This window comes from Taudactylus pleione, unplaced genomic scaffold, assembly GCF_031769625.1.
Source record: "Taudactylus pleione unplaced genomic scaffold, aTauple2 ptg000652l, whole genome shotgun sequence".
Classification (NCBI taxonomy): domain Eukaryota; kingdom Metazoa; phylum Chordata; class Amphibia; order Anura; family Myobatrachidae; genus Taudactylus; species Taudactylus pleione.
Window position 1 is genome coordinate 8,704,332 of NW_028285054.1, and position 72,089 is coordinate 8,776,420.

Consider the following 72,089-nt stretch of genomic DNA (forward strand, 5'->3'; position numbering starts at 1 on the left):
ATGGAGTCTTTGGGAGATGACGGGGGGGCGCTATTGGCGGCGGGCGTGTCGGGCCATTCTGGGCAACCATAGGGCTGCTCTAAAGTCTGATGGTGCGGCCAATGTCTAATCTAAAGTCCAGCTATTTGCGCACAGCGGCGGATTAGAGCCTTAGCCAGTGGCTATCTTAGTAAGAAGCCCATCGGCTGCAGTATTAGCCCATTATTATCTGTTAGGGCAATAGCCGCCAGTGTGGTTACACTCGCCCAGCTCAGCGCCCACATAACACATAGAGCGTCACACGTGATTCCCTGAGAGTGCAGGTTACAGCTGACATAAAGGACACCACATAAAGAGCCTGATTCAGTGCGGATCTCAACTGCGATCGCAATAGCAATTACGCACGCAGTCTCACTGCGATATGCTAATTCTCTGCGATCGCTATGCCGTCGCAGCACCACATAAGGACGCCCACCTTACCTTACACACATCCGTAATCCTTAGCAAGACTGCGAAACCATTGGTAACAGTGAGTACCATCGCAGCCTCACGCACACTTACAAAAGGTCAGACCTTACTCAGGAATTGCTAACCTCATCGCAGGCAGGGCAAGCCCAAGCTGGGTATGGCATCGCAATGGCTAATTTATGCAACAGCATTCAAAACGTACTGGCACGCCTGCATTTCTCCGCTCACCACCCCCAAACGACATTTCCTGTCAATCATTCTGCGATGGGTCACTGCCATTTGAGTCCCGATTGCAGTGGCCGGTTCGAGCACACGCACTGCGATGCATGTGCAGAACGCTACAATCGGCCGATTGCGTGTGTAATCGCAGTTGCGATCCTTGCTGAATCAGGCCCAAAGTCCTTTGACACATCGGTCCCTCGGCTTCCTCAAAAACAAGCAGCGAGCAACCATCAGAAAAACCAAGCAACTTGGAAAAATAAAAAACAAGCCCATGGTTACAAAAGAGGAATAACGCAAGGACTACCGGGAGCTAAGCCCAGGACCACAACTCCCGTCATGCCGCAGGAGAGTATAGGGCGTGGCGTAACGTGTGACGCAGCTACGTTTGACGTATTCCAGGACGTTGCTGTGGTAGCGGCGGGCGCCATGTTGGGGCAGACGGGAAGCGTTTAGGCGGCAGGTTCCGGCCGCTCATTGTTGTCCTCAGAGCCGGGTGTGCTTCGGGTGTCCGCCGGCCTCCTCATGCCCAGGGACCGCGGGCGGCGGGAGGAGTGAGGTCACCATGCCGTTGTGAGTAATCGGGGGAGGGGGGGATGCCATGACGTCATTACCAGGCTCCGCCGCCGCCGCTGTGACCCGCCATGGTGCCGCCAGCGCTGCCTTATCCGGGAAACCCAGTGGCCCTGTGTCCTTACACTACCCATGGCCTATGCTACTGAGTTATGTGTCCCGGTGCAGATCGTGTAGCATGGGTACACCCGGGGCACCTGCCTATGTTATGTACACATATATGTATAATGTATAGGAGTGTACTCATGAGCTACGTCAGTGAGCACAGGGCATAGATGCACAGGTTACATGCTAATCATGCATGTAGCATACATACAGAATGTTTAGGCCAGGGGTCTTCAACCTTTGGTCCTTCAGCTGCTGTGGAACTACAGATCCCAGGATGCCCTGCCACAGTTTTAGCATGCGGTTATATCAAAATGGTGGCAAGGCATGCTGGAATGTGTAGTTCCAAAGCAGCTGGAGGGCCAAAGGTTGAAGACCCATGGTTTAGGCTATATCCATGGGATACGTAGATGAACAGATGCACAGATAACATGGTATTAAAAGATAATTGTATGGGGTATATCCATGGGTTACGTAGATGTACAGATACATATGTTATGCATACATAATGGCATAGAGGGTCTACCCATGTTTTATGTGATATTTATTAATACATATGTGTGGCTCATCTAGGTGCACAGATGCATAGGTTACATGGTATTTGTACATGCAGCATACATAGATAATGTATTGGGTATGCTTATGGGTTATCTAGGTGCTTAGTTACATGATATTGATACATGTACATAAAAGTATAGTTTATATACATGGGTTAGCGTAATGCACATATGAATAGGTCAAATTTAAATCGTACGGGGGGGGGGGGATTCAATTATTTGTGGGATATGGCCTTTTCCCTGAGCATTAAACCAGTGTTACCGAGCGCTAACCCATTGATTCTATGTAATGTGCGGAATCATTGGGTTCTCCCCATGCGTTAAACCTCAGAGGGTGCCTTTTCTCGTGGTCTTCCTGAAGCTGCAATGAAAAGTGCACCTCATAATATATAGTAGAGGTTTTTCAATATGTGGCCTCTGGCAGTTTTGCTATTAGGAGCTATATTATCACATAGGCTATCAAACTCATTTCTAAAGGCCCCCCATACATCAGCAATTGATTGCAGCAATTGTGCAATTTGCATTCGATTGAAAATGGGAAATATTTTTATACACAATCGATTGCAAATTGCACGATTGCTGCAATCAATTGCTGATGTATGGAGGCCTTATGGGCTCCATACAGTTCATGTTTTCCAGGTCTTCTCACAGGATCACAAGTGAAATAATTAGCACCACCTGTGGATCTTTTAAAATGTCAGTGAGTATTGAATGCACCTGCTAGGTAGTCTGGAAAACATGAATTATTTGGGGTCCTGACAACAGTTGAATTTTTTTTTTTTTTTTTTAATCAAGTATTTTTATTGCTTTCTTTTTTCGAAGTCCAAACGGACTCGAAGGAAAGAAATACAATAAACGAATACAAAACAAAAAAACCCATAGTAACCAAATTACAGGGAAATAGAATATCAAATATAAGAGCGGATGTACACAGCAGCATCAAGAAAAAGCAGAGCAATAATATATACATAAAGTATATACTGAAATCGAACAAGAATCAATATGTCTCAGTATCAGATTAAAGCTGTAAATAACCACTGTGTTTTAAATCCTACCCAGTGGTTGCCTAGGTGTGCAGGTGCATAGGCTACTTGATACTATTGCCCGTATTCAATTTGAGGCGAAATGTCGGAATCGGTGATAATTTGTCGCCGATGTCATCTTCGCCTATTTCAATTATCCCCTTATTCAATTACATTGACTTTTCGCACCAATGTAAAAAAACAGGGATAAATATTCGCCAGCCTTTAGCAGGCAAAAAAAAAGTGCTGAATTGGGGTTTAGGGGTGCAGGCTTAAAAAAAAAACTAGCCTGCACCCTTGGGAATGCTCCCTTAAAACGAAATGTGCAAAAAAACAAAGTAAAAAAATAAATAAATCGGGACACCCCAAAAAAATTATTTTAAATTTTTTGGTGATAAAAAAATAGGGGGAACAGTGTTTAAAAATAACGAATTAGGTTCAAGGGTATTCTGTAAGTAAGCGGCAGGTGTTTTCTAGAATAGGATATTAGCGGCAGGTGTTTTTTTTGCAGAATTTGAAAAAAATTATTTTGAATGGGGACTATCGTCTTCTGATTGAGTTATAGAAAGATTGGTATTATTGAAAAACCACTGGCGCATGATGGTCCTGTTACTTATAATACTGTAGCCGGAAACTGTTAATAATAAGTCATAATGGACACCCACAGCTTTAAATCAAAACATGCGCCATTGAGATTTCCCTCCATAGACTTAAATCAGGACACTCGTTACACATTCATTCCACCAGGTTAGTGGGAGGTTTTGTGATCTCACAAAAGTAAATAATGGAGATACTGGCAATTTAACCGAAGTCACCTGTTTATATAATACTTTCTTTGACCATTACAATGTATGGTAAAACGTTCTCATTCTCAAGAAGTATATGCAACTATCAGCCATAACATTAAAAGCACTTGCCTAATATTGTGTGGGTCCTTCTCGTGCTGCCAAAACAGCTCTGACACGTCCAATCATGGATTCCACAAGATCTCTGGATGTGTTCTGTGGTGTCTGGCACCAAGATGTTAGCAGCAGGTCCTTTACCCACTTGCCTGGCATGGTCGTATCTGATACGACCAGTCAGAAAAGCTCAGTGGGCGGCTGCTGGAAGATGATCTTCTAGCAGCCGCCTATCTCATAGGAACCTCCCCGGTCCCTCTGCACACTTCAGACATTCCCGTGTGCCTGATCGATGAGGCAGCACCAACACCCGGCGGCTGCAGAGAGGAATGAGCAGCCGCCTGGAATATAAAAACCAACAGCGCTGTCACCCTTTCCCTCCCACTGCACCAACATGCGGCAGCTCGTTGGGACCCACCTCCGGCAGCTGCAAAGGTCACAGCAGCCGCCGGGAAAATATTCAAAGCACAGCGCTCAGGCGCTGTCACCCTCTCCCTCCCCCCTGCAGAAAAATGCGGCTGCCTGTTGGGACCCACCTCCGGCAGCTGCACAGCACTCTCGGAGGAAACACTGCTCCTCTCCCTCCCCCAGCTCTGCGAGAGCACGGTGAGACAGGAGCAAGCTCCAGCCCACAAATTATACCCTGCCTTCAAAGTAAGTGTGCATATATGTATGTGTATATAATTAGACACACACGTATATACTGTAGATGGCAGCACCCCAACCGATGTTAAGGAAACATTGGCAGCTGTGGTCTCAATCGATGTTTCTATCGATGGCCATTACCACTATATACCTTAAAAATTGCCATTTTTATGGTATACAGCAGTGTTGGCTAACCTTGTCACTCCAGCTGTTGTGGAACTATATATCCCAGCATGCCCTGCCACAGTTTTAGCATGCCCTGCCACAGTTTTAGCATGCCCTAATAGCAAAACTGTAGCAGTGCATGCTGGGTTATGTAGTTCCATAACAGCTGGAGTGTCAAGGTTAGCCAACACTGGTATACAGCATTTAAATAAAAAAACATTTTTCTGCAAATCTGTGTTGGATAAGTTTTATAAAGCTGTTCTTGACCTAATTCAACCATAAAAAAAAAAAGACAATTTCGGAGCGGTTTTTGGAAAAAAATTTTGTCGGTTAAGCCCTGTAAGTTGCGAGGTGGGGCCTCCATTGCTGAGACTTGTATTTCCAGCACATCCCACAAATGCTCGATCGGATTTGATATCTGGGGAATTTGGAGGCCTAGTCAACACCTTCAACACTGTCGTGTTCCTCATACTATTCCTGAACATTTTTTGCAGTGTGGCAGGGCGCATTATCCTGCTGAAAGAGGTCACTGCTATCATTGAATACCCTTGTCATAAAGGGGTGTACTTGGTCTGCAACAATGTCTAGGTAGGTGGTATGTGTCAAAGTAACATCCACATGAATGCCAGGGCCCAAGGTTTCCCAGCAGAACATTGCTCAGCGCGTCACACTGCCTCCGCAGGCTTGCCTTTGTTCCCCATAGTGCATCCTGGTGCCACCTATTCCCCAGGTAAATGACCCACACGCTCTCGGAAGTCCACATAATTTAAAAAAACACTTGATTCATCAGACTAGTACACCTTTTAGTGCTCCGTGGTCCTGTTCTGACACTCAAGTGCCCATTGTAGGTGCTTTCGGTAGTGGACAGAGGTCAGCATGGGCAGTTTGACCGGCCTGCGGCTACGCAGCAAGTTGTAATCCACTGAATTCTGACACCTTTCTATCATAACCAGCATTACCTTTTCAGCAATTTGTTACTGTAATTCTTCTGTGGGATCAGCCCAGGTGGGCTAACCTTTGCTCCTCACATGCATCAATGAGCCTTGGACATCCATGACCCTGTCGCCAGTTCACCGGTTGTCCTTTTCTTTTTTTTGTACTTTCTAACCAATGCATACTGGGAACACCCCACAAGACCTGCTGTTTTGTTGGTGCTCTGACAGTCGTCTAGCCATAGCAATTTGGCCCTTGTCAAAGTCTCTCAGATGACCATTTTTCCTGTTCCTACACATCAACTTCAAGAACCGAGTGTTCACTTGCTGCCTAGTATATCCATCCCCCTGACTGGTGGTGCCATTGTAACAAGATAATCCATGTTATTCACTGCACCTGTCAGTGTCTTTAATGCTATGGCTGATCGGTGTATAATAGTCTTATGTTCAACAAAATTGCGTTGTCAAAAATATCTCAGCAGTTTGTTGTATCAGCTGAGTGTGCTAAAAGCACCAGAGAAGAGAGCAACACCCCAGGCAGGAAAGAGGAACTGCACGGGTTGTAGTAGTGTTAGTGATATTTAAGGGGTCTTATAAGAGAAATTACTCCATAACAGCTTGGAAAGGGATGGCATCATCTCATGTTAATGCAACAAACTGCTGAGATGTCGACCAGAGTGGGCTAGAAGCACCAGTGCAGAGAGCGACACCCCAGGCAGGAAAGAAGGATTGCACGGGTTGTGACAGGTGCAGGGTGCCTGAATGAACACTATATACATACAGAAGACCAGCTGGCTGGTGTTAACAGCATAACCTCATCGCATGAATGCATTAAAAAAAAATCCTAAGAACAAGTTATTCAAGAGGAAATTTGAAATTGAAGCACCCATTGGAGCAATAACTTTGTGGGTGGACAAGGCAATGTGAAGGGGTGGTGGAAGATGAACTGTTATCAAAGAGATGGTTGTATCCTATACTACAGAGAGTAGGTTAAATGTGTGTGTGTATATAATACATTCTATTATGAAACAGGATAATGTGTGGTTCAGGGTTTGATCTGATCTTTTTGGGGGGAATTCAATTGTTTGCTCCTGTAGCTGTTACCAATGGGCTCCTGGCAAAGCAATTCAATTGTTGCTACATTCGGGGCGCGAATACCACCGGCGCACAGATTTCTGCTCGCACCCTTCTAAGGCACACAAACTGCTTTTTAGGGTGTGCGCAAATAAGACTTTTGACTGTTTGGGCACGACATGCGCGAAAAAGAATGGGTGGCCAAAACAATTGACTTTCGTACCCCGGTATCCAGTCAGATCAGACGGTAGATTGGGCGACGAAAAAAAAAATTGAACAGTGTCCCCTTTATGGCACTTACATTGTGATAGATCAGTTTTAGTGTGTGTGAAGTACCTGGGCTTAGCAGTAGGGGAGAATATAACATTGTGGGCCTGATTCAGAGGTGAACACAATGCTGATTTTCACGTAGTCTAGCAATTATTGGCTGCTACGCATTTCCTGAAAACCCCTACGATACAGGCGTTACAGTGTACGCTCAACAAAACCTTAGCTATCAGGAGAGACCATATCAGATATGGGGGCGGCAGTGATGGAGGTTCCTGAGAGGTGGCCTGAAGTGAACGCAAAAAAAAAAAATGTGGCTCACGGGCCTGTTATGGGATTCTCGCTGGCGTGTTAGAGAAAGCGGCTGCGTCCTCAGATGCGCAGCCACAGAGGCCATGGTCAGATGGAGAAACTACACCTGCCCTAGGGCTGGTGCAAGTGTCGATGGTGGCCTGTCAACAATCACCAGCGGTGTTACAGCGTGCAGAGACACTGCAAGTGTGCGATTCAGTGCTTGTACGTTCAGATGCACGCTAGAGCACAAGCGGAAGGCTGATACTAGCATTTGCATATTATCGCTGACTCGACTCCGCCGACAGACAAGGCAGCGTCCAGCTCAGAATCTGGCTGTGTGTTTGGGCTTCTAGTGATCTCCTAGACACGTGAATGTATTTGGGACTGTCACTACCACACAACTTTCAGCACAAATTGGTGGTGTTAGAACATATTTCATCTAGTTTTGCTCACAGTATGTGGTAGATTCATTTAGCCGCCGGTTGAATTTGTGTGTTCTCCTAATGCCCAGAGCTAATCAGTTATTGACCCCCGAGCAGCCCCGAAGCTTCCGTTAGTGCTCAGTCTAGCTTGCTCCTCCAGGCACCATCCCCAGAAGAACACGCAACGCTTCTCAATCCACGGCTACTTAAATCTTCCACTCTGAGTAACAGAAAAGCGCTTACAGATTTGTTCTAATCGCACAATCCTGTGGATCCAGGGTCTGCCCAGTGTCGCTCTTCCAGTTCCTCATGTGGATTCTTAGGATCTAAGTTATGAGTTGAGAACAAGTGATATTTATATCCTAGGTCCACCAACCGATGACCTATATCATCTGTTTTTATTTGCATTACTTCCTGTAAGACCCACTAGGTGTGACAGCCCTGCTCACATTCAATATTACTAATGCTAATTGTTGTTTAAAGTACTTCAAGGAAAGTTTGTCAATTGACATGCCCTGCCTCTGCCACGCTCACAGCCAAATTTCACCAGTTTGCTCTGCCCAGAGGATATGATTGGTAGCTGGTCTGCCAGTGGAATCACGGCCATTCATTGGGACAGCAGAACATATTCCAGCGCTGCTCTTAAATTCCTTATTGAATGCCCGAACCTTGGGAGCATGGTCTACGAATTGATCCTGTGTAGGACGACACAAGCAGAAAATTATGTCTCTCTCCATGTAGCAGCAAAACCAGTAAAGAATACTCCAGGGAGTAGATTCACTAAGGGGCGGTTTATCAAAGCTTTGACCAACTTTGATCAATGGTTTTAATATGGCAATAAAAATAAATGGTAAAAATAGGATGTATTCCTATTGCTGTTTAAACATTCTGTCAAAGTGAACGGTGATTGGCAGCCTTGACAATCCACCCCTTAGTACATCTACCCCCAGGAGTCTGTACAACCAAAACTGCCTAAATATATTCAAAATCTATAAGTGAGAGCATCGCATGATTGGATGGCTGCATCGCTTGTCCAGTGAGGTGCTTCCTTTACTTGGGTATCTCTGCTGGGTAGTTTTATAAACAACACCATGTCCAGGTGAGAAATGAAGGTTGGGATTCTACTGGTCTCCTGCTTACTTCTGTACCTAATCGTTAGTGCATTTGTTTAACTTGAAAATTAGCTTGAGTAGGTTAAGCTTAAAGGTATCCCAAAGTTCTTAATCTTATATAAAACAAACTTTTAAATCAGCATGTTATAAAGATATGACCAAACTGTAATTTCACACCCACCCCTTTCAGTGTAGCTGCCCTTGCAATGGCTTAGCACTTATCTGAGTTATATTGGATCAGGTATCTAAAAGACCATTTCTGGAGGGTGTATAATGAGGCTACTCCTCTTCCACTGTGTCTTTAAGCTGTGTGGGTCGGCAGCACTTTACTTCTGATGAGCAGGAGCTTACCTTCTCATTGATGCACAGTCTGATGCTGCAAGGTGAGAATGGACTGGCTAACCTGGGTACACAGTATGCGGTCTTTGGAAATGGTGTAGAACTTTAAAAAACGAAAACACTCCTGAAACATACGTAGATGTTTTGCGCACTGCGCCATTTAGGTGGAGTTGGGAACGTTGAGCAGTGTCTATCCCATCAGCGCTGTAGTTTCTATAAACGCACACCAGGGAAAGCCGCATGTGGAAGCAGGATAGAGCCTGAACCTGTTCCTAAACAGCTGAAAGAAACCACCATCAGGTAATCCCCTAAGTGATGTTTTCACATATGCACTAAATCCGGGAAGTGTGTTTCACTACTCTTGTGGAACCTACTCGGAGGAAGAAATGCAAGTCACAACAAAATAAAATCTGTGCACCTTGTGATGAAAGTTTTCCTGCTTCAAAATGAAGGTATATTTTATAACGCAAGCAATTCCCGGAACAAAGCAAGAAATCGGCTTGCAGAACAATTTAAAGAACTTATTGCATAAATGAAGGAAGCCATCATCACTAAAGATCATAGTAAGACATGGGATTCTAAAAGAACAAAATATATTTTAGCATGGATGTAGGTGCTTAAATATTCTCATTCAGTAAGAGCTTTATCAGGGTTAGTGGAACACTCCTGTCGTGATGAGGCTAGTGAAATTGAGGCAGCACCTAGAAAAGTAAAGTTGGATAATGTGGAAATGTATAAATCTGTGGGGTTAACAAATGTTCAAATCAGCACAAAGATCTCTTGAGGAGCACAGATGCCAAAACAGTGTTCCTGACGCATTGGATAAGGGATTTAATCCACAAAGAATGGGAATAGGTAGAAAAACCTCAGTAATACGAAGAGCGCACGTATTAATTTGCTGAGGATACTGAAATGGAGTTTACCAAAGTAGATGCAGCCATAGATAGGATGTCTGCTAGCATGACCATTACCATGGAAGATGGGTTTCTTCTTGGAGACCCCATGGATGGAAAAGCAAAAAATGTACTTTTCAATATTTTTCCGTGATGAAATAGGATTTTAATTTGGTACTATCATAGCTTCAATGACTACAGCACCAAGATTATTGGGTATTGCAGTAAATATGGATATTGAGGACATGGTAGAACAAAAAATACCTGTTAAGCAGACTAGGGCTTCTGCTGGCCACACACACTGCGATATTTTACCTGATCTGGCTGATTACGACATATTGGAACAACAGGTCATGTAAAATATGGCCAGATCGTGAGTCCCCACTCACGATCACGATGCGATGCGCATCCCCGCTGGTTTCACATCGCATTTTCAGATCTGCCGTGCAGTAGGGCAGATCTGACAATCTAGGAGGCGATGCAGGAGAGATCGTTTGAAGATTGGACACCAAATTGTGTGCATATCGTCTGCAGAGCTGCTGGGGAGAGTTTCAAGGGAAATCGTACACCGGCTGATCGTGTGCAGATCGCCATGTGTGTGGCCAGCTTTACACTGTGTGGATATGCTGTACACACTTGCAGTTTCTGTAAGATCTGTAGCATCAACAATAGTGGCCATAACCTCCCTTTTAGGATAAACTTCTATTTGAAGAAAAGCTGGATTGACGATACAAAAATCAAGAGTGATGTCTAATTTATTGAGACAGGCGATTGATCGCTAACTACCTCCAGAAGGGAAGGTTTTTCAGCGACTTATAACGTGAACAGAGGCGCAAGGATTTTTAGGCAGTACATACAATAGGCAGGATTTTCCTTCTACTTTTTAGGCAGCTTTTATGGACTTTCAAGATTAAAAGGCAAAATCCAAAGCACCCTGCAATGAGTGGTCTGGATCAGTCTTCTCTAACTCCAGTAAGGGGCAAAATTGAGCACTATGCTGACATATGGTCATATTCCATCTAATGAATGGTTTTAAGGCGGAATACCAACAGTATCCAAAAATACATGCCTTGGTGCAATCCAGTGTACCATCAGATTCAGCAGAACTAGAGGCCATGCAGAATGGGCTATGACCTTAACAAAATGAGGAGCAAATTGCCCCAGTTCAGAAGGACCAAGGACTATATTATATACTATGCCTTGTCAAGAAAACCTCAGGAGCTTTTTGCGCTATTTTGGACCTGAATGTCAGGCATTTTGGGATGGAATGAGTAAATTCTGTTTTCAGTGACCAGAAAAGAGGTTTTACTTACATACAGGGAGGGCGATTCAGTTGTTACCGCAGCTATTTCTTTTGGCGACCACCGGAGCATTTGTTGCTCCTTTCAGGCGCGAATAGCTGCGGTTGCACACATTTATGCTTGCAGCCTCCCGAGGTGATGAGCAAAAATGTTCGATAAGTCATTACTTTGGACGCCCAAAGCGGTACTTTAGACGGGTATAGCCACTTTTGTGCGTCTAAACCTGGTGCTTCTGGCCGCACACTCGCGCCCTAACTGTGTGCAGCGCGGCTATTCGCGTCAAACGGAGCAACAATTTATACTCTGGCACCCAAAAGAAAAAGCCGTGGTTAAAAACAATTGAAATGCCCCCATAGTCTTCAAGATGGTTAATTTTACATTGCAATTCAGCACAGGAAGTTCCTCCGGTTAAGCTTAATGGGGTAACCTTTCTAATTCACCTGTCTATCTTTAGGCCTGGCAACCTCTCCCAGGGACCTTTACAAATGTTTTATAGTGGCAAATTTTAGAAAGCAGAGGGGCATTGACATACTCGTTACAGAAGAGTCAGAATATGCATTAAATGCCAAGACAATAAAATTGATATCCTTATTGCAGATACATGGCTAGATTGTGAACCGGCCAAAAAGCCAGCTCATTCCCTCAGCGCAAATTCAATTTCTGGGGTTTCAAATACCATACAGGACAAGGGAACCTTTTCCCAAAATACAGCATGCCCAGTACAGGTCTATCAGTGGACAATAGTAAGGATGTGTTTCTCCACCATATGGGCAGTTCCCTGGACATGCAGGAATATTAGCAGTCTTCAGCTGGAATTGTTAGATGCTGTTGGATCACCGCATCAACCTGACGAGAACCGGCAAAGATGTATCTTATCTAGCGGCAAAGGATTAAAGGACACATTGTATGTTATGTTCAGCTCCAGAATGGGTAATACTGACAAGAAATTCTAGTGCTGGGAATGTCCTGTATGGAAAACCGTTCAACCGTTTTAACTATAGGCGGCAGTGGACATTCGAATAATGGTGGATTTCGTAAATCTTTATGGAGTTGCCAGGAGAAGTACTGATCTCTTATGTGGAAAGAACCGTACAGTCCCTTAGGGCCTAAATGTAATAGGCTGCGGGATATGACCAAAGATTTTGTTGAGTTAACATTTATATTAAAGCATGTTTGGTAAGGCAAATCCCAGTTGGTTTGTCATAGTAAATATAGCAGCTTTAAACTACTCTCTGCAATCTCTGGACTTTCAGGATTTTTTTTATTTGAAGGGTGATCACTGAGAACATTTTTCATTTTGGGCACAACAGTTGTGCGGCATAAATTATATGCAATATAAAAATATTTCCCGAATATACCTCACACCAGCCCACATACCCCTTCAATGTCTCTCACACCAGCCCACATGCCCCTTCAATGTGCCTCTCACACCAGCCCACATGCCCCTTCAATGTGCCTCTCACACCAGCCCACATGCCCCTTCAATGTGCCTCTCACACCAGCCCACATGCCCCTTCAATGCCTCTCACACCAGCCCACATGCCCCTTCAATGCCTCTCACACCAGCCCACATGCCCCTTCAATGCCTCTCACACCAGCCCACATGCCCCTTCAATGCCTCTCACACCAGCCCACATGCCCCTTCAATGTGTCTATCACACCAGCCCACATGCCCCGTCAGTGCACAAATAAAAAACACCTGGCCCCACAAAGTTACTAGACAAGCCTGTGTTTGGCACTGCAGCATATAGCATGAGAAAAATACTGGCCACTAGATGGGGGGGGCCCTCATCATTCAAAGCCTCACCATTCAAAGAACGGGCAGTGGGCGAATATTTTAAGAAAGGAGGGGCAAGGGTTTACAGGGATTCCTTGGCCCTGCAAATTGTCTTATGTATAAGCTTAGAAACGTATGCTGACAAAGGCCTCTACTTTTAATATGTATATTAGATGTAGTAGTTTTTTTTTTCCATTGTGCATTGATTTGCTCCACCCTCATCAGCACTCTGCTATAAAAGTATTAGACCTACATTCCTGCACGTTCTCCCGCCCCTCGCGCCTTAAACAGGGTGTTTAGTCGTGAAAACGGGCATTCTCCGACTAAACTTCCCGGCGTGATGCTGTTTCCGCCACGCTAAGGGCAGAAATAGCATCATGCTTGTACTTTTGTCGGATTTTTACTCGCGCCCCTGGAGGGATGCAAAAAGAAATCCTTAGTCGGGGTTAACAGTGCGGTTAATTGAATAGCTCCGGGAGCCCATTCTCGGCGCTATTCAATTCGCGTTGAATTGAATCGAGCCCTTGGTGTAGTATTTTGGTTTGGTATGATACTGGAATCATTTTATATAGAGAAAATAGACAATTTCCTGATATTACATACTCTTTGCAATTCATGCAGCCCTGAAACTTGTTCAGAAATATATATTAGATTATAGAGCCAAAAAAAAAAAAAAGTTTTTCAGGTTCAACAATTACAGGTTCCAGAACAAAATGTACATTTTGCTTGATTTTGCTGTTTAAAGAAATCTTATAGACAAAACATACATAAAAATGTAGTTTTCAGTAGAATCATGTGAGAAGAGTCACTGTCCTTGATCAGCGAGTCCCGTAATGTCTCCGGGGATGGATTATTCTGCTAGAACTGTCCTTGTGGGAAATATGAGTAGCAATTTGTCCAAATAGCTGATTTTAAGGCAAAATTGGCTGGCTTTGACTTGAAAGACAAACAATTCTTCTTAAAATCCCATTACAGAAATCTGATTTTGGCGACAATTCGCTACTCAATTAATTTCCCCCCTCAAGTAGCTTATTGTTCGTTGATTGGTAATACCTTTACCACTTTCACACGAAATTAACTCAAAAACCCAGCTTTTACCTGGCATTTAATGCACAGGGTTTTTTTGCTGGTCTCAGCCTGTAACCCCCCTTCACACAGAAAAGTAAATTGCATGGTCAAGCATTTGGACCCGATAATTTGCGGCTCAACCCGGGTATGTGTTCTGTGTGGAAGGTTCAACCCAGGTTGCAGTTCCTGGGACTTCGACCCTAGTAATATCCAGGCTCAAAGTCCCAGGAATTTTGACCTGGTTTGACCCTTTCACACAGAAAAAGGACCAGTGTTGATCCTCAAATTACTGGGTCCAAATGCTTGACTCTGCAATTTGGTTTTCTGTATAAAAGGGGCAGAAGTCACTTTAATTTAGAACACTTTGCCTAATTCCACCCGCCGTTGCATTTTTGGTTTGTTTTTAAGGGGTTATAGAAAAGGTTTTATGCTATAAGTGTTTAACTAAATGATTGTCATTGTTTACATGTGGATTGGTGTTAAAAAATAAAAATACAATTTTATTTTTTTTTACTTTACAGTAATTAATTGCATTTCAGTGTATTTTATGTGTATTAATGTGGTTAAAATCAATAAAAAGCAAAGTGCATATATTTGTAAATGTGCACGTAACTGCAGTGTGCTTTTACTTGTATTTCAGCATGCAACGAATACAAACTCACTGCAAATGGCATTGTCTAAAGGTGTTGTAGCAGTAGTGCACTTGTGGACCCTCCACCTACTGCCTTCTAATATAACACAGGCTAGGGACCCCCATTGATTTGCTATGCGAGAAAGGCAAAACTAAACTGTTGTAATTTTATTTTTATTTTTTTGATTCATGTATTATTTAATATTTCTGAGGGTGAAATTCAATTAGCAGCGCAAGGTAGTAGCTCCAGAGTTATGTGCCCGGAGCTATTCCGTTATTCCCGTAGTAAGCCACCTCTTAGCCCGTGACACTGATTTTGCTCGCACCCTCCCGATGGTGTAAGGAGAAATCCTTGGTTAACTGCTGCCTCTGTTGTAGTCGCGAGGTTACCACATGCGGTAACTGTATCACACCGGGCGCTTTAACCCATGAGATGCAGTGAACCGCGACTAAGCCCTGGGACAGGTATGATGCAGTAATTGAATAGCTCCGGGCACTTAACTCGGGAGCTATATCCTTGAATTTCCCATAAAATATTCTGTCTCACGGTTCTGTGTGAAATTATTGTAGTTTTGAAAGCATTGAAGAGGAGAAATGTGTTTTTGTTTTTTCTAGGCCCAAATGTTTACTGGTAACTTTACTAGTCGTATGGTCTACACCCGACCAAAATGTAGGCACCTGGCCAGGGTGACTTTTATTAAGACTGGTGCGAAGGCAGGGGATGTAATATATAAGGGGGAATTTAATTAGGTGCGATGAGCCGCTTTTCCGCAAAAGAACTGCTTATTGTACAATCCATTTCCATACTTTTCGTGGGGGCGAATTCTCCATACCATTTGCAGCGAAAAGTTTGGCTTAATTTGCCCAATAATGGTGTCATTTTTCGGTTAAAGTGCAGTGAAATGGGTTAATTAATGTGGGACATGTGTATGGGGAGGCTATATGAATGGGACAGGTGTTTTTAAGATTGCAGGTGGATGTTATAGGCATATTTTGAAGGGGGTTTTATAAAGTGTTTTTAAATTACACAAATTCATATTTATAGGCATTTTTATGCACCCCCTAATTTAAAAACATTTATTTTGCCAAAAAACAAAAAAAACAACTTGCTTTGTATCATTATTTCACTGTTTTAGAAATATGCATAAAACAATCATTTGACACAATTTAAGCACCACAAATCCTTTTATTCGGGCCACTAATACACTCTTATAGTGTTATCCTATATCAATTTGCCTTTATTGGGGCACAGGAAGATTTCACCATTTTCATCTACACTTATCGCTGGTAAAAGCAGGTAGAATTTTTGCGCAAATAGAGATTTGCAACATTTGGGATTGAATTGTGTGGGAAAATGGGCGCGCGCAAAGACACGATAAGCGGAATTTGCATGTGAAGGGTGCAATAACTTTATGCAAAAAAAAAAATGACCTCGTTATCACAGCTAATTGCATTCCTCCCCCCACTGCAGCTACCGGTCAGATTCTCTTACTATAACTCAATGACTGTTATTACTGGGTACTACCACCAGGACCCTGCTCACTGTCCCTCAGCGACTAGTAGCATTCCTCCTCCACTGCAGCTACCGGTCAGATTCTCTTACTATAACTCAATGACTGTTATTACTGGGTACTACCACCAGGACCCTGCTCACTGTCCCTCAGCGACTAGTAGCATTCCTCCTCCACTGCAGCTACCGGTCATATTCTCTTACTATAACTCAATGTCTGTTATTACTGGGTACTACCACCAGGACCCTGCTCACTATCCCTCAGTGACTAGTAGCATTCCTCCCCCCACTGCAGCTACCGGTCATATTCTCTTACTATAACTCAATGACTGTTATTACTGGGTACTACCACCAGGACCCTGCTCACTGTCCCTCAGCAACTAGTAGCATTCCTCCCCCCACTGCAGCTACCAGACAGATTCTCTTACTATAACTCAATGACGTTATTACTGGGTACTACTACCAGGACCCTGCTCACTGTCCCTCAGCGACTAGTAGCATTCCTCCCCCCACTGCAGCTACCAGACAGATTCTCTTACTATAACTCAATGACGTTATTACTTGGTACTACTACCAGGACCCTGCTCACTATCCCTCAGCGACTAGTAGCATTCCTCCCCCCACTGCAGCTACCGGTCAGATTCTCTTACTATAACTCAATGACGTTATTACTGGGTACTACTACCAGGACCCTGCTCACTGTCCCTCAGTGACTAGTAGCATTCCTCCCCCACTGCAGCTACCGGTCAGATTCTCTTACTATAACTCAATGACGTTATTACTGGGTACTACTACCAGGACCCTGCTCACTGTCCCTCAGCGACTAGTAGCATTCCTCCTCCCACTGCAGCTACCAGACAGATTCTCTTACTATAACTCAATGACTGTTATTACTGGGTACTACCACCAGGACCCTGCTCACTGTCCCTCAGTGACTAGTAGCATTCCTCCCCCCACTGCAGCTACCAGACAGATTCTCTTACTATAACTCAATGACTGTTATTACTGGGTACTACTACCAGGACCCTGCTCACTGTCCCTCAGTGACTAGTAGCATTCCTCCCCCACTGCAGCTACCGGTCAGATTCTCTTACTATAACTCAATGACGTTATTACTGGGTACTACTACCAGGACCCTGCTCACTGTCCCTCAGCGACTAGTAGCATTCCTCCTCCCACTGCAGCTACCAGACAGATTCTCTTACTATAACTCAATGACGTTATTACTGGGTACTACCACCAGGACCCTGCTCACTGTCCCTCAGTGACTAGTAGCATTCCTCCCCCCACTGCAGCTACCAGACAGATTCTCTTACTATAACTCAATGACTGTTATTACTGGGTACTACTACCAGGACCCTGCTCACTGTCCCTCAGCGACTAGTAGCATTCCTCCCCCACTGCAGCTACCGGTCATATTCTCTTACTATAACTCAATGACTGTTATTACTGGGTACTACCACCAGGACCCTGCTCACTGTCCCTCAGCGACTAGTAGCATTCCTCCCCCCACTGCAGCTACCAGACAGATTCTCTTACTATAACTCAATGACGTTATTACTGGGTACTACTACCAGGACCCTGCTCACTATCCCTCAGCGACTAGTAGCATTCCTCCCCCCACTGCAGCTACCAGACAGATTCTCTTACTATAACTCAATAACTGTTATTACTGGGTACTACCACCAGAACCCTGCTCACTGTCCCTCAGTGACTAGTTTATCATTTGATGTGGTCACAGCCGGGAGGTGGTTGTTTATTTGGGATTGCTCTTTCACATCGTATCTGTTCTCATTCTTTCTCTTTAGTCCATTGGGAAACCAGGGAACCCCACAGCAGACACAGAAGAATTTTGGTATCACCTCCCCTATCAGCTTAGCGGTACCCAAGGACACGGATTGCACCCTCACAAACAAACTCATAGAGACTTTAAAACCTTTTGGTGTCTTTGAAGAGGAGGAAGAATTGCAGCGGAGGTGAGTAATGCTGTTCTATTGGCCTAAAGGGGCATTGTGCTTTATATAATAGCTGCAGCCACTGTTATGAGAGTCCTGCCTACACTTCTCACTGATAAAGGTACAGGCTCACCTTATGGGGAGGTGTGTTTGTGTGTCAGACTGATGTGCAGAGAGGAGTCTGTATCCTCAGAGATGGTCCCTGCTTTATATCAGCAAATCATGACTGCAGCTCACATTGTAGAGAGGAAGCCATCTGTAGCTCACTGATAAAACTAGCTTCAAGCAATATGTGTATTTGATCATACACTTAAGATCTTTGAATGCTCAGGCAGACATTTTGCTTAAAACATTGAGGGGAAATGTAATCAATTGGTAATTCACATAGACCCATAAATCAGAATATATTGAAAACTGTACAGAATGTAATTACCATTGCTCCGTGTGATGTTACTCGTTCCCAGTTAATCAGTAGGCAGATGATTACACTTTAATGTCAGTGTGATATGCCCTATTAGCTTCTCAAATGAGGTAACTATAAAAGAGTTGGTACCCTTCGGCCGCGTCAGTCCCAGGACTAAACCGGAGCTGATCACAGGACACTCGCATCCAGTCCAGGGTTAGGTGACACATAACCTGCAGCTATACTATCCCGCCCACTTGGTGTGAATATTGTATTGCACCCTCTGTTTCTGTCCCTCTTTATCATACGTAGTGTCATGGTACAGTGCCTCTAGTGGTCAGTTTGACATAAGTTGTTGGAAAAGTTTTTATACTTATTTTTGCACAAACAAATCAGCCAAAATGAATGTGACCGTAGGAATGAGTATTACAATTACATGATGAGAATAATATCACAGCTTGTACAATTCCCCCTGATCACATAACGACACTATTTTTGCAACCAAATACCTTTTTGACTTTACAGGTAATGAATGTCAATTGTTTGCATTTTTTTTTTTTTTTTTTTTTCCCCATAGAATTTTAATTTTGGGGAAGTTGAACAATTTAGTGAAAGAATGGATTCGTGAAATCAGTGAAATAAAGGTAAGGACCCTTAAGTGAAAGGATTTGATTGGATCTGCTCTCGGGGATTGAATCATACATGTGGCTTTTACTGGTCAGTGGACACATGGATAGTAGATCGTTGACCACCGATCACCTTCAGAGGTGTAACCAAGAGACTTCTGTTATTAAGCTTTGGATTTAGTTACAAGTATAGATGGGTCTTTCCACAGAAACAGTGTTCTGTAATGTGTGCTGTGTGCCCCGATGACGACCGTGACATTAAAAGCTTCAGGCTTTCTTGTATGAAGGGAAATGTATATATGAGATAAATCACACTATTACAAATTAAATGGATATTGGAAGTCATCAGTGAGTTACGTGATTATCATGACATTGAAACTCTATACCAGGTGCTTTTAAGCCAATTACAGAGATTCTGTGATGATTTATAATATCTGTAACTTATAGAAGCTTACGTCCCATTTTTTCTTTCTATTGGATAACCGAGCAATTTATCTGTTCCCTCTAATGTTCTTTATCCCACCAGAATCTACCGCAATCGGTAATTGAGAATGTTGGAGGCAAGATTTTTACTTTTGGGTCATACAGATTGGGTGTCCACACAAAAGGTATAGACTATGTGAGACCTATTAATGTTATTGGGCCGAATTCAATTCGGTGCGATGTTGAATAGCTGCAGGTGGGAGCTCCCGCAGCTATTCAATTCAACGCGCTGTTTGCCTTGTCGGGAATGGATTAAGTCTGGGAATGCCGGTTCTCGCGACTTAACCTGGGTGTTAATGCGCGGTAACCGGCATTCTCTGACTAAAGTGCTGGGCGCGTGGCTGTTAGCCGGCAAACGGCTGGGCGCCCGGCTGTTTTGTCGGATTTCTCCTCACATCCACAAGGGGGGTGTAAGAAGAAATCCTGTAGCTGCTCAAACAGCGCGTTGTATTGAATAGCTTCAGGAGCTCTCTCCCGCGGCTATTCTACATCGCACTGAATTGAATTCGGCCCATTGAGTCATATCACTTTTGTAATTACTGTTTCTGCTAAGCCTGTCTGCAAAATGTTATCCATTGAACCCTTTCATCCTTCACTGTTCTGCTACTTAGGCTGCAGTGGGGCTTCTGTGTTCTACCTCTCAATGTTAAGGCTCTACCCTAGTACTAATAGAAGGCTAGCAATCATCCTGCAATAACAGTAGTAATGTAGTTTTATTATTGTTTTCTAAACGCCACTTTTGTACGTAAGTCGCTATGAATCTTGATAAAGGCTAGATTTTATTATTTTGCTAAATTTCTAGAGCTATGAATATTCAGAACATGCCGTCACAGAAAATAGAAATGCGTCCACAGATCATATATAACATTTAATCTGTAATTGATAAAATACCACTGGGGTTTAGAGACTGTGTGCATATATATGTAGTTTATAATACACGTGCATGTATATAATGTAATGTGTTATACATTTCCTGGCGCTTCATCTGTTAGATCTATAACAATTTAGACAAGCAAAGATCACCATGCATGGAATAATAAGACAATAAGAACAATTTAAAACACAATGGATTATGATGGAGCTACATAAATAACACACAAATCATGTTCATAAACAAATGTCCACAATCTGTGTATTACGTGTGCTCTTCCAGTGTTATTGTGAGTGGCTGCTCGTCCTTTAGTATGCCAGTTTGGTAGATCAGTCAGAATTATCTGGAAGAATGGAAAAGGGACATTTGCCTAATAGTGTAGTATTTTTGTTAAAGGTAATCACGTATGATACACACATGTAGCCAAATTAATGTGTACCAAAAAAATTATAAAACATGCTTGTATGTCAACTGTGCACCTCCTGTCCCAAGTTAGTTATGTATCCTCCAGTGTTCCCCAAGATGATATATGGAACGTTTGCTTATATCCACAATTACCCAGTATCCCATGTGATCCAATAAAGAAATTGATCACAATTGTGAGTAGGGAGTAAGATGTGTTTCAGTATTTATAAAGTACCAAGTGCAATATATAAAAGTGCCATTCTGCGTACGACTCACTGGTTATTTATCCTTTAATTGTAAACTGTCCTCCATTGCTAAATTCTGTAGTCGCAACAATATGTACAAATATCGCAGTTATCACATTTCCATATATACGCGATACTTCCCTTAATGTACTTTTTACTGAAGGGCCAATTAGCCTTGTGATATTTGCAGTTTTACTAAAATGAAGTGAGATCCTTACCCAGCAACACATTTCAGTGATGTTTACCACCATTGTTTCCAGCGCCTCCATACCCAATAGTGTTCCTTTTCGTGTATTGGTTTTACCACTGGTGACTGTTTTGAAGTCTCCAATGTCCCCTTCAAAACGCTGGTTTCAAACCCATATCCACTCACATTTGTACTTTCATTTATATTGACAACCGTAAGTAGGTGTCCATAGGTAGATTGGCTTACCGTACATAATGGCTCCCTCCACACTGTTTAGGGTCAGGGCTCCCCTTTACTTTATTGGAAGGCTTATGTATGTGAAAGCCTTTATTCCATTAACCAACACTGTGCATCCATGTTGGTCGGTCTGAGTTTAGACTGACTTATAAGTGCTGCAGTAATGATTTGTCTTTCTGTACGTCTATCTTGCAGGTGCGGATATTGATGCCTTGTGTGTGGCTCCAAGACATGTTGATCGAAGTGACTTCTTTTCATCTTTTTATGACAAATTGAAACTTCAGGACAAAGTGAAAGATTTGCGTGTAAGTTTCCCCAATATTCCCAACGTTTCATCTGTGCGTTAGGCTTGGTCTTTCAGAACCAACTTTTTCCTTTGCATGAAGTATGCACAGACAGCTTCTAGGCTGATGGAAATTGCATGTAAAGTTTCACATTTATTTTGTTAACCGTAGAAAATGCTAAACGTGTGTCCAGTTGTTGAACTGTATCTCCCAGTATTTCAGATCTGAAGGTTGAATAGGGACATTCTAAAAAAAAAAAAAAAAAGTATTGTAAAAAATTGTCCTTTGTGCAAATGACCAGGGTGTCATGTGCCCTGGGAAATACTGACAAGACTATTTTATATTGTGCGTCTTCATTGTTCTAGTGAACTACTCGGGTAGAAGGTCTGATTTGTTCTGTTTTGAAGTTTTGTTGTAACCCTGTTGCATGTTTTTACTTACAAGTGTTTTGTTTTTTCTCCTTTTTTTTTTTTTAGTCTGTGGAAGAAGCATTTGTACCTGTGATTAAGCTTTGCTTTGATGGGATAGAGGTAATAAATCTTTAGTTTGTGACCCCATGACCTATAGATTTGAGATTTTGAACCAACGGGAGTTGTATATTTTTTTCCTTCTCTTCAGAAATCTGTGGGTGGTGTCGCAGGATCTTTTCCAGCTGTAGACGTTCTCCTGTCTAATTTTAAAATGTTTATCTCTTTGGGAAAATTGCTGCTGATCATATATGTTTTTAATGAGAACGTAATGTTCTACGTGACTCGTTCTGCTTCTATGTAATGGTTTCCATGCGGGGAGCGCTGTTTGAGTGCTTTGCAGACTTAATGCTGGTGCCCGGTATAAAAAGTAATTAAAGTGCTCAGGTGACATCTTCCCTATCTTACTCTTTACAGTCAGTGGTTTCAGGTTGGCTCAATTACACACTGAGCTTTATATGTGAAGGGAAAATGACTTATGTAATTTAAAATTAAAATCTAGTTTAATGTTTTGGACAAGGGGGAACATTGTTAGAAATGCATCTTCCAATCAATCAAGGTGGTTATTATACAGTATAATAATTCTCATGTCCTGTTTCCAACATGCATTCACACTGGGAGCAGGCACGTGTCGCCCCTCCAGCGGCGGAGCAAACAGAGAGGGAACGGGACTGGAGGGGGGAGGGGATGGTTGGCCGGTTGGGGGTTCACACTGGTGATCCGGAATATGCCAGCTCCTGTGTATTTTTGTGGGTTTTCCCCATTTTCCTACAGAATGCTGTCATAAATATTTTGAAGGACCTGTAAACCTAAATTCAAATAACTTAAATATTATCGTCCTCTCTAGACCGCTACATACTTGGCTAATCGGCCAACTCATGCTTATGACTAGCTGTCCCAAGTCTGGCCCGTACACCGGAGGTGAGGGTGTGGGGAGTGAGGCATCGGTGCTGTAGGTCTGCTGTATTCATCTGCACTGATAGAGGCCCCACTGTACTTCACGGGGCTCATGTTGATGCCTCGGCCCCTGCACAACCATGTCTATCAGAACAGGGAGCGCACCCCCATGTACATGTCTGTACACGTGTAAGCTTGCATAGCTGATTTGGTGAAGATGGGAATCACTGAGAGGATAAATCGTTTCTCCAGATAGACTTGAGACTAAAGAAAGCAAAGGGAGAGAGCATTTTAGGTGTAAGCCACTTTAAATTTAAAGTTTAGTGGTCAAGTAATGAGCTTTGTAACGTGATGGCATATCCTGTCCTGCATAGCTGAATGCACTTTGCTCCATGATGATGGGAGATTGGTAAAGACCTGACTCTTACACCTGTCTCCAAATTCCTTTTCAGATTGATATTTTATTTGCTAGACTTGCACTTCAGACAATTCCTGAGGACTTGGACCTGAGAGATGATAGCCTGCTGAAGAATTTAGACATAAGATGCATACGAAGTCTTAATGGTAAACACCTAGTGTATCTTGTTTTTCAGGAGTGGATGCTAGTAACACTTGCTGATTACAGCAGGACACTTGCTGATTACAGAAGGAGCTACACATGTTCCACACAATGTGCCTGTTCTGTCATCCTCTTTGCTCGAGTGGTTTTGTGCACAACATTTGTATGTCTACATTGTGATCAGTGATCTGAGTGTCCACCCCTAGTGTTTACCTGGAAAGAAATGGAACAGAGGAGACACTGGCTAAATAGACCAAACTTTCAGTCTTAGAGTTCAGCTGAAGATTTCTACTTCAGGGTCCATAGGGGGTCCACAGGGTTGACCTTGGGGTATAGGTTGGGAACCAAATCCGGGCACCACGCAGTTAAAGCTTTTAGCTCCCAGGATGCACTGGGTCCACTCTCCCTATAACCCCACCCCCAAGCCAGAGGCACCTCAGTTTAAGTTGGTGCCCGGCCGGAGTCGGGTCACCGTTAGCGCAGGGGGAGCTGATTAGCAGCCCCTAAGCTTATTTTATTTTTTTAGGGACAAAGTTTTTTCCATGGACTTTGGACTCTTCAGAGCGGCAGCGTCGGACTGTCCATAGGACGTCTAAGCTGCCGCTCCGTCACCCCGCTGGCGCTGAGACACCAGTACAGATCTGGGGATCTCAGCGGGACCCCAGAGTCTGTACTAGCCGGACTCTGTGGGCGCCCAGGACTGCTGCCGGATCCACGGGGAGCAGGTAAGGTCGCGGATCACCGCTTGCGGTGATCCGCGCATTTCAAATGCAGTCCTGTGCCTCCGGTCTCTGGGGACAGACCGGAGGCGCCGGCAGTGGCGGCGGGCCCCCCATACCCCGTGTGTCCACTAGACCACCAGGGACTTAGTGTTCGGTGCAGGGAGCCGGCGTCCCGGGGGTTAATAGCCGGCCAGGGGAGACAGCCTTCCCTGTTACAGCGGCTCCTCCCCTCAGTTCAGCGCGCCTTTCAGTATCTATAGTCTGGCGTCGCTGAGCTGCTTCCTCCGCGGGCCACGCTTCTTCTGAGGTCTCCAGCGGCCATTTTCTCTGTGGTGCAGCAGAGATCTCTGGAGATGGCAGTTGGTCCAGTCCCCCTGCGTACCTCACCATCAGGTCAGTGTACACAGCGCTGTAGCCTTCCCAGACACTGAATCTGGGCAGTTGAATGCAGTGTAATAGTGCAGTATATTATATGACATGTTTATGTATATATGTATATATCTGCATTGTATGTGACTTATGTGAGGAGACAAGGGAAAAGGACTTCTAGGACTTGCCTGCATGTTGAAAAGAGTTATGACCCAGTTCTGTGTTCTTAAATTGAAACCCTCAGTCTGCATGTCTCATACAGGAAGTTTGCCAGCAGCAGACAGCAAAGGTGTGTTCCTGTTACAGCCCTCCTTCCTCTCTGCAACGACTGACACCTGAGCCCACCAATGAGTGAGAGAGAGGGAAGTAGGGTGGTGCAGCAAGAGGAATTGTGGGATAGTGTGTGACTACAGTGTGACTCTGAAGGTTGGGGTGTTGTCCCCTCTCAGTGTCTTTAGATATATAGCAGCTCTGTGTTCCCTGTTACAGCTGACCAGGTAGGGAAGAGATATACAGCAGCTGGAAAAGACTTTGCTGAACTCTGAGTGGACTGTAATGATATAACCCTGCTTACTGTTTGCTGAATTTCTGTGTCTCCATGAATAAAGTTCATCATTCCTTCATTATAACCTGCTCCACTGTGTGATCCCTGAACCCCAGGATACCCAGGACACCCGGTATCCTCACATTTGGCGGCAGCGGTGGGACGTCACACAGTTCCTGCAGTAATTCCAGGGGAGTGAGTAGAAGCAACGCTAATACCAGAGAATATCAGCATGGAGAGTCAGCAATTGCAACCGGCGGCCAAATTGAAAACGTCATGAGAGAGCAGGAGAAGTTTTACCGGACAGCCCGGAAACCGCACCTGCAAGGATTTTGCAGGATGAAGGGAATTGCTTATAATGGGACTGACACCCGGGAGATTCTGGTACTACGGTTGTTGGAGTGGGATCGTGCACACCCAGAGGATCCCGACCACCTGAGTGATGATGAAGAAGGACCGACAGGCAGTGGAAGCACTTCCAGTCGGTTACCCGAGTCAACCACCGCTACTCCCGCCCTACTACAGAGCTGGCTGGGGGCACTAGGTGAAAGTGCAACTACACAAGAGAGAGCTGGAGTGATCCAAGCAATATTAGGGGTACAAATCCCTACTAGCAGCGGAACTGTGCTGTCGCCCAGAGGGGCTGAACAAGAGAACCGGCGCTTGGGATTTAAGGATGTTCCCACATTTCGAGAGAATGAAACTGACATTGACACTCACCTGCAGATCTTTGAGAATCTCATGGGAGTGCACGGGATAGAGCCAGCTGAATGGCCCAAGTACTTGGGGCCAAGTCTCACCGGTAGGGCTTTGGAAGCCTACAGGGCTCTAACTTCCCAGGAATGTGGAATCTACACCTGCATAAAGAAGGCATTGCTGGCTAAGTTTCAGATCACTGCAGAATCTTATCGTCTCAAATTCAGGACACTGAGCAAAAGTGGGACTGCTTCCTACCAAGAGTTTGCCAGTCAGCTACGGCAAGCTTGTGGAAAATGGCTCGAGGGTAGACAGGCCTCTACCGTGGAGCAGATCATCAACCTAATTGTGGTAGAACAACTAATGATTAAGATGGCACCAGAGATACAGGAGTGGGTCGCAGACCGGAAGCCCAGCACGCCTGAACAAGCTGCAGAATGGGCTGATGAATATATAGCTAACCGTCCCCAATGGAGAGTCTTCAGTGCAACAGGTGGTACAAGAACCCCACGAGCGGAGAAGCTCCCTGACAGAGAACCACGCATAAATGATAGTAGTAAAGGAGGCCCTATCAAAAACATTTCTTATCAACCACCCAGATTCAAAGTGGCTAACCCAGAACCTCGGAAGTGCTACCGCTGCAATCAACCAGGACACTTGTTGAGGGACTGTCCACGCACGCGAGGGCCATTCCCTGGGGCTAGACCGGCCCCAGTCTCTGTGGTATGTTACCCCATGGAGGATTATTGCGAGGAGGTCATCCATTCAGATGCGACCGAGATGATGGATGGGGTGTATATTGTAGACCTGGTTCTGGGGGAGGAGCAGGCAACTCCTCAGAATATGCAGGGGCACTTACAGCCTGTGTTGGTAGAGGACCAGCGGGTACAGGGCCTACGAGATTCTGGGGCCTCACTCACATTGATTGAGCCAGACCTGATTCCCACCTCCCGGGTGATTCCTGGACAGTATGTACGAATTGCCACCGCCGGGGGACAACAGACCGATATCCCCGTCGCCAAGATACATCTCGACTGGGGAGCTGATCAAGGAATCGTGGAGGTCGGAGTACTCAAGGGGCTACCAGCCAAGGTCATCCTCGGGAATGATCTGGGACAGGGACTGGTGACACACTTCGTTCAAGTGGTGACCCGGAGCCAAACCCAAAGAGCAGTGACCCAGGTGACAGATTCAGAACAGAACCAACCTACCCCGACCACAATGGTGAGTGAAGTACTGGACAAGAAACTGGAATCAGAGTTAGACTTGGGGGAGGTGGACCGGAGCGAGTTTCGACAGGCCCAACGGACAGACCCTTCCCTAAGTAAATTAAGGAGTGCAGCCGACCTGGGGTTGGAAACAGCTGATGGGAGCAAGATAGTTTGGGAAGAGGAATTGCTGTACCGAGTGGTCGTTCTTCAGTCTGGACAGGAAACAGTAATGCCTACTAAACAGTTGGTGGTACCTACACCGTACAGAGCACAATTACTAGCCCTTGCTCATGACATTCCAGCGGCCGGGCATTTTGGCACCCGTAAAACACTGGCACGATTGTTGCGGAATTTCTTCTGGCCACGAATCTCTAGAGACGTTAAGCAGTATCGAGACACCTGCAATACCTGCCAGAGGCTCGGGAAGCCCCAGCGAAAAGCTCCTCTGCACCCATTACCTATTATAGGGGAGCCCTTTGCCCGTGTTGCCATAGACCTAATTGGACCATTAGCTATTCCCAGTCATACGGGAAAGAAGTACATCCTAACACTGGTGGACTTTGCTACACGCTATCCTGAGGCTGTGGCCCTATCATCTATTGACACAGAACACGTTGCGCAAGCATTAACAGACATATTCAGTCGGCTTGGATACCCACAGGAAGTCATCACAGATCAAGGGCCCCAATTCCAAGGTGAACTAATGCAAACCCTGTGGGAAAAGTGGGGGGTTCGACCTCTTCGGACCACCTCTTACCATCCACAGACCAACGGACTCTGTGAACGTTTCAATGGAACGCTAAAAAGACTTCTACAAGCTTACGTGCTGTCCGAGGGGAGGGACTGGGAGAGAGCCCTTCAACAGCTTCTCTTCGCTTATCGGGAAGTCCCACAGGCGTCTACTGGATATTCCCCATTTGAACTTTTGTACGGCCGGAAAGTGCGGGGGCCTCTAGACCTGGTCAAAGAGAGCTGGGAGGGAACTTTCCAAGAACACCAGCAGCCCATTTTACAATATGTAGAGAATATGCGGAACCGCATGAGAAGATTGCTACAGTTAACCCAAGAGCATCTCAGGGAATCACAAGAGAGACAAAAGGAATGGTATGACGCCCATGCTCAAGACCGAGAGTTGCATCCAGGGCAAAAAGTAATGGTGCTTATCCCAGTGCGAAGAAACAAACTGCAGGCTACGTGGGAAGGACCGTATACCGTGGTAAGGCGCACCGGGCCGGTCAATTACGTGATTGCCCTGGATAAGGGAGGGAAGTACCTACGCACCTTCCATATAAATCGAATTAAGGCCTATCGTGATCGTCAAGTAGTAACAATGGCGGTATGTTGTCCTCCGATGGAGGCACCAGAAACTGATCCATTGCTTGACCTTTTGGGAGCTGCTAAAGAGAAGAAAGGAGTGGAATCAGTCCAGGTGGGACAACAGTTGAATGCAGCCCAGCAGCAAGAGATGTGGAGGATCTTAGAGGCTGAACAGGCCCAGTTTTCTTGTCTACCTGGTCGAACTCATCTGACCGCCCACCATGTGGACACTGGGAGTGCTAGGCCCATCCGACAAGTCGCTTACCGGATGACTTCAGGTGTTATGAGGCAGGTAAAGGCTGAGATCGAGGAGATGCTAGCTTTGGGGGTCATAGTGCCATCTAAAAGCCCATGGGCTGCTGGGGTTGTGTTGGTTCCCAAGAAAGATGGGACCACACGGTTTTGTGTGGACTATCGCAAATTGAACGAAGTCACCACCACTGATGCTTACCCTATGCCCCGTGTTGATGAGCTACTGGATCGGATTGGAGGGGCTGAGTTTGTCTCAACATTGGATTTGAGCAAAGGCTACTGGCAAATCCCACTTACCAAAGAGGCCCAGGAGCGTTCTGCCTTCATCACACCGGAAGGACTCTTTGAGTGGACTACAATGCCTTTCGGGATGAAGAACGCCCCTGCCACATTCCAGCGAATGGTTAATGACCTCTTGGAGGGGTGTCAAGACTTTTCCCAAGCCTACTTAGATGACATTGCCATCTTCAGCCATACCTGGGAGGAGCATTTAATTCAGGTGACAGAAGTGCTGAAGAGGATTAGACAGGCTGGACTCACCATACGCCCAGATAAGTGTCAAATGGGGATGGCTGAGGTTCAGTACCTAGGACATCGGGTCGGAGGAGGTGCTATCAGACCTGATCCGGCAAAGGTGGAGGCTATTTCCAATTGGCCCCAACCTGTCAACCAAAAACAAGTGCGGGCGTTCCTTGGAGTCGCTGGCTATTACAGGAAATTTATACCACATTACAGCACTGTGGCCAAGGCTCTGACAGACTTGACCAAAAAGAGATATGCTCGGAATATTGAATGGACTGTTGAATGTGAGCAAGCTTTCAACACCTTAAAAGACTTGCTGACTCGAGCCCCAGTGTTGGCTGCCCCTGACTACAACAGAAAGTTTATTGTGCAGACAGACGCATCAGGGTGTGGACTTGGGGCAGTGTTGAGTCAAGTTGGAGCAGATGGTAGGGAACATCCAATTGTGTATCTATCCCGTAAACTAGCTGACCGAGAGATAGCCTACGCCACTATTGAAAAAGAATGTCTAGCCATAGTCTGGGCCTTAAAGAAGCTACAACCATATCTTTATGGGAAAGAATTTACTGTTGTCACTGACCATAACCCGTTGTATTGGCTAAACAGAACCTCGGGGGAAAATGGGAGGTTGTTGAGGTGGAGTCTGGCGTTACAAAGTTTCAACTTTTCCATTTCTCACAAAAAGGGACGAGAACATCACAATGCTGATGGGCTATCCAGATGTGAGGAAACAAATATCAAGCTTCGCAGACCCTCGGGCCGAGTCGACAGTCAGGACTCCAACATTGGGACCATGTCTGTCTCCTCGATTTAAGAAGGGGGAGGTATGTGAGGAGACAAGGGAAAAGGACTTCTAGGACTTGCCTGCATGTTGAAAAGAGTTATGACCCAGTTCTGTGTTCTTAAATTGAAACCCTCAGTCTGCATGTCTCATACAGGAAGTTTGCCAGCAGCAGACAGCAAAGGTGTGTTCCTGTTACAGCCCTCCTTCCTCTCTGCAACGACTGACACCTGAGCCCACCAATGAGTGAGAGAGAGGGAAGTAGGGTGGTGCAGCAAGAGGAATTGTGGGATAGTGTGTGACTACAGTGTGACTCTGAAGGTTGGGGTGTTGTCCCCTCTCAGTGTCTTTAGATATATAGCAGCTCTGTGTTCCCTGTTACAGCTGACCAGGTAGGGAAGAGATATACAGCAGCTGGAAAAGACTTTGCTGAACTCTGAGTGGACTGTAATGATATAACCCTGCTTACTGTTTGCTGAATTTCTGTGTCTCCATGAATAAAGTTCATCATTCCTTCATTATAACCTGCTCCACTGTGTGATCCCTGAACCCCAGGATACCCAGGACACCCGGTATCCTCACAACTTATGCTAGTGCTGACTGTACTTTATTCTCTCACCTGTCAGTGTATATCTATCCCTTTTCTTTATCTGCCCTAATACAGCTGTACTTAGGGTGGTTCTGAGACCTCACATTTATATACTTGTTAATATTTGTGTGGTTTGTCACATACTGTTGCGTGCTGCGCGTTGCCATATTTTAGATGGAACTGTGTGTTGCATACGCTGAAAATGGGTCCCTGCAGCTAATTTTTGGCATCAGTCAGGACCAGTATAGTGCTGCTTAATATTTCCGCCAAGATTGGTCAGATATGTCTGACCAGGAGATAGAGCGTTATACTGCACCCATTTTTACTATCCTGCAAGTCATGTGCTGCAGGTGTTAGTGCGGAGGATTTGACTCATAAAGGGTTCTGTATGTGGCGTCATCTGGTGCTGGCCTCTTTCACGACCCCCTTGGGCGGTTTGTTTTCTCGGGATCCTCTCAATTGCGGATCGCCGGGCGGGCCCCATTGTTGTACCTCACTTGAGGTTACTTCACCATACTGCCCTTTTCATCTCAGGGTATCTCGCAGCTTCTTGCACTCTTCCCCTGTGACACAGACTACCGCTCCCTGCAGGGGTTTTTCGCAGTATATGAATTCCCCCTGGTGCCACAATAGTCTGTCATTCCCCTTGCAGGGATTACCACAACAGCCACCCTGGGTGGATGTCGTTTTCTACGAAACGCTAATTGGCGTGGTTGACGCCCTGTGGTTACTTCCCAGTTGGCTCTGCCGTGAACTGGGTACTGTTTGGGGCTCTTTCCCTCTTACACGGGGGGAAGCCTATTTCAGGTATTATTATCCCTGCTTTAGGGCTGGTAGCAGGTCCATTCTGGTTAGAGTGAATGTTGACCTGCACCTGTATCATACACCCTCAGTATTGCGTGCCTTCGGGTTCCCTGTTGCTGACTAGCGGGTGGATCGCATAGCGGGACTCTGGCTGTTGCCAGATAGGAGGTGTTACAACAGTGTTTGGCCTCCTGTCCCAAATTCCCTGAGGGTCATCACGAGCCCCTCCTGGGGTGGATGGGCGTGTTACTCGTCTGATTACAGACGTTACTACGCCTCCCATTCCTGCGTGGTCGGATTCTTCGGATCCGTAGGTGGTAACTCTGCCTGAAATCAGTATACTTGCTTTCAGGAGTTGTTACCCATCCTACCATGGCTATAGCATGGTTGGTTAATACTATTGCATATTGGGTTGATGCATTTGTAACGTTTTTTCCCCTCCAACACGTCGGGGGTTCAAATGTATTTGGTCGCTCACGTAATATATGCTGTTGTCATAGGTGGAAATGCCTATATTGGATACCAGTCTCCTAACTTTCAGAGTTCCGGCTGCGACTGTATCCTCCGTAATACCCTATGGCTGCGCTCTGGGAATGCAGAGGTGCAGATACCATCTTTAGGGTTGATATTGTTTGGTCCTGACCTTGACAAGATTGTAGTAACATTGGCAGTATTACTAACGACAAGTTTACCACTTTCAGCTATGCCCACTACAAGGCCTCAGACTAAGTCTGTTAAGTCTTTTTTGTCCTCTGGGTCAGCCTAAAGGTCTGTTTCTTCGTAGACTGTCGGCATCTACAAGGGCCGACATATCCAGTACCGAGCAGGCCTGGACTGCCAGCCGATCCTGCTTCTGAACCTACGGATATCTCTTCAGCCTGACGGGACAGGCCTACAACTGGGAGATACCGATTTTCTCAGTTCGCCCGGTATTAGTGTCAAGTTGCCGCGGCTACGTGGGTAGGAGGGTACGCCCTCTTTACAAGGGCCTTACAGATCCAGAAAGCTATGCAGTTGTTGCGGTAAGCGGAGCTAATTAGGCCATCCCCACTATCTCAGTGAGGGACTGGTTGTTCTGCTTTCTTTCTGGTGCGATGGCTGAATGGTCCTCTTTGGCCTATTCTCTGTCTCAATTCCCTGAACCAGTTCCTAAAGCTACCTGGGCTCAGGAGGAAATCCCTATGCTCCATCATACGATGTTTGGAACCTGGGGACTTTATGGTATCACTGGATATACAGGACGAGTGCCTACGGGTACTTACAGAGACCTTTCCTCAGCATGGGCTGAGGTTTGCTGTATCACAGCAACACTTACAATTTTTCGGGCTCTGCCTGTTGGGACTGTCCTCAGCCCCACAGGGGTTTACCAGCGTTTTGGATTTTCTGACAGTTCTTCTGTTCAGTATATCCCAATGCTCCTGTACCTGGACGGCCTCCTGCTCTTAGCGGGATCACCGGGGTACTTTACGGCCAGGTCAGGATGACTGTGGCTTCTTCAGGGTGCAGACGTTTAATCAACGGGGAAAAAGTCCTCCCTGCATCCCTCTCTGGGTATTCTTCATCTAGGATCCCTGCTGGATTCTCAGAATCTGAGAATTCTTCTGGCGTAAGACGGAATCTCCTCTCTTCCATTAGGAGTACATGGTTGTCTGCGCAGTCGACAGATGTCTTTACACTCTGGGATGCATGGTGGAATGGGCTCAGTTCCATTCCAGGCCTTTCCATAATTGGCTCATCTCCAGATGGAACGAGTTTTTTCTGTCGGATAACTGTTCAAACGATGATGCTCTCTCCGGAGGCAAGTCGGTCCCTGTCCGGGTGGCTATGGCCATCTCGTCCAGGGTTTTCTTTGCTATGGACAGTGTCTGGATCGAATCCTTTTCAGTGCAGTTGGACGTCTGTCGATTCCACCCTGTCAATTAACTTACTCTGGCATAACTCTTGTTTCCCGGTGAACCTGAAAAGGTTCAGTCCGACAGGGTCAGGACAGTGGCTTCCTTTTTAGCAACACTGTTCGTTGGGTGGCAATGACAGGTATGTCACATATTCGGACATAGTCCGAGGGTCTCCTCCCGACCATCTCGGCAGCGTTCATTTCAGGAGCTCTCCATTGGGAAGCGGGAGTCCTCAGCCGTCACGACGTGCATCCCGGGGACTAGTCTCTTCCCCAAGAGAGGTTTCATCTCCTGGTGAGCAGGGGGGGCCCCCCTGAGGTGACCCTCATGGCCTTCTGACTTTATCACACTATGGTGTTACAGTCCAGCTCTGGGGATTCTGAAGCAACCTTCAGCGACTCTTTGTCGGTGACGTGGTCCTTCCACTTTGTGTACCTGTGTTCTCCGGTCTCCCTTCTTCCTCGAGGTCTTTGGAAGTGTTTTCAATCGAGACGGAGATGCTTTCCTGCTGGTGGCTCCTGATTGCCCCAGATGTCAGGGGTACTTGGATCTTTGGAGTCTCTACATCGATACTCCATCCCTGATGCTTCACTGCCCGGACCTGTTGTCTCAGGGTCCTTGGTTTTGCCTTGGACCTGGGTTGTTTGTCTTTGACTGTGTCCTTACAGTGGTCTTACGGCTTCCCTGGCTTTGTCATCGTTGGAATGATTAGAGCACATGGATCAGCTTTTGCTGGGACCTACCACAAACTGTGGCAGCCATAAATCTTATGGTATTGTACCTGTCGATACAATCCTCCGGTGTCCAGGATTTCCAGATATTCTGGCATTCCTTCCGGCTGGCTTGGGTTTCACACTTGGCCTGGTCTTCCTGACAGTGCGGATCTCTACACTGTCAGTATGGTTAAGATATGGAATTGCTCCACTCTGGTATCCAGTTCATCCTTTGGAGTGTTTTCTTGATTATGCCTCCATTTGTCCTCCCTAGGGACTCCTTGGGAGTAAGTAGTGGTTCTTCGTTACCTCCGAGGACAGTCAATGGAACCGCTGGTTGTGATAGACATTACATGGTCTATTGCTTAGGCTCTCTCTTTCTCTCAGGGTGTTTATATCAACCAGGAGAGTGTCTGAATTGGGAGCGTTCTCATGTGGCTCCCTCTTCTGGAGGGCATCATGTCAGGGTGGGAGTTGCTCTCGCCCTGTGTTTCTTCTTAGTGGTTTTCAGGTTCCATATTATTCTGGAACTTAGGGTACGGCCATTCTGTCCCCAGTCCTCTCGGCTGGTGTGGCCTCATTGACTGTGGTCTGGCCTCTTTTGGATTTATGTGATCCGTTCAGGTTCCTTACGGAAATCGGACTCCTTATTGGTGGTCTGAGATTTCTGGTTTTCACAGGAAACGATGGCCGGCCTATAACCAAATGTTGGCTGGATGGCCTCGTAGGCCTTCCTCAGGGGCCTACCCATGGGTAGGCCTTCCTGTTGTTGATGCTTGTTTTTTCTCGGGCCATGTGACCCTCGTGTGCGGCTCGCTGTGGCGCCTTGGCTGTTTTGCCTTACTAGGTGGCCACGTGGTCTTCTGTCCACACCTTTTTAAGGTTCTAGGCATTGGTTTCCTTTGCCTCTCAGGATGCTTCCTTTTTGGCGACGGATTCTCCTCTCAGCACAGGAGCGTCCCCACCCTTGGTTGAACTGCTTTGGGACATCCCCAAGGTCAACCCTGTGGACCCCCTATGGACCCTGAAGTAGAAAACAAGAGATATGGTAAGAACTTACCTTTGTTATCTCTGTTTCTACGAAGTCCATAGGGTCCACAGGGCGCCCACCCTGACGCACCTGGCTTCATATGGGCTGTGTTACTGGTCACCGGTTTCCCGTCTCCTTTTCTGTGAGTATGGTTCTAGAGTGTTCCAGTTTTCTCTCTCTTTTTCTCTCCTCCTCCGGCCTTTGGCTACTTACAAACTGAGGTGCCTCTGGCTTGGGGGTGGGGTTATAGGGAGAGTGGACCCAGTGCATCCTGGGAGCTAAAAGCTTTAACTGCGTGGTGCCCGGATTTGGTTCCCAACCTATACCCCAAGGTCAACCCTGTGGACCCTATGGACTTCGTAGAAACAGAGATAACAAAGGTAAGTTCTTACCATATCTCTTGTTTTCTTCCAACTACCAGGATTGTGATTTCTTGTGTCCCTTACATGCTATAAAGCGTAAATGTATTTCCTAAACTTTAGTAAAAAAAAGTTTCCCTTTTCAGGTTGTCGAGTAACTGATGAAATCCTCCATTTAGTACCAAACATCGATAACTTCAGGCTGACTTTGAGAGCAATCAAACTATGGGCCAAGCGTAAGTTACTCTGCTGAGCATAAGCTCAATGAAATGTTTGTGTTGGTGCTTTATAAAATGTCCTGATTTACATTTATTTTCCCTTTCTATAGGCCATAACATCTATTCCAACATCCTAGGATTTCTTGGAGGGGTTTCCTGGGCTATGCTGGTGGCACGAACATGCCAGCTGTATCCGAATGCAATAGCATCCACTCTTGTGCATAAGTTTTTCCTGGTATTTTCCAAATGGTGAGTTTATCACTGAAGAGAATTAGCGCTAGTTTTTTTGTTTTTGTTTTTTTTGTCAACTTTTCATTTTACTACCTCTTTTTTTTACATTGTATCCCTAGCAATATAGCGCTCGATCATGTGTTATTTTTTCTCCTTTGTAGGGAATGGCCTAACCCGGTTTTGTTGAAGCAGCCAGAAGAGTGTAATCTTAATTTGCCTGTATGGGACCCCAGGGTCAGTAAATACTTATAGTATTAAATAACAGTTTACAGTTCAATGCATCTCTATGATGCATGTCCCAGGCTATGAATGTCTTAGGGGGGTATTCAATTACTTGCTGGGTTTTTCATTTTTTTTTATAAGCACAGGGGGTGTGTTTTTGTTTTGTTTTTTCTTTTGCGCACCTCCAGAGCATGACCAATTTTTCCGAAAATCCATATTTTTTCAAGAAAAATAGTCGAGAAATGTTCTGGATCCCCTGCGGCAACCCTCCTAATAGCTAATTAAGCAATTGGGAGTTTCAAATCAGGTTAATTAGTCCATAATTACTTGCCTTCCGAAGCTGTCTTTTTCCCGCCATCGTCGGCACCCGATCTCCAGCATCAGCGGTGTGTGTAAGTATGTTGTGTCAGTGTATGTAATTATGTGTGAGTGCTCCTGGAGGCAGCAGCAGGGAGAACTACATTTCCCAGCAGCCCCTTCCCCAGTGCAAACATGGAGGGGAGATGATCGGGAGCTGTTGAGACCGTAGAGGTATTTTTTTTTTTTTTTTCGCACCGCAGGGTTTTCAATGCTGAAAACCCCACGTACATCATTTATTTATTTTTTTATTAATTGAATACTGCGGGAATCAGGAGCGCACCTACCCTCGGTATTCCACAATTGGGAGTGAGGTCCACATGATTTTTTGCAGAGAAAACCTCTCTCCCAATTGAATTTTCCCCCTTAGAAGTTTCAGTTTTTGGGTGCTATAAAGTGAGCACATAGCCTTTACATATAACAGTTGTTCTGCAAACATGGAAATGCTGAAACTGACACTTGCGCTTCTGTCTCCAAGTAACTGTTGGGATTCTCTGATTTCTATGTAGGTGAATCCCAGTGACCGGTACCACCTCATGCCCATCATCACGCCAGCTTACCCCCAGCAAAATTCTACCTACAATGTGTCTGTTTCCACACGAATGGTCATGGTGGAAGAATTCAAGCAAGGTAGGTTGTATAAAGTTACCAGAGGTCACAGCAATTGTGCATTCGCTCCCAGTCTAGATTCTGCTTTACACCCAGCAGTCGTCCAAGCCTACTGTATATGCCGGGGGTTTCTTTCTTGTCCCGATTACATAGACTGTGCTATTGAGATCTATGGCACTGGCTGTAGGTACAGACACCTTGCTTACCCCATCATCTTTTTGAACTCTTCACTCCCACACAATTATGTTTTGCAGTTGGTTAAGTTAATACTTTTTAACGCCAATATATATATTTTTTCTCCTTGTTATTCTCTGCAGGGCTGGCTATAACAGATGAGATCTTGCTGGGTAGAGCAGATTGGTCCAAGCTTTTTGAAGCTCCAAACTTCTTTCAAAAATACAAGTATGTATATTATCACCTGTCTGCAATGTTTGGGGGTGGAATTAAAAATAAAGTGAAACCAATTCCTTTAATGAGGTATGTGTTGAGTATACTTCTTTTCTATGACATAGTGAAGATTAAATTGTTCCTCTTTTGTTGAAAATGAGTTTAATTAAGGATGACTCGTTGTACTGCCTTAAACGTGTTCTAAGCAACCTACTCTTACCCCAGTTATCCCTTAGTGAGTACTCGCCCAGCTGAGACTTGGTTTGTGTACGTGCTCGTCAGTTGAAGCTTTTCCATCGGAGGAGCAGGTGATTGCCACGTTTCTGGATTTATGTGGAGTCCTGCAGCGGTAACATGAGAGATGCATGCTTCATCCAGTGCTTGGTTGAACATCCACAAATTGTTTACCTCCTGAAATGTAGTAATGGTTTCCCCTGCAGGGCTTCACATAGGAATTGTTCACAATGTTGGGGCGAAGGGGTTGGTTCTTCTGAATTTGGGGGGTAATTTGGAGTTAGTGGTTCTTTGAAATGGGGTAATACTTCCACTGTGGTGAGGACCCTCTTTGTTTGCCTGTTGTATCTGTCTCCCTTGTTTATGTTGGCTGAAATGTAACGGGCATTAGAGAGGCTCTGCTTTCGATGAGGGAAGAGTAAACTGAATAGTAAGACCTCAAACGCCTTGTTTTGTGGTGGCAAGTCTACATTAGGTTATGCGAAGTTCTGCCAATTCTCCGCCAGGTTGTGGCAGTCTGTTGTAGATGACACCGATGTAGCAAACTGCAAAACATTAGTTTGTGTTGCTAAATATAAGTGCAATATAACATGGTGGCAGATTCAGTCAGCTGTAAGTTGTTGCAGGGGCTCTTATCCCAGGAAAAGTGCCCCATAGCTATTTGAATAGAAACTCGCATGCAGCTGTTAATGCTAATTTCTGCTCGCATCTTCACGTCACAACCCATAATTGGATCTGCCCCACGGAGGATACTGGCCGCTGCAGTGAATTTCAGACACGAGGCTCTTGGAGAGAAATCAAGTGGATGAAGATAAAGTACCAACCAATCAGCTCCTGTCTTTTTTCAAACACAGCCTGTAACATAGCAGTTAGGAGCTGATTGGTTGGTACTTTCTCCTAGGTTTAATACTTAGACCCCATTGTTTAAAGTTCTGAAAGTTTAATTTTTTTCAAAAATAAAAGCAGTTTGATCTAAACTAGGTTGTCTTCTTAAACATCTGGTCATTCCTTAGTCGGGCAAAGGGCTTTCGTAGAGGCACAATTGGGGAATTCCGTTCTCGGTGAGGTGCAGCCAGACGTCACTGCGATGTCCATTTAGGCATTTTGCAGTATAATACTGCATGGAATCGTTGCTCGTGTTCCTGTGCACCTCTTGTGTGGCGAGAGGAAAATATGAGCAAAAAAACATTGCTGCAAAGTGTGTTCCTGAGGCTCTCTGCTGCACATTGCTGAGAATCGGGCTCCACCCAAAGTGTCTTCATTGTGTTATGGGATGATTTTAAATTGTGATTTGTCACTTTAAAAATGTCTTTAGATTCTTACAAGTTACATAAAAAGCATTTGATTTGATTTTTTCACACAAAATGAACTACACAGTACATCTGGGATGCTCTTCTGTAACCTGGGTTGTTTTGGGGTCTTGGAAATCGAATACATGTTTTTTATGCTCTCAAATAGCTATAGTTAGTCTAAACCCAACATAAGTTGTTGTTTTTTGTTTTTTAATAGAGATAGATATATATATATATTTTTATATATATATATATATATATATATATATATATATATATATATATATATATGAGAGATACATATTACAATGTTTTAAAGTTTGCTTTTTACACTTTTTTTTTTTTTTTTTAGGAATATTGCTACTAGTTTGATTTTATAATATTTGTTCATTAGATCATTCCCTTCTTAAATGCAGCTAACTCTTCATAAATGACTAAACTGGGACATTAACATAACCAAAATATATACCATTGTGGCTTTTATTGGAGTAGTCCATCAGTTTGGCAAGTAGTCTAGTGATATTTGCGTGAGTCAGTACTTCAGCCCAGTGGTGCTTATTTTATAATCCGATCAAATGTAAACTATACCATATTCTGTGAATTCTAAATGCTTCACATAAGAAATGCTCCCTAAAGTTCTACTTGTGAACTAGAACAACCTGTCCATCCGTTTAAAGGAGATGCTCAACCTTTCCGAGATGTTGTTTCACTGCTTCCCAGAAACTGGTTTGTCAAAAAGTGCAATGAAGCCTCACCTGTCACTGTTCACCATTCCCAAATTCCATGAAACTGTTGTTAGAATAATTGTTTTTCAGGAGTGCTGTGCGTGTCAGACCTCAGATGGTGCATTTCAAGAGTGCTGTGTGTGTGTGTCTGACCTCAGCTGGTGCATTTCAGGAGTGCTGTGCGTGTCTGACCTCAGATGGTGCATTCCAGGAGTGCTGTGTGTGTCTGACCTCAGCTGGTGCATTTCAGGAGTGCTGTGCGTGTCTGACCTCAGCTAGTGCATTTCAGGAGTGCTGTGTGTGTCTGACCTCAGCTGGTGCATTTCAGGAGTGCTGTGCGTGTCTGACCTCAGCTGGTGCATTTCAGGAGTGCTGTGTGTGTGTCTGACCTCAGCTGGTGCATTTCAGGAGTGCTGTGCGTGTCTGACCTCAGCTGGTGCATTTCAGGAGTGCTGTGCGTGTCTGACCTCAGCTGGTGCATTTCAGGAGTGCTGTGCGTGTCTGACCTCAGCTGGTGCATTTCAGGAGTGCTGTGTGTGTGTCTGACCTCAGCTGGTGCATTTCAGGAGTGCTGTGTGTGTGTCTGACCTCAGCTGGTGCATTTCAGGAGTGCTGTGCGTGTCTGACCTCAGCTGGTGCATTTCAGGAGTGCTGTGCGTGTCTGACCTCAGCTGGTGCATTTCAGGAGTGCTGTGTGTGTCTGACCTCAGCTGGTGCATTTCAGGAGTGCTGTGCGTGTCTGACCTCAACTGGTGCAATTTAAAAGCATTATGGTACTAGAGTTTGAAGCCATTAGCATAATGCCACATTTGGGGAGGAAATTGGTTGACAGATTGGGCTGGTTTGTGTGATGTACTTTTTATCTGTATATGAATAGCTAATAAATATTAAAGGAAAAAAATGACTCAAAAAAAAAAAAAACTAAAGAAAAAACAAGTGATTGTGTCTGTGTTTTGTTTTAAGTGTTTCCTGTAATGTAAAAGTAGACCTTTTATGGGTCCTTTTTTGGCAGGGACTGTGACTTGATTAATAATTGGATTTACAACCAGTTCATTTCTTTTAAAAAAATGAATAAAATAAAGACCTTGCTTTTCCTGCTGTTATCACTTCTCACAAGATGCAGTCAGCATTTAGGGCCAGCAGGAAAATGGGAGTCAGTGCCTCATTTGAGTTAATTATAAACGCTCCTCAGAAACTAGTTAGATGTTATATAATGCTTTCCAGGTAGCAAATGTCTGTGCACTGAGTGACTTTGTGGTGCAGTTTAAGTACATAAGCTTTGAGTTTGTGTTTCTCTTAAAAGTAGGAGAGCACAGATGCTGGGCTATATTCTGCCTCTAGGCAGCAGGGCTTTGGGGGATAAAAAGTGGACCACAACTCCATTATATCCTCCTGCTGCTACCCCTCAGTTCTACTCTGCAACCGAGGTGTGCCGATCCATTCCTCTCCCAGTGCCTTATGGGAAATGTGCTTGGCCTTGAGTTCTACCAAATTGAAGGTTTTTGTTCGGCTTTCCTTCAGTTTGTGCTGCTTCTAGAAATTTTCCTGCAGCATATGGGTTACTTTCAGCTGTTCTTTCATTTTCCGTATGCTTCAGAGCTATGAATGTAATAATACCCTATCCCTAATACCATAATCCAAACCCCTAAACTAACCTTAAAGGGCAGACTGGATGGGCCATGTGGTTCTTATTTACCATCAAATTCTATGTTACTATGCAATCTTTGTTCTCCCTACTGGGCCTAATTAGTAGCAGTAATGTGTTCCTCTGCACAGTCCCACTTGTCTCTCTGGTTTTAATCCAGTATAAATCTGGTAGCATCAGAAGGCTAATTCACACTCTGGTGCATTGGGTTTGGATGACTTTGACCAGGGCACGGGACTTTAGGTGATAAAGACCTAGTTTTGTTTTTGTGGATGGGTATGAGGTGATATTTGATGCCTCCTTTTAAGGTTTCCCGCTTGATTTTGCCATGCTAGTTGGCCTGCTGGTGGCACTTTAAACCAGTTTGATTGGGGTTGTGCAGTTGGGGATATCACTGGACCCAGGTCTGCACAGAGGTACTACTTTGTCCCCACATACCTTTTGCAAGGTCTTAATGTCTCTCTGATAAGCTAAACGTAAACCAAGGGGAGAAGGGTTTACAGGGGAATTGGGTGGTTCTTATCTTGTTTACCCCCTCACCCCCCCCTACCACAGAGGTGAAACACAACCCAGTCATTGTGCCCCGCTACAGCATACTTAAGAAGGAAGTAATGACAGTACAAAAAAATATCCTTTTTAAAAAAAAGCATTCAATAATTGGTTAATCAACGCTTCTCTGGGAAGTGAAGAACACACAAAAATGTTCCAGAAATTGCTGGTTCCAGTAAACACAAAATTCAACGTTGTTCACTGACTGTTTCAAACCTATATAGTTACGGTAGATGGGGCAGTGCGATGAATGGCCGCGGTTATCGAGACAGACTGAACGTACATACTATATGATGTGTATAATGTATTGGGGTAGATGTATGAAGCCGTGAAAACATTGGAGACATTGCCTATAGTAACCAATCTGCTTTTACCTATCATTGTATAGAATGTACCTGATAAATGCAACCTCAAAGCTGATTGGTTGCTGTGGGCAACTTCACTCTTTTCACTGCTTCATACATCTAGCTCATTGTTCTGATCCATGTCATAATGTTATATCATTATATTATGTACCCAGCTTAAGATTGTAGATCGCCATATGGGTGCACCGTTGTCTGTTGTATAGGTGGGAGAAGGTACCGCCAGCAGTGGTCTTCCTGGTGGCCTACCGCATGGAAAGTCCAACTCCATGGCACATGCAAATATGGAGGCCCTCAGGAATGGACTCTAAAAATCTACCAGCTCTAATGTAAAAAAAAAATTTCCTCAAATAACCTGATTCATACACTGGCTGCTCTACACATTATAAATCCAGTGCACATTTAAACTTCCGTAGAAGTGATCCTGATAGTGTTATGCACCAGGAGCCTGGGCACTTATTGCGGGATGTAGTCATATGATCACAATCCCGACAGCGGAATGCCGGCTAGGGATTTATGATGGGCGACAAAATACAGACGCCATTCCGAACGAAGGCAAGTCCAGGGCGCCCTTAGCCGCGGGGGGGGAGTTATGTTTTGGGGGGGTGAGATTAGGGTTGGACACCCCTAGGGTGGAGGGTTAGGCACCCCGCCGGGAGGGTTAGTTTTAGGGAGCGGTAAGGGGGGGGGGGGGGGTTAGGCTCCCCCTGGGGTAGGTTAGGGTTAGGCACCACTAAGGGGGGGTTGGGGGGGTACCCACCTGCCCGTGTCGGTATCTTGATCCTGTCGGGACCCACTGTCGGGCCTTAAACATCCGCCGGCATTTCAATCCCATTCCCTTATTGCTACATCTCCTTATTCTGGGAATGTTGCTGCTGTCAGTAAATGGCATCTAGAGGTAAAGAACACAGGTAAAAAGGATTGTAGGGCCTTTCTTAATATGTATTTAGGGCCATAAGATCTATCTGTGTATGGGGCCAAAAGGGACCTGTAACATGTAGACCAATAGCGATGACTGTATTTTTCTGTAAACATGGCTCTTGGTGTTTCTGTTGTGTAGATATTTAGTTGTACAGTTGTTTGTTTCCTTAGAATAACACATAGGTACATGGTAAGATTTGTTTTCCGTTCCCCCACACTCCGATTTCTATTTCTTCATCAACTGCTGGGGACGAAACATCTCCTGCTGCCCCCAGATTACCTCTGTTTCCAGTATTCCCAAGCAGGAGGGCTGGATTCAGGTCTGGGACCCTCTGATGTAATGTAACTCGGGCATTTATTTCATAACTTTATCATAAGCTGCTGTGTTTTTATTTTGTTTTATAAGTTACAGACAGAGGGATTGTCAGGTTTTAGAGCATGAAATTAGATTCCATATTGTGATTGATATGATTGGTAATGTGTAGATAATTTTGTTTATAAATAAGTATACATAAAAAGCATGGGTTTGTAGAGGTCTAATAGAGGGGCATCTACATTTTAGACAGTAATATAAATTATTCAGAATCTGTCAGTGTACACAATGCTGTATAGTAGTTTATTGATCTCTAGGGTCTTGTATTGGACTTTACCAGAAATGTCGCTTCATATAGGGAACCACTTCTGCTTAAACTGTTAAAGGGGTTTTTTTTCTACATAAATAAAATGCACAGTGTGATTTTTACAACATGATTATTTTTCAGACTATTGTTCCACTTTAACAGATGTTATGTTGTGTTTACACTTTAAATGTTTTGCCCAAACCTTTTGACACAACATAATGGTGTTTGTACTCGTTAAAATAAAACAGTTGTCTTTATCTTCAAAGGCATTATATTATCCTTCTTGCAAGTGCGCCAACAGAAAAGCAGCACCTTGAATGGTAAGTACAGTCCAGCTGGAATGATGATGGGGAACACTAGACTCTGAATCCTTGCTCTTCTGATACTGTCAAATGCTATTACTTCTAAAGGTGTTTATTGGATTATCATAATGTTGATAAATGCAGTTGCAGAATGACTGCCATCAACCAGTGTGCATGGTCCTTTACAGACCCCAGTAATGCAGAAAGGACCAGGACCAAGTGGTATTATGGCCAGAACTACTTGAGTTTGGCCTCCCCACATGAGTGGTCTGATTCGGGCCTAGCAGCTCGGGTTCAAGGTCAGAGGCTGGCCGCACAGATTCTAACCAAATTTCACAAAACCTGGTTTGGTGCACAATAATACAGTAAAATGCAGAAATTGTAGGTATAAAACCTGTTGCTTTGGTACTATTGGAAGAGCAGCGTGTACTAAAGGCCCCATTGGAGCCTTTGGCATGCAGCCAAAGATGCAATACACCTAATGTTGCTTGTCTACTTGGGAGCATCCATAAAGCAAATGCCATTTGGGCATAACCCCAAACAGGTGTTAGTAAGGCAAACAAGAGTCGAGCACCGGACATGGCGCTGTTAGGACAGGGTTTCTCTTGGTGCGTTTGTCTTTGGTCCTTTGTGGAAAGCCAGGCATTTTGTATTGGTACCCTCTTTATGGTAATATGTTATGTAGCGAGACGAGCTTCATATTTTATTTGTAAGAGTTTTATCTGTAGCAAAGATAAGAAGTTTCATCTCAGCATAGGGAAGCCGGGAAATGGCCGCCTTCGCTTTCTACACGTCATCTGGCAGAGTATGGAAGTGCCATTTGGTTCTGTTCTTGTCTCTGTCAACCATTTTGTAAGGAACTCTCCTCCAGGAATACATTTCCAATTATTAACTAGATTTACTAGAGGATCGTCCCAATCCTCAATTGGCTCAGGAGATTTTCTGGTGGATCTGGTAATTATGATATTACTCACTCTGGCTAGCATGCGGAACATCCCACCTTCTTGCTAACAGCCACCCCTATCAGTCAACATGTGGCCTTCCAGCTGCTGTGGAACTACACATCCCAGCATTCCCTGCCACAGTTTTGCTATTAGAGCATGCTTAAACACTGGCAGGGCATCCTAGGATGTGTAGTTTCAAAGCATCTGGGAGGGCTTGCATCCATCATGTAGAACAGACATGTAAGTGGAATGGAGTAGCCTATAGTTATAAAATGAGAATCTCAGTGAAGCATCTACTTTCAGATATAATAGTCTTTCAGAGCATGCTCAGTTTGGTATTAAAAAAGTTTTCGAAACTACTGTTCCTCGCTTATATAACTGGTGGAACCTTTTACAGGGTAGGTTTGGTGGAGTCAAAAATCCGTATCCTTGTTGGAAGTCTGGAGAAGAATGAATTCATCACATTGGCTCACGTGAATCCACAATCATTCCCAGCCCCTGGAGAGAACCCAGAAAAGTAAGACTATGGCAATCAGTGTTTTTGTTTCAGAATAAACAGGTTCCCAGTAAATCTGCAAATCTACAGCTAGAACACATTAATGACATTGAGTGTAAAGCCATTAACGCTACCCAATTTATACTTTGCTGTGAATGAAATGTTTAATAATGGAATAGATTATGTATTGGTGAATCACTTATAGCACTTGAAGAATAAATATTTTAGTGGGGTAGTGACTATCGTTGTATTGGGACTGTTGGAGTTTCGGGAAATGCATTTCGTTGTCAAGACGTCTTTTTGTACAATAACTATATATCAGTTTGTGTGTACGCTATCTTGTATAGGTTGTAGCCCCTTTTACAGCAGTTTGTTGTGCCGAAGCAATAGCTACAGTCTTAGATATTACACATCTCCACTCAGCTAGAACTGTGTGCAGTCAGATACATGGGGTGTAGTCTAACTGGACCCCAGTCTAGCTGCTTGGGTGGAAAGGTCTGATCCGCGTGATTTGACTTAGTAAATCTAAAGGTGCCTACACACATGGCGATATTTTACCAGATCTGGCCGATTCCAACGCACCGGAACGACAGATCGTGTAAAATGTCCTAATCCTCAGTCCCCACTTACGATCACGATGCGCGTCCCCGCTGGTCGCACATCACATCTTCAGATCTGCCGTGCTGTAGGAGAGATCTGACAATCTGGGATACAATGCACTGAACAAAAAGAAAGGATACACGTTGTATCGTTTGTTCATACACCAAATGGTATGCCAAATCGTGAGTAGGACTGCGGGGGGGAGTTTCAATTGTACACCTCGTCGGATTGGCAGCACATCCCCATGTGTGTAGGCACCTTTAGTCTAGTGCTTGTCAGGAACTTTTTCATTTTTTAAAATACGGTATTTACTGTTCCAAATAAAGAGCTCATACAACAAGTGCGAGTACCAACACAGCTTCAACTTGAGGATCTTCTGAATGAGGTGCGGTTAAAACCAGATAAAAAGTTCCAGATTTTGTCCTATTTATTCTATCTGGGACGACTATCGTTCTTGTTCCTTGAAGATAGTTCTGACTGGAAGCAGCTTTAAAAGGCATTATCTTGCTAGCAGGGGCAACACTTAGGCCCATTCTTGTATCTGCGTGGGTAAATAAAACAGTTGAGAAATGGGCAGACTACTTGGAAGTGGGTCTCGCTTTAGGTAAACCTCTTTCAGACTTGACTCCTTTTGGTGTAACAACACATTTGGGAATCTGCATCCTACCTAGGTGAAGCAGCTATAGTTGCAGGATTGATCAATTCTCTTCTCTGCATTATCAGTGGCGGCAAGGCGTACACTGCAACCATGATGTAAAGGCTCTTGGCAAGTCCAGAAGTCCTTCCACGTTGTGTGGTCTGTCATCTTACAAGGGAGGTCATTCTAGAGGGAAACCACCCTGGGCAGGCTGCCGCTCTAATCCTCTGCCTGCAGCATGACTGGGTTGTCTCCCAACCAGCAGTTATCTGTGGTAGGAGCCCATCTACTTCAATTCACGGACATATGGCAAAATTATAACCTCTGGTGTTGGTAATTGTTTCAAGAAGATATCGGACTTCTCTACGGGTCTTCCTTGAGATCATATAAAGCGCCAAGCTCTGAAGGGAGCTATTCAGGTCAGATTGTCTAAGAAGGGCTTGTTCTGGCCTCAGTTTATGGCAGCTCCTAGTGCCATCTTCTGTGGTGTCCCGACTTCTTATCCTAAGGTCCTTTCCATAATCCAAGATTAAAGTTGCCACTTTGTAGTTCTAGAGACCCGTCTTGCAGCGTCATACAGACTATGATGAAGGCCAGGATGACAGGTTCTGCTACAAACTCACAGGATATGCTGCCCATCCTTTCCCTTGGATCAAGTGACATTGACGTCTGAGCCCGATAACACTTTAACATTTTTCCATATTATCGATGACTGAGAAATGTACATGAATGTGTAGACTGTATCACAAAAATACTAATGTCACTCTTTATTCCAGGGAAGAATTCCGGACCATGTGGGTGATTGGGTTGGTGTTCAAAAAGATGGAAAATTCAGAAAATCTCAGCGTTGATCTCACTTATGACATTCAGTCATTCACAGACACTGGTAAGGTGCCTCCAATACCTTAGAGATGGTTTGGTGGGATAGTAAAGCCGCAAATTAAATTGTGAGCAATCCCACAGCTAATGGCTTTCAATCTTGGAGCAAACCTGCTTACATATGATTGGTCAAATTACTTTCTATGTATTTTTTTTTTTCTATAGTTTACAGGCAGGCTATTAACAGCAAAATGTTTGAAATGGACATGAAAATTGCAGCGATGCATGTCAAACGGAGACAGCTGCATCAGCTCCTCCCCACACACGTCCTTCCGAAAAAGAAAAAGGTAAACTGATGCGTTTCGCAGCACTACGCTGGGTCTCTGGTCTCCTGCTCGCACTGTAAACCTTTGGCTCTATATGTCTCTTCAGAGAGTTAACTGTACAGTACGTTGCTTGAGGCATCCTTTTACACTCAATGAGGCCATAAAGCACGTCTTGGCTCTGCCAGACTCCTTATGCAATCTGTGACGTGTCCTGTTAGATTACAGCTTTATCTTCTTATCCATTATTTTGCTTATTGTTTTGAAAATTTCTTTGATCTTAATAAAACCTATAATGGGCTGAAGGATGAGGCCACTGTTTACTTTATGTATAGTGGATTTATCTTCCCCTCATGTTTGTACCAACAGAGAGGATTGGGATAGCAAGTCTTGCTTGGTTTAATGTCCCTTATAAATTTGAATCCAGTTATGACAAAAAAATGGATCTTGTTTTAGTTCTCTGTGTAAAGAAGTAGAAAATAATCAAGTAAAGTCACAGTCAGTATTAGTGTGATTGCAGCCTCATAAATGGCGCCCCATCAGCTCACTGGGAGCCATTTTGTGTTTGCATCCCATCAGCTCACTGGGAGCCATTTTGTGTTTGCATCCCATCAGCTCACTGGGAGCCATTTTGTGATTGCATCCCATCAGCTCACTGGGAGCCATTTTGTGATTGCATTCCATCAGCTCACTCTGAGCCATTTCAGTGTTGTGTCCTCACTCCTATATGGAAGCATCACTTACAGCAAGTATAAATAATTGCTTTACCCTCCCTTATCTTCCAGCATTCAGTGGAAGGTGTTAGGCTGGTGTCTTTGCATGAAAGCAGCCTGGACTTATCAATGGACAGTGACAATAGTATGTCTGTGCCTTCACCCACCAATGCCACAAAGAGCAGTCCATTGAATGTCTCTGGATTGTCTCAGGGGTAAGACTATAACATGTACCATTTTTATGCACAAAACTAACAAAGCAAAATAAATCTTGCAAAATACTTTATTGCTCGGAGTGTAAATAGACAATGATACAAAGCTCATTTTTCTTTACTCCCTTTAGTAGGAACAGTCCAGGAACACCAGTGAACTCTTCTGTGACCAACCTGTCTGCTTCTGAAGTCATCGTGCCACAGGGCAATTCCGCAGACACTTCATGGGGTAGGTTTAAAGATTCAGCGGGGGGGGTCTTTACAGTTGGATGCTTGTAGTGTCTACTAAGTGAAGGAATCTGTTGCAGGTAATTTGAACGAAAGCATTCCCGGTGACAGCACCTCGCCGCCAGCCATCACTTCAACACCAAAGCCTGTGGTGTCCCGAGTTGTGACTGCAACACGGGTAGTGAACCAAGTTCCCAAGCCTATTGCAGTCGTAGCGACAAAAATACCCAGTCCAGTAGCGGGTTTGAAGCGGACTTCCTCGCCCACAGCAGAAGATGGTCCGAAGAAAACCAAAACTGAAGAGGTATTTTCCTGTTCATTCCAAATGCGTATTGAAATTTTCTTCTTCTGCTTGGGTTGTGATAGGATTGTCAAAATCTTGTAAAATTGAGGTTAACCAGACACCCTTAAGATGATTGTTGCTATTTTTGGAGGTTTTACCCCGCAAACTGCCTGTGTTATGTCACGTTGAGGTGGTGGTTGAAGTATCAAACACATCCAATAGCTTAATAAATATATTTGGTGGTTTTCAGTGTTGGTTTTGCGTGTTTTTTATAGAAACCAGAGTAAAACACGTAAACCTGTATGTAAATACACTTCTTATATTGCGCCAGCATATTCTGTTTGCAGTTGAGAAGACCGTAAAAAAACTAGATTAGGTACGAGTACACCTCGTACCTCAATTCTTTAGAAAAGAGTTAATGATTCACACTAGCGCTGAAAGGGTTAAAATACATTGCAGTCTTGCATTCAACCAGCCAAACAATCTTTCCTAAACAGGCTATGGATTTGTTTAGATGAAGTAGTTTATTACATTGGAAGTTAATATAATAAAAACGTAGAGTGCTATATATAAAGTGAATATAATATTAATAGGTTACAAAATGGATTTACAAATACAAAAGCCTTACAATATAAGGGAATCAAAACTGAATAAAGATAGGTACACACTGATAGATATAGCGCTCTTTCCATTGAGCGGGCAATACACTATAGATATATCGCCGGTTGTGTACTAGCGAATGTGTCTCTGAACAACGTTGCTCAGACATATATTGGCCATCTGCTGTGCTGCACAGTAGATTGGAGATCTGAGATATGTCATCTTCTGGGGTGTACGGACGAACCGCCAATAGCCCTTACACATGCTGCAGGGACCCGCTGGCGGTCGGCGGCTCAACTGGGCAGGGAGATTTAAATACCCGCCCAGTTGAGCTGTCAAGCCTGGCACATTGAGCAGAAAATTGGTAAGTGTGTATACACTTGCCAATCTTCGGATGAACAGTCAACCTAGTGTGTACCCAGCTTAATCTTACACAAGTTAACTACCTGCTGCACCAAGGGCTGGTTTGGAAGGGTTGCGACAGAACGTTGGACAGTGATGTCACACAATCTATATGCATTCCATATATTCCTGCTGTAAACTAAGCCCCGTAAAGAATGATGTTAATTTTTTTTTCTATAGGATGAAGTTGATGAGTGCGTAGTGACCGACCTGGATGAATCACAGAAAAGTGAATCGGAAACTGTAAAGGTGAGGCTGGCAATGGTTCCCACTCGGATGCCATTTATCAGAGCTCTTCAATAAAGCCGCCTCCTGCAGTGATCAAGTATCCAAACAGATTTGTGTTCCCTGTTCTTCATTTCCATCCTAGTGCTGGAATTTGGGGAATTTAAAATGTGATGAAATTAAAATTTCTCCTCCTGAATGCAAAAAGAAAACCAGCCAGATAGTTTATTTAGTTTTAAGGGGAACAGTCTTGAAGTTGTTTCTGGAATAAAAATGAAATGCACAGATGTTTCTAATCGGTGCACATGTCTTACTACTTGAGAGCTGCAAGTATTGCTATATTATATTTATCCAAGTTCTTTCGCTCCCAATTGTAGGATCAAGATGGTGACGTAAAATCTACATCTCCTGTTCCCGGATCACTGTCCTCTTCTCAGGTATTCTTCTGACTCAATTCTGCACGGTCTAATGAGACATTTACACACCAGGATGGAGATATTTAATCAGTATACATTTTAAAGCCTTTCACCCTAAACAAAAAATGATTTTGACAGAGGTGCATTCAAATTAAATGACATTCAAAGCTTTGTCTTTGGAATGGTCTATCCATGCCCAACAGTTTAGTGGTCCAGGGCTGCTGTACCCCCGTCCATGGTAGGCAACAATTATCTATACACCTTTTCGTTGTATTCATCATTTGTTCCAGTGGCAGGTCCACAGTACAGAGGCAAGGACATATAGCCTGCTTTTTTTTATCATGGTCTGTCATAGTAGGAGAGTGAATTGTGGCATTAGACCACTGTATTATGTAGGAGATGTGCAATTCAGCATCAAAGTGAAGTACACAATTTTTATTTTATTGTCTAATGCATAGGTAGGCAACCTGTGGCACTGCAGTTGGACATCCCAGCATGCCTTGCCACAGTTTTGCTGTTGGGCCATGAAAAACCTGCAGCTGGGTATGCTGAAATGTGTAGTTGCACGTCAGCTGGAGTGACACAGGTTCCTGCCCCTGGTGTAATGAACTCTATTTAGTGTTTAGTGAAAACATCCTTCAAGGACCAGTGACAATAATAAAAAAAAAATGTAGGTCCTTCTGTAGGGGTAACATGTTGCTTTTAATTGCCCAAACAAATCTTACAGCTGCGCCAAAGTAGTTTACGGAAAAGATGCAATTAGCCCCGATGTTTAACGTGGTTAATTTCTCTGCCCTGAGCTACTAAATTGAGTGCCGATACCCCGCCAGTTAAGCCCCAGAGAGTCCACATTAAATGCATGGGGGAACCCATAGAGTCCAGGCACTTTAATGCATGTTATGCTGGCCATACACGCTACAATTATCGGGGCGATCCGCCGATATCAGATAATTGTAGCATTGTGGGGAGGCAACCGAGGGTTAAATATTGCTCGGTCGGGCATGCCGGATTGTCCAACATGCCCGTCCGATGCGATATTTCCCGGTACACTGTCGGCCGCATCGGGCAGTGTATGCCCAGCCGCGGCCGACAGACAGACGGGAACAGGGAAATGTCTTCTCCCCCGGGGGCGGAGCGCAGATGTCTGCCGAATACACAGAGAAATCTGTGTATGCCAGCAACATCTGCGGCTGGCAGCCGGCCAGACAAAATGTCTGTCTGTCTGATAGACATTTTATCTGGCCGTGTATGCCCAGCATAAGTCGCAGGATTACTGCAGATAATTAGATCTGCTCCTATTTAATATTTGAAACTTGAGCTATAGAATACAACAAAACTAGGGAATGTTCAGCAATTTTGTTTTGCCAATTTTGTCAGGAAAGTGCACAGTGTGTGACATCCGTCTGCTGCCGCTGATTGTGATATTGTCAGCGTTCAGCTTCTCACCAGTAGGAGCCATTGTCACTGCCGGGAGATAGCAGACCATGCACTTATTTGGTGGTTTAAGGATCATTCCACTCAGTACTGAAAATGTAAGTTTCAGGTGATACCCCATCCTAAAAGTTGACTTACCTGGGGGGGATTCAGTTGTTTGTTTGGGCGTCTATCGGAGCAATTACATTTTTTTTTGTCTCGCAGCCTCCGGAGGTGTGAAAAAAAAAAAGTGTGAAAAGTCCTTAGTTTAGATGCCCAAACCAGGACTTTAGATGGGGTTGGCCGCTTTTCACGTCTAAACCCCAGCCTTTTGGGCATGTAAAATACTAATGGGTGTTTAAATGAACTGGTGATAACTCTCCTAAGTATAATTGGCGGCACTTCGGATTGCCTAGTTGCCCAACATCTTTGTGACGGGAGGCAGTTATTAGACCGGCGGACTGAATGCTGCCGGTCCAAATACCGACACCTAATGCCTGAGACGGAACTTAAGATAGGCGTCGAAATACTGACTCCTATATTAATCCCGACACTGGAAGATGGACAGACAGCGAACCGATCAAGGTAAGTCCTGCGCGTCTTAACTGTCAGCTGAGGGAGGTTCAGGCACCCCCGGGGAGGATTAGGGTTAGGCTAGGGGAAGGGGAGGTTAGATTAAGGGTGCGGGAATGAAGGGGGGGGGGTTCGGATTAGGAACCCTGGGAGTTTTAGGGTTAGGCACCACCAAAGGAGGGTTAGGGGGGGGTGGGGAGGGTTAGAATACTTACCAGCCCCAGTCGGGTTATCCTCCTGTCAGGATTTGAACTGCCGGTGTTTCAATCCCACTCCCTTTGTGATTCCTATCCTTTATATTAATAATTCACATTAGCATGTGATGGCCTAATACATACATATTACACAAATGACCGCTTTTGTTTAAAGAAAAAAACCTGTAAACTATATTTGACTTATTCTGTGTATAGTGCTGCTGTTCATGTCTCATGTTGGGTTTTTTCCCATGATGGAATGTAAAACACAAATACAAACTCCTCCTTTTGTTCAAAATGAAACATGTATTCTAAGGAAAATAAACTCCTACTGTAAAATAGAATGGATATTAGAGCTCCTCTTTGGAGTTCTGAGCTCTTAAGAGTGTCGAATATCCTCATTTTGCAATTGGTGGTATATTATTCTCATTAAAATACTTGATCTCTGTTCCTAACATTTGCTTTTAGTAAATTTCTTCTGCTCAAAGGTATTTGGTAAGCCTTACCCCCAAGGTATGATATATATTTTTTTTATATATTTTTTTTTTTTATTTTGAAATCCTTGAGTCTAATGGTGCATACACACGGGACGATCGATAACTATATTGAACGATCTCCAGGGTGTGCTGGATGTTCGATATCTATCATCCAGCACACCACCTACCCACCATCAACAATTGCGGGTCCCTAGTAACCTGGTCGATATCGACCAGGTTGGCCTGCATGCATGGGCGATATAGTTATCGTTCTTACGTGCCCGCGCATCGCAGATCGTTGGGCACCGAAAAATGAACGATATGATCGATATCGTTATCGTTCATATCATCCATTTTAATCATACTGTGTGTACGCACCATTAGTCATTTGGTAAAGAAAGCAGTACGTTCTTGATCCAGTACAGTATGAATTTATCATTATGCCACTGAAACCATTTTCTTTTATAATCTGGGTAATATGTGGCTTGAAAATAAAAGCTGAAAAATGGGTTCTAAACCGGACATCATATATTATACATTTTTTGTAAGACTCAACGGTGTTTCTCTCCCCATTCCGCCATATTTGTTTCTCTTCAGCGATCGTCCAGTACAGACCTGTCCGATATCCCGGCTCTGCCTGCTAATCCTATCCCAGTTATCAAGAATTCAATAAAACTGAGACTGAACCGGTAAAACTCCTCCAACCTTAGCACCTCAGGGTCCATGAACGCTATATATATATCCGCCAGATGAACTGTGGTTTCCTTCAAGTTCCTGAGAAGAGTACAACAGTATGGCGTGATTTGAAACAGAGTTTAGACTTATTTTATTGGGCTGTAAGCATCCTTTCTGGAAGTCCAGGTTAGTATGATGAAAATGAAGTACTGTTAACGTGTTGCCATCGGTCCTATAATGGTTATCCTAAAGGACTCAAATTGTAAAGAAAACAAACAAGACTGATAACTGTATCTGTACTAAATGATAGTTCATGTGTCTTTTTGCAAAAATTGACAATACAACTGGCCTAAAATCTCTCAGCAGATGCACTTTTTATGTTTTTGTTTCTTTTAACAGTAGTGAGGAACATTTAGACGGGTTTCTTTTAATTGTCTTTTGGTTTCATTCATGTTTCTCATGTTGGATGCCAACACTGGACGTGTAATTTTGATGGGTTTACCGGAAAGAAAAGGAAAAAAAAAAGTGAATTCTTGATTGATAGGGTATTTGTGCGAGTTCTGAAGCTTCGATTTAGGCCAATTTTAAAAGGTCGTTTTTTTTTTTTGTTTTTTTTTTGTTGCTATTTACGGGGCATGAAGGCTGGTGACCATACAAAGTAACAATGTATCTGTCAGTTCCTCCTAACATGTCTGGCTACTAACATCCATTAACATGTCTAAGTACAGGGGGAACTTTTCAAATCCTCAAACCACCCAAAAATAAGTTGTATAGGTTCCCGAAATCACCTGTCCTATGAGGGCCAATGAGAAAGGTGATCTATTTACAGTCTCCAAACCCGTGTAGAAACTCTGGCTCTTGGTAAGGATTATAATTTTTATTTTGGAGGGGGGAGGGTTGTTTTTTTAAACCATGCCTCAAAAAGTGTGCTAGCTGAGCAAAGCTAGAGAACAGCCGGCTAGGATGTACTAGCCGAAGACCTCAACTCTTTATGTTCTCTAATTCAAGAATTTAAGCTGTTATCTGCCTCCTAAGTTGAGTAGGATATAGAACGTATATCGGAAATGGGGTGTCTGTAGTCTTAGGTAGTTATAACAAAACAATGGGAATATTGTGGTCGGAACCCAAGATAACACTTTTTTGGTTTCTCGAGGGGGCAGAAGCGTGACCGCCCCGCTGTGCTTATTACTTTCTCCTTCCGCTCACGCATGTACATTTTTCTGTGTTGGGTTTTTCAGGTAACGACTCTTAACAACCCTAAACTTGTATGAAGTCTGACTTGGGTGTATTTTACTTTTCTTTACGTGTAAGAATTACAACTGACCTTCAACCCCCCCATTGGTCATAATGCTTTTACCTTAATCTTTATAGTTTTAAACATACAAAATGAACCATGCAAGGCCTTCGTGTATGCCATGTTACACCAGGCACGAGATTGGTACAGTAGGTTGGTTTTTTTTTGCTTTTGTTTTGTTTTTTACTTACAACAGGATGTTTTTTGTTCTCCGGTTTTTATTATGGTTCGCTGGTTTCTAGCAACTAAAACAAGTTGGTTTCTATTTTTCTTGTCTTCATTTTTCAAGACAAAGTTGACCCTTTTTCTCCCCCCCCCCCCCCCCCCCCCCCCCACACTGTGTTGTTCCTTTTTTAGCCCTGGTTTCCACAACCTGAACATCAGACTGTTGCTCTCGCATGATGTATGTATTGTCTTATGACCGGAGTTTGCTTTGTTTTATAGTACCCGTACTCCTTGTATTTTTCAGAAGCTATTTTGTAAACAGATGTATTTCTCCATTGAAAAAAAAATAAATAAAATGAATAAATAAAAACCGCACAACCCCATGAAGCAATTCTTTCTTATGGATTATTGTCTCTTTACTGCCTCTTCAAGGGGTTCTCAACCCTAATCCTCAAGTACCACCAACAGGTCATGTTTTGTGGATTTCTGTAGTCAAAATAGATAATGGACTTTATCTATTGTGCTGGGTCATTAGTTTATCCCTCCTGTTTTCCACAGACAGAAATTCACAAAACATGACCTGATTGTGGTTGAAATCCCCCGATCTATCCTAAACATGTGGAAAAAAGGGAAAAGTACTCTAGTGTCGGGGCACAATATCGGCCTAAGTAGGTTAAAACTTAACTTTTAATATATATCATAAGACTGGGACTAACAAGACATGACACAACATAAAACATATAAATCCATTGTTAACAGGAAAGGGTAATCAAGTATTATCCTGTATAAGTAATGCAACAATTAGATATTAATGAAGAGCATTAACAGCATAAGGAAAAATGTATTTCAGACGGACTATGACTAGTCATTAATATATGCTGTTATCCTTGCTGAATGTAATTGGATAGGTGAATATATTTAATTGGAAATAAGATAAATCAACAGATAGATAGATCCTGAAATAAGAACCGGGCCAAAACACCACTATGTCAGTATTAGTAACCAGACATTAATGTACTGAGTACATATATGGTATCAGCCCTATCAGCAATATTGACTGGTACTAATGAACACGTCACACACAAATGAAATAAGAGGTGGTTCAAAATTAAGTGCAATAAATAAAATAGGCAAGCACTGACTTCCTCACTGTGAATAAGAGCAAAAAATGTGAGTAAATCATATACACGTATATATGTGCACTGAATGGGAGTCCATCAAATAGGTCCCATAGTATAGAAAAACACAAATATAATCGTAGATAAGAAGAAAGATATCAATTACTCAGATGAGACACAATTATGTAAAATAATGATAACCAGGTATTAGTGTGTGCAATTATGCACACCATATGAGGTTAATGCACAGAAAGTCCACACGTGGGTCTGAGTGATAGTGACTTTCTACTTCAGGGTCCATAGGGGTCCACAGGGTTGACCTTGGGGTATAGCTGGATCTGGATCCATGGGCACCACGCAGTTAAAGCTTTAGCTGCTCCCAGGATGCACTTGGGTCCGTCCTCTATACCCCGCCCCCGAGCCACAGCACCTCAGTTTGAGTTGGTGTCCGGCCGTTGTCGAGTCACCTGCGCAGGGGGGCTGCAGGAGCAGCCCCCAAAAGCTTTCTTTTTAAAAAAAAAATAAAGAGCCTGTTAGATTTTTCTTTTAAAACAGAGGCTCTAGTGTGGCAGCGACGGGCTGTCTATGCAGACGCCCACGCTGCCGCTCTCCTTCCCTGCTGGCGCTGCGACGCCAGTACTGCACTGGGGATCGCGGCGGGGGGTCCAGAGTCCATACTAGCCGGACTCTGGGTCCCTCCCTGGACTGCTGCCGGAGTCGCCGGGGATAAGTTAAGCCGCGAGTCGCCGATTAGCGGCGGCTCGCGGGTATTGCCTGCACATGAAGTCCTTTGCCCTCGGTCCTGGGGGACAGACCGGGGGCCGCTAGCGGTGGCGGCGGGCTCCCCCTCTGAGGAGGAATACCCCGTGGGACCACTAGGCCACCAGGGATATATTGGCAAGCGGGAAGCCGGCAAGCCCTGGGGTTAATAGGCTAGCCAGGGGAGGAAGCCTTCCTTGTCTTGCGGCTCCTCAGCTCAGCGCGCCTTTCAGCACGCAGTCTGGCGTCGCTGAGCTGCAGACTCTTCTGCCACTCCTCTGAGGTCTCTGGTGGCCATTTTCTCTGTGGCAACGCAGATCTCAGGGAGCACGCGGACCGGTCCCCCTGTGTACCTCTCCCCCGATTTAAGGACAGCGTACACAGCACTATAGCCCTCCCAGACACTGAATCTGGGCAGGTTGATTGTAGTGGAAAGGTGCAGTGAGTATATCGTCTCTGCATGGTATGTGACTTTTGCTAGTGCTGCCTGTCTGTGCTTTTTTTCCGCTTACTGTAAGCTTATACCTATCCCTTTACTTCTCCTACAAGCCCTACAGGTGTGTGGGGGAGGGGCGTTTCTACAGACCTCACCTATATAAATCACGTATTTGTGAGGTACGTCACATACAGTTGTGTGCTACACAGTGCCATATTGTGGGCTGTGATTCAGCACACCGGTGAGTGCATGTTCTTCTGCCCTGTTGCCAGATATATTTTTTGACTATATAATATATTCTGTCATGTCAGACGAGGAGGTTGAGCGCTCAGTGGCTCCGGTGTTGGCCTCCTGCGGACGCTGTTCTGCAGGAGTGGATAGGGAGGATTTGTCACAGGATGGCCTGTGTAGTCGGTGCCAGGTGGCTCCTGGCCCATCCAGACCTTCTCTGACGCAGGAACCACCGTGGGCGATGTTTTCTCAAGTGCTGGTGTCTATTGCGGACCGTCTGTCGGTCCCGACTGCTCTCCCTACTAGGGCGTTACCCCAGCCGACCATCCCCCATTCCCCGGGTGTCCCGCAGTTGTTGCGGAGTCCTCCTGGGTCTCAGTCTGTGGGTCCATATACGGGGTTACCTATGTATATACAGGCTTCCCCTGTGCCGCAGCAGCCTACAGTACCTTTTCAGGCCCCTATGGCGACTCCTCCACCCTGGGTGGATGTGCTCTCCAACTCCGTGCAAAATTTGGCGGCCGCATCCTCGGCTTTTCAGTCAATGTTGCAGACTGACATGCCTTCTAGGGTTTCAAAACGCCCACTCATGGCGCGGCCGGCTCAGGTATCGGACTCAGAGGGTTCCTCAGATGATGGGGAGGTCCCTGATGACACTGACTCGGACGCCTCGGTCCAGGAAATGGATACCAAGTCGTCTATTAATGTGCGAGCTCTGGTTAGGGCGGTGCGAGCCATTCTTCTTATAGAGGATGAGGCACCGGCTCCTAAGTCGAAGTATCCAAGTTTAAAAAAAAACTAAGGTGGCTTCTGCGGTGTTTCCCCTGTCGGATCAGTTGACGGATCATATGGCGGTAGCCTGGCAGGCGCCCAGTAAGAGATTCCTTCCTCAGAAGCGGTTGGCTTCTAATTATCCCTTCCCTGAGGCACATTGTAAAAAATGGGAAACTCCACCGGCGGTGGATTCCCATGTCACCCGTTTAATAAGGAGCTCTACTTGTGCCATTACCGTCTATATCCTCGCTGAAGGATCCCACGGACAGGAAAGTTGAGACTTGCTTAAAGTCTATTTACTCCCTCTCCGGGGCGGTGGCCCGACCGTCCATGGCCATCTCCTGGGTGGCCAAGGCCATTGAGGGGTGGGCCAATGCATTGGAAGATACCTTCCCGGACGACGCTCCGGATGTCCAGAGGGCGTTGTTGGGTCAGATGAGGGACGCTGCTTCTTACATTGGGGAAGCCTCTTTAGATGCTAGTTTGCTGACTTCGCGGGTATCGGCTGCAGCGGTGTCTGCCCGCCAATCCTTATGGTTGCGGTCCTGGAGAGCGGACTCTGATTCAAAGAAAGGCCTGGAGGCCTTACCTTTCAATGGGGAATTACTATTTGGTCCGGACTTGGACAAAATAGTGGATACCCTGGCTAAACCAAGTCGGCTTTCCTCCCTTCGGCGGCACTGCCTGCTAAGGTTCGGAGTTCGGCTTTTCGTTCCTTTCGGGTTCAGGGTAAGGCAAAAGGTCAGTGCTTCCCGAGACAGTCGGCGAGTAAGACTGCCTCTAAACACAAGAAGCAAGCCTGGAGTGGTCGGCGCCCTTCTTCCAAGCAGGAAGATAAACCTGCTGCCTGATGGGACGGGCCTCCCTCTGGGGGACCTCAGAGTGGGAGGCCGACTTCTTCGATTTGCCCAGTGCTGGCACAATACCACCACGGATGCCTGGGTTCGAGAAGTGGTCTCCCAGGGGTCTTTTCGGCACAGGCCACCCCACCAGTTTTTCTGCACGAGTCCTTCTCAGGACAAGACCAAGGCGTTACAGATTCAGGAGGCTATAGAGTCCTTGCTGAAAGCAGGGGTCATTGTTCCCGTTCCTCAATCACAACGAGGGACGGGGTATTATTCGTCTCTGTTTCTGGTGCAGAAACCCAGTGGTTCTCATCGCCCTATCCTCAACTTGAAGTCTCTGAACAAATTCCTCAGAGTTCCCAAGTTCAGCATGGAAACGTTATGTTCCATCATTCTGGCGATGGAACCGGGGGATTACATGGTGTACCTGGATATCCAGGACGCCTACCTCCATGTTCCGATAGCACCTTCGCACCAGCAGTATCTGAGGTTCGCTATCCTTCAACACCACTATTAGTTCCGGGCGCTACCCTTTGGTCTCTCCACGGCACCGAGGGTGTTCACGAAGATTATGGCGGTCATGGCCGCACATCTTCGGAACCAGAATGTACGGCTGCTGCCGTATCTGGACGATCTCCTGTTGCTGGCGAGCTCCCCGGAGGTACTGCTTCAACATCTCCACCTGACGATCGCTTGCCTGTAAGCACACGGGTGGTTGATAAATTGGAAAAAGTCCTCCCTGATTCCATTACAGCGGATGGTTCATTTGGGAGCCCTGCTGGATTCGCGTCAGCAAAGGATCTTCCTGACTCCGGAGAAGGTCGCCTCCCTACAGCTGCGGATACGCAGTTGCCTGAGCAGTTGCCGCCTGTCGGTCCATTCGGCTATGAGAGTTCTGGGGTCCATGGTGTCGACATTCGACATGGTGGAATTTGCCCAGTTCCATTCCCGGCCCCTGCAGGGGCTGATTCTATCGGAATGGAACGGGTTACCTCACCGGATCCGCTCTCAGGTGCTGGTGTTGTCTCCGGACGTTCGGCAATCTTTGGCTTGGTGGCTTCAGACAGCTCATCTGGTCGAGGGGCGCCCCTTTTGGATCCCGGACTGGGTCCTGCTCACGACGGATGCCAGTCTCCGGGGTTGGGGGGCAGTGTCCGGCTCATTGTCTCTCCAGGGTCGTTGGTCTGCGGAAGAAGCACTTCTTCCCATCAACATCCTGGAACTGCGGGCAGTATACAAGGCCCTGCAGTCGTACGGCCCCGCTCTTCACGGAAGGGCGGTACAGGTGCAGTCCGACAACGCCACCACGGTGGGGTATATCAACCACCAAGGAGGAACTCGCAGTCGGGCAGCGTTGTCGGAGGTGTCTCGCATCCTGACTTGGGCGGAGGGTAACATTCCAGCGATCTCGGCGGTCTTCATCCCCGGAGTCCTCAATTGGGAAGCGGACTTCCTCAGCCGTCACGACGTGCATCCCGGGGAATGGTCGCTTCACCCAGAGGTGTTTCAGCTACTCGTGGACAGGTGGGGACTGCCGGAGCTGGACTTGATGGCTTCCCGTCACAATCACAAGTTGCCTGTTTACGGGTCAAGGACAAGAGACGCAGGCGCAAGTCTGGTGGACGCGCTGTCGGTGAAATGGACGTTTCACCTGGCGTATCTGTTTCCTCCGATATCCCTACTTCCTCGGGTTCTGCGGAAATTCAAGCAGGACGGCGGCACGCTCGTGCTGGTAGCTCCGGCGTGGCCCAGACGTCCTTGGTACTCCGATCTCAGGAGCCTCTCCATCGATGCTCCGTACCTTCTTCCTCAGCGTCGGGACCTGTTGTCTCAGGGGCCCTGCCTTTACCTGGATCTGGGTCGGCTGTCTTTGACGGCGTGGCTCTTGAGACAGCCGTCTTGAGGTCTCGGGGCTTCTCCAGTTCGGTTATTGGTACCATGCTCAGGGCACGCAAGCCTGCTTCAGCAAGGATTTATCACAGGGTGTGGCACACTTACTTTCAGTGGTGTGAGTCCAGACATTATGATCCTCAGGTGTTCCGAGTTTCTAGGATCTTGGAATTTCTTCAATCAGGATTGGACCTCTGCTTACGCCTTGCATCTCTGAAGGTTCATGTGTCCGCCTTGTCCGTGTGGTTTCAACGGCGGATTGCAATACTGCCGGATGTTCACCTTTTTCCAAGGTGTTCTCAGGATCCAGCCTCCCGTTGTGGCTCCTTGGGACTTGGCGGTGGTTCTACGGGTCCTGCAGGGTCCTCCGTTTGAGCCTCTTGAGTCGGTGGAGCTCAAGTGGCTGACATTTAAGTCGGTTTTTCTCCTGGCAATTGCTTCGGCCAGGAGGGTGTCTGAATTGGGGGCGCTTTCCTGTCGCCCTCCTTTCCTGATTTTTCACCAGGACAGAGCGGTGCTCCGCACTCGTTCTGAGTTTTTGCCCAAAGTGGTCTCGAAGTTCCACATTAATCAGGAACTTGTTGTGCCAGCTTTTCAGTCCCCTGATCTTTCAGCTGGTGAGACTTCCTTAGATGTGGTCCGGGCGCTTAGAATTTATGTGGACCGGACAGCTTCGGTTAGGAAGTCTGATTCCTTGTTTATCCTCTTTGTTGGCAGGCCAACCCCTCTTGTGAAAACCAAACGTTACCCGTTGGCCTTGTTCCGTTATTTGTGAGGCTTATGCACAGGAGGGTTTACCTGTGCCAGCCTCTGTTAAGGCTCATTCCACTCGTTCTGTGGGTCCCTCTTGGGCTGCTAGACGTGGCGCCTCTGCTGTTCAGCTGTGTAAGGCGGCCACTTGGTCTTCAATTCAAACGTTTTTGAGGTTCTATGCGTTTGACACCTTCGCCTCTCAGGATGCATCCTTTGGGTGCCGGGTGCTCCTTTCAGCACAGGAGCGTCGCCGCCCTTAGTTGAACTGCTTTGGGACATCCCCAAGGTCAACTCTGTGGACACCTATGGACCCTGAAGTAGAAAACAAGAGATATGGTAAGAACTTACCTTTGTTATCTCTGTTTCTACGAAGTCCATAGGGTCCACAGGGCGCCCGCCCTGACGCACCTGGCTTCATATGGGCTGTGTGGTTGGTCACCGGTTTTCCGTCTCCCATTTCTGTGAGTATGGTTTCTTGTGTGTTCCAGTCTTCCTTCTCTCTGTTTAGTCTCCTCCTCCGGCCTGGGCTGCTTACCAACTGCGGTGCTGTGGCTCGGGGGCGGGGTATAGAGGAGGACGGACTCAAGTGCATCCTGGGAGCAGCTAAAGCTTTAACTGCGTGGTGCCCATGGATCCAGATCCAGCTTATACCCCAAGGTCAACCCTGTGGACCCTATGGACTTTGTAGAAACAGAGATAACAAAGGTAAGTTCTTACCATATCTCTTGTTTTTAGAGCCACAGTGCAATGTAAAGCAAACAATAAATAATCAGCAAAACACATAAGTGATTAATAATGTGTCCATCATATATGGCAATGAAAACAGAAGTAAAGATACCACTCACTTAAGGTAAGGGGATGAGTGGCTTCTGTATCCCATGTACCGAGGTATTGAATGGGATATGAGCGGACTCTCCACATATACCATGAGGGTATGAAAAAATGCGTGATTGAGAATGAGCTCTAATTCCCTCGTTTATGCACCCAGGCTTGATTTATAATTGGTGGAATGCCAGAGGAAATAGAGAGATCTCCAGGAAAGTTATAGATGGTAGTAAATAGAGGCAGTGTATGTGACCAATTCCAATATATTCTGAAGAAATAATAATTTCTCTAAGTTGCTGTGAAGTATGGTGTCAGCATCTACAGCACTATGTGAGAGGTAAAGGAGAGACAGCGCCGGTGTCTGCAATGAGCGCACCTCACCCCACTGTTGTCAGAGACAGCGCAGTGGGAACAGTACATGAAGTGGTGCAGCACCGGATGTCCCTAGAAAGAAAGACAGGACAGATACCTGTGTGTGTATTGCGGCAGTGGGTCCAGGAAGCGGGATTCCCCTCGTGCACTCCGGAGGCTCCGTGCTGTCAAGCAGACGCGCGTTTCACCTATGGCTTCGTCAGTAGGCCCTGTGACATCACTGGGGGCTGGTCTCTTTTATTTACACATGTGACCAATCAAATACAGGGCTGAAATGCAGTCTCGTAACCAATAATTAACTGATTCAACACATTGTCTGCGTATCTAGTCTCTGTATTATCTATCTGGGAATATTAAAGGTGTTATCTAACATTTATATAACACGGAGGTTATAAAACAACGGAGGTTATAAAAGAGAGAAAAAAACCTATGACAAGAGAAATATACAGTATATTACAAATAGGTAATATATATAAATAATTAGGACAGAGCTTAGTAAAGAGCAATGGGTAAATCCTTATTCTAACCAATGAGGTTAATATATACAGATTAATATGGAAAATCCATTGGAAAAATACAGAATAGAATAACAATAAATATACATTAAAGGGTGTATTGAGTGAAAAACATTTGGTAAATAATATTGATTAATTTAACCTAAGAGGAAACTGGAGAAAGTGAATCTGTTTGATAGGGAAATCAAAAAGAAAATCATGTGATAGTAGCTAACATACTGATTAGTATTGTAGGTAGGCATAAAGGGTTTATATTTGAGTTTTTGGCTGCATCAGAGAAAAGCGGTGTAATTGATATATATTCGTTTAGGCCATAGGGTTGGGTGGTCTTCAGTTTAAAAGTCCATTCACTCTCCTTCTGCAGAAGGACCTTGGTCAGGTCATTCCCCCTGATACCCAGTCTCACATGTTCTAAGCCAAAGGCTCTAAGATTCGTAGGGGAGCCACCATGATATTTCAGGAAGTGTCTCGCAACAGAGGTTAGTTTCTTCATTTTCTGTAAGTCGGTAGCAGCATTTCTTATATTTCCAATATGTTCTAATAATCTGTTCTTAAACGGTCTTGTAGTCATGCCTACATATCTTTTATGACATGGACATTCCAGACAGTAGACTACCCCCAAAGCATTACAATTAAAAAATTGCTTAATTTTTAAGGTGGTGTTATATCTGTCTTTGACAGAGACTACCTTAGTCATATGGGGGCAGGCTTTACACTTTCCACATGTGAATGGGCCTATGATCTTACTGGGTTTTTGGGGTTGTGAGTAAAAGTGGCTATTAGTAAGCGTATCCCTTAAATTAGTTGATCTACGCCAACTGAAGGCTGCCCGTTGGTCCAATTTGTTCTTCAAATCTTGGTCCAACAATAGGATATGCCAATGCGTGTTAATTATATCCTGTAATTGTCTCCATTCTTGGCAGAAGTTCCCCACAAATCGAGTTTTGTTAGTTTTAGGGTTATCCTTCCTGCCTGGGAAGATGAGATTGTCTCTCTCCATTTTACTCACTTGATATAAGGCATTTTTTATTTAGCATTTGCTATAACCTCTATCCACTAATCTTTGACTTAGTTCCACACTTTTTTCTAAATAAGTGTCTTTCTTGGAACAATTCCTCCGCAATCTTAGGAACTCCCCTTTAGGTATGTTCCTTACTGTTGGTGGATAGTGCGAACTATTGTGATGTAGAACACTGGTTAGTAGCTGTGTCCTTCCTATAGAGTTCTGTCCTGATAATTCCTTCATCTCCCAGTATGATGTTAAGGTCCAAGAAATTGACCATCTCTCTACTGATGTTTCTTGTCAGTTTTAGATTTAAATTGTTCTGATTTAAGATGTCAATAAAATGGTCCAATTTTAGTTCCGACCCCTGGTTACTAATACTGACATAAGTGTTTTGGTCCGGTTCTTATTTCAGGATCTATCTGTTGATTTATCTTATTTCCAATTAAATATATTCACCTATACAATTACATTCAGCAAGGATAACAGCATATATTAATGACTAGTCATAGTCCGTCTGAAATACATTTTTCCTTATGCTGTTAATGCTCTTCATTAATATCTAATTGTTGCGTTACTTATACAGGATAATACTTGATTACCCTTTCCTGTTAACAATGGATTTATATGATTTATGTTGTGTCATATCTTGTTAGTCCCAGTCTTATGATATATATTAAAAGTTAAGTTTTAACCTACTTAGGCCGATATTGTGCCCCGACACTAGAGTACTTTTCCCTTTTTTTCCATATAGCTTTACCTTACTCTCAAGGGTGCACCTCCCTCTTTTCTATCATATTTGAGGATATTCAATCCCCGTAATCAGTTCCCTTTTATTAGTGGAGTTATATCTGCCTTTGATATGCATCTATAAAATGTACTAGTACCAGCGCTCAGAGTTTCCCGTTACCTTTTTGCCTTCACATGCTATCCTAAACATGGTCTGGTCTGTGCACATCGCAGGCTGCCGGTTTGTGGGCTGGTTTCGGGATAATGCTGTCTGCTGGTTCATGGGGATCTATGGACAGCACTAGTGACTGGCTGCTTCCAGTGTATCCGTGCCACTGGCTCACTTTAGGGGCTTCTACGCATTTAAGTTTTTATAGTTTAGCATGATACCATTTAAATTTGAGTTATTCTGTAGGGGAGAAGCCAAAATGTATCAGCACCAAAACCACAGTGAAAACGGTACCTCTAACCCTTATTTGATAAAATCCACAATAGTTTAATGAACTGATGAGACGCCCCTTGTACTGCTGGGGATCGTCAGCCCTTTTAGTGTTCATGACTCTGCACAGTAAGAATCTCACATTGTAAGCTTAATAGGGGTAAAGTGCTGAATAATGTGCAGTGTTCAGGAAATGTTACATTCAGTGCGTGTTCTGACACAGAACTTCATAGAACAGACTAATATGCACAAGGTAAGCGCAAGAATCTTGTGTTCGTTAAAGCATTAATCTACTTTTTTTCAGTAGTGCACATTTAAAAAGTTACCCCTCCCTTTGCATTAGTTGTGGGGGTCGCTAACCTAGGGATCAACTCTTGTGTTCGTGAGGCCCAGCGTTAAATCAGTTTATCAGGTCCCGTTACCAAGTAAACTGCAAGCAGTCCTGTTTGCCCCACCTTTTTATTTATTTTTTTCGTTATTTCACTGCTTAATGCACCAACACAAATGGACCTAGTGTAGGGGGTGAAGAGAAGGCTCACAGTTGAGGTGAATAATTATATTTAGTACACAGATTCACTCTTTAAACACTCAATCCATCTAAGTAGTCTGATCAGTTGACCCATTGCTGAAACATGCTACATGGACCCACAAAGGTTCGGTGCTTAGTAGCTAATCGGACTGTATGAAGCCAGTAACAGAAGGAAATTGTTACTATGAGATGGGTGGAATAAATGTGAAAATAAACAGATAAAGCAATGAAGGAAGTAGGACTTGTTACTAGTAGTGATCGGTGGCCGGTACACAAACGTTCACGCTCACAGCAGTGCAGGCTTTTCTGGTCATTGGAAGCACCCGTAGCAGCAGAAATACCTAATCCAGCTCTACTTTATAAGAGAGCTTCCTGTTCTGTCTTATTAGTGGATCATATTAATGTATTGGTGGCTTCTTGAGGTCTGGATGAAAAACATGAAGATTAGAGACAAGACTAAAATTAATTCCGCATTACCCTATGCAATGTGTGTTGTGTTCTGGTACATGTCTCCTTTTGTAACTGGAATGCAGAGAGATCCATTGGTTTTCCTCTGATACGAGAGAAATACAGCCACACACCAGCTGTGTTTTGATCACAAAGTGTATTGTTATCCTACAGTTTATTTGGACCGAACCATCATTCACCCCTAAGGTATGTAATATAATCCTGTTTGCCTGCATTGGAACTCAATGCTAGTGGTTCCCAAACGTGGTCCTCAAGGCATCCTAACAGTCTGGGTTTAAGGATAGTCATGCTTAAACACAGACTTTAATCAAACTGACTGAGGTACTAATTAAAGCTGAGTACACACCTAAAGATTTTCTGTCCAACCATCCAACTAGTTGATTGGTTGGAATGAAAGTCTGGTAATGGATGGCAGTAAATGATGATCAGCAATTTGCTCCTAAAGGCCAGAAAACAGATGAAAATGGTCGTTCAGACAAGTTTGAACAAATTGTTTAGATCAAACATTTAACAAACAGTTTTTGTCCATTTTCTGGCGTTTGGGAGCAAATTGCTGATTGTCATTTACTTTCATACCTTACCAGATTTTCATTACAACCAATCAACTAGTTGGATAGAAAATCTTTAGGTGTGTACCCAGCCTAAACAGTCTGGGCTTAAGCATGGGTAAATGTAAAACCTGGACTGTTAGGCTACCTTGAGGACCACATTTGGGAAACCATGCTCTATGCAATCAGTGATTTGTTTTAAAAGTATGTAATCTTTAGACTAGCGTGCAATTATTACCTGTGTATAAGATTATCAGTGAGGCATAGTTTGATACCATACTGGCCTGGTTTTTATAGTCTAAAACAGTGCAATTTATCTCCTTTGATCAGCTGACCTTGGCTCAGACTTGGCCTGTGCAATATGCAGCCTAATTTTCTTCAGTTTTTATTTATTTTTACTACTTTGGGCAGGCAGCGCTGGGTGTCCTATAGGACACCTGTGCTGCCATTTCAACAGCCCCCGCTACCGGTGCGTGGGTTGGCGACCTCGGCCATGTCCTCACTGCACACAGAGGACCCCAGATGGACGGCAACATGAGGTAAGGACAGCTCACTGCTGCAGGGAGCCTCATCAACGTGGCTGTCACCACCGGTGCAGCGACCACAGGCGGTGCTGACAAGTGGGGTGGCCGGGACGCCCACACCCCCGCTAGACCACCAGGGCACTGGAAGGCAGTGTGCGGCGCCATCACAGCATTATTAGGCAGCCATTGCCCAGGGGGATTTATGTCAACAGGGGGAGGTAGGCTCTCCCGGCCCTAGGTGTGTTCCCTCAAGGAGTCTTCCCGCCACAGGTCTTACTCCTCCCCTCTCCTTCAGACAGACTGTGAGCAGCCATTTCAGGAGGTGCTGGCTACAGTTTGTCTAAGATGTTTGGCTCCTATCTCCCTGTATATCTCCCCTCAGGTCAGGTCATACAGCCTAGCTCCTTCCAGCCGACTGGGGTTGCATTGTTGAGCATTATCTGCCTATTATATTGCATTGAATGTACTGTGTGCTTGTTCTTATTTTTCACACTATTGTCTTTCTATTTTTTATTGCTATAATTGTGAATCGGTTAATTCCCCCACTGCCACACTCATTGTTAAATTTGTGTGGCCCCTATATTCAGGGCACTATTGCAGATTGCGAACCCCTATTACATAACTAGCTGTGTGTGGGACTTTTCTTGGAACACTGTAACATGTCTTCCAAGAACAAAGTGCCCAAGGAGAAGGAGGCTCTGTTGCAGTGTACATGTAGACACACTTGAGCTGGTTTTTTCCCCCCACAGGATGCGGTCCAGGATGGTCTCTGTATCTGGTGTTACTCAGACATACCGTGAGACGTCCCTTCTACTGCTTCCAACCAGGAACCGACATGGGCGGCCAACTTGTTGGTAATGTTGCAGTTGGTGGGTCACCTTACAGCTCACACCTGTTCTTTCTACTTTGGGGGTCCAAGCTGCCCCTATTATGCAGCCTCAATTGTAGCTGGCCTGTTCTGGAACCCCCATGGATGAGTACCTTCTCACAGTTAGTGCAGGGCTTAGCACAGGTGTCTTCCTCCTTTCAGTAAATGCTGGATAGGGACCTTACTTCTAGACTGTCCAGGTGGGAGAGCTCAGTCCCCCAGACTTTTGACATTTATGATTCGGAACCCTTTTTGGACCAGGAGGAGGATAATTCTGGTGCCCCTGAGGATGAGACCTTGTTTGTTCAGGAGCTTCTCCCTCAAGTAGATGGCTATCGCACTTCAGACCATGGAGTCTGCATGGGTGGCCAAGGCGATTAGTGCTTGGGCGGATGCCCTGGAGGAGGGCCTTACCTTGGACAACCAGCTATTACCTCTGGTTGTGCATATCAAGTGGGCTGCTTCCTATCTGGATGAGCGGCTACTGACACTGGCATCTAAATGTCCAAGGTGTCAGCCAGAAGGGCCCTCTGGCTGCGCTCCTGGCATGTTGACTCGGACTCTAAGAAGGCCATTCCTTATTCCGGTGATGTTCTGTTTGGGCCAGAATTGGATAAAATAGTGGCCACGGTGGCGGCTTCCAAGACAACGTTTCTACCTTCAGTAGAGCTCGAGCAATGCTCCTTTCGCCCACAAGGGAAGGCCAAGGGGGCAGTCCTTTACAAGGTCCCAGAATTTTTCCGCTAAGACCTCCAAGCCCAGAAGCAAGCAGTCCTGGCCTACCAGATGCCTGGCTGCCAAACCAGCCGACAAGTTCATCGATTGACGGGGCGGGCATCTCCCTGGGAGACCCCAGCGTGGGAGGCTGGCTTCTGCTTTTCTCTGAGGTCTGGATGATAGCCACGTCGAACGCCTGCGTTTGCCTCACAGGGCTACGATCTGACTTTCAGGAGGCGTCCACCGGCACAGTTTTTTTTAACACCGGCCTTCTGGGAAAAGCAAAAGCACTGCGGGAGTCAATTCGCTGTCTACTAGCCTCCAGGGTAATAGTTCCTGTCCCTCCAGGATCAAATGAGACTGGCATAGAATCCAGAGCTGCTCTTGGTTCAGAAGCCGAACATTTCCTTCTGCCCAATTCTCAACCTCAAATACTTGCGGGTCCCCAAGTTCTGTATGGAGTCTTTGTGTTTCATCATTTTGGCCTTGGAACCGGGGGGATTTCATGGTCTCGGATATTCGGGATGCTTATTTACATGTGCCTATCCGACTCGGTCACCAGCGTTTCCTCTGGTTTGTAGTCACTGAGGAGCACTACCAGTTTAGAGCGTTGCCCTTTGGTCTTTTACACGGCTCCTTGTGTGTTCACAAAGGTCATGGCGTCCCTTACCTGGATGATCTTATCCTAGCCAGATCTCTGGATTTGCTCAGGGATCAGCTTTGCCTACAGTCGCACGGGTGGGTCATCAATTGGAAGAAGTTCTCCCTGACTTTGGCCCAGGGGATGCTCCAACTGGGAGACCCTGTTGGACTCACGGGTTCAGAGTGTTTCTCCCAGTGAACAAGTTTCAGGACAGAATTTGAGGGTTCTTACATTGCCGGGTGTCTATTCATACCTGCATGCGGATCCTGAGATCTCAGGTCTGTTTCTCTCCTGGTGGAGATTCTGGATCTGAACGATCCATCTCCAGATCAAGCTACAGACAACTGTCCTGTTTTGGTCCTGTTTCGGGAGGTTAGTCTCTCCCTTGCGTGGTGGCTCCAGAGCTCCCACTTGGACAAGGGTCGCCTTTCTGGATTCTGGACTGGGTCCTTCTCACCACTGATGCCACTTTGTGGGTGGGGAGCTGTGTCCTTCCAGGGTTGATGGATGGTTCAGGAGAGTAGTCTCCCAATCAATGTCCTGGAACTTCGAGCTGTCTTCAGAGCTCTCTGTCAGGCTCAGCAATTCCTTCATCATTCCCCAGTCAAAGTAAAATCACACAAAATATTGACAACCGTTGCTTACATAAACAATCAGGGCAACAGTCATGGCGCCATGAAAGAGGTCAGTCACTCCTTTAGGCAGAGCATCATGTTCCAGCTCTGGCAGAAGTTTTCATTCCGGGGGTCCAGAATTGGGAAGCGGACTTACTAAGTCATCAAGACGTCCACTCTGGCGAGTGGGCCCTTCATCTGGACGTCTTTTCAGCTTCTAGTTCATAGTCGGGGCCTGGCGGAAGTCTATCTGATAGTGTCTTGGTTCAACCACAGGGTTACCAAAGTATGGATCTTGCACCAGGGGCTCTTCTGGTGGATGCCTTGGCTGCACACCTATGAAGAAATTAACTGTTTGGTGTCTGGACTCCACCTGCCAGCGTAGTCCCTGTCCCCTATGGAGTATGGAAGAAAAGGCCTTAACTGGTAAGACATAAGTCTCCTTTGCACAT

General features: G+C 45.1%; 1 protein-coding gene across 1 annotated transcript; it reads left to right on the plus strand.

The window, feature by feature from the left end:
- The first annotated feature begins 1,065 nt into the window (after positions 1-1,065).
- PAPOLA (poly(A) polymerase alpha) lies at positions 1,066-56,420 on the plus strand. Its single transcript, XM_088455355.1, has 22 exons — positions 1,066-1,239; positions 18,061-18,228; positions 19,188-19,254; positions 19,763-19,844; positions 21,860-21,969; positions 22,425-22,478; positions 23,765-23,876; positions 35,822-35,911; positions 36,004-36,142; positions 36,286-36,358; positions 37,213-37,333; positions 37,630-37,714; positions 44,314-44,367; positions 45,691-45,810; positions 47,803-47,912; positions 48,071-48,192; positions 48,954-49,096; positions 49,225-49,322; positions 49,402-49,625; positions 50,787-50,855; positions 51,209-51,268; positions 54,501-56,420. The coding sequence occupies exons 1-22, from the start codon at positions 1,232-1,234 to the stop codon at positions 54,594-54,596; spliced, it is 2,205 nt and encodes a 734-aa protein (XP_088311481.1). The 5' UTR covers positions 1,066-1,231; the 3' UTR covers positions 54,597-56,420.
- The last annotated feature ends 15,669 nt before the right edge of the window (positions 56,421-72,089 follow it).

Excerpts from the sequence above, each read along its gene's own strand:
- PAPOLA (XM_088455355.1), top strand. Across the intron at positions 44,368-45,690 it reads GAAAAGCAGCACCTTGAATG|GGTAGGTTTGGTGGAGTCAA; the intron begins GTAAGTACAGTC and ends AACCTTTTACAG. Across the intron at positions 47,913-48,070 it reads TCAGTCATTCACAGACACTG|TTTACAGGCAGGCTATTAAC; the intron begins GTAAGGTGCCTC and ends TTTTTTCTATAG.